This window comes from Falco biarmicus, chromosome 1, assembly GCF_023638135.1.
Source record: "Falco biarmicus isolate bFalBia1 chromosome 1, bFalBia1.pri, whole genome shotgun sequence".
Classification (NCBI taxonomy): Eukaryota; Metazoa; Chordata; class Aves; order Falconiformes; family Falconidae; genus Falco; species Falco biarmicus.
The window spans coordinates 71,743,111-71,815,199 of NC_079288.1; the positions used below are offsets into that span (position 1 = coordinate 71,743,111).

At 39.1% G+C, this 72,089-nt stretch overlaps 1 protein-coding gene across 1 annotated transcript; it reads right to left on the reverse strand.

Moving 5' to 3' along the window:
• Positions 1-10,828: 10,828 nt before the first annotated feature.
• GRXCR1 (glutaredoxin and cysteine rich domain containing 1) lies at positions 10,829-52,075 on the reverse strand. The gene is made up of 4 exons (XM_056361251.1): positions 51,541-52,075; positions 21,520-21,759; positions 13,304-13,369; positions 10,829-11,087 (listed from the first exon to the last, which is right to left on the reverse strand). Exons 1-4 carry the CDS (start codon positions 51,985-51,987, stop codon positions 10,908-10,910), a joined length of 933 nt encoding a protein of 310 aa, XP_056217226.1. The 5' UTR covers positions 51,988-52,075; the 3' UTR covers positions 10,829-10,907.
• Positions 52,076-72,089: the final 20,014 nt, after the last annotated feature.

Consider the following 72,089-nt stretch of genomic DNA (forward strand, 5'->3'; position numbering starts at 1 on the left):
TGTCACACTTTCAGACCACTGTCAGGACAGAGCTTGCGTCTGATGTTGAGGGCAGCTTTGAAGAGATCCCCAAAAGTCAGGCTGGACATGCTCGTTATGTTCTGCCATGTGCATCTTTGCTGAGTGTGAGTGACAAGGCACTCAAAATCTTTCAGTAAGTTCATCAGTCAATCAAAATCATCAGTCCTTGAGCAGCTCTTAGGATAGGAGAACAAAATAATAAGAAAATCTGAGTTTTATCTAGCTGGTCTACTGGGGTCTGGGGTCTGAAGTATAGGAATTTTCCCAGAAGCAAAAGGAGTTTTCAAATTCAGGTGTTATTTCTTGGTTATGGTATCTAAAATTGGTGAAACAGGGGTCAGAAAAGAACATAACTGTTATTTGAATAAAATTAAAGACATACACCACACATACCCCTCTACAGAGGTACGAATACTAGATTACATTCTATACTATATGACCTAAGTTAACAGTGTTAATTTATCTGCACTCGCTACACTATTGATTGTTTATGTGTTTAGAATATCTTAAACAAGTTCACCTTAGCTTTTTTTATTTTATGCTGAACTGCACTGACAGAGTACTTGTCTCTCCAGTATATAACGTCATTACATTATACATACATAAATACAAACTGCTACTAATTTAAATTTTTATTTTGTATAGACAGCAATGTTCTTCTGCACAGTTTCTTTCAAGTTGTTACTGTGAAAATGTAACTGAAGTCATCCAGTCTCTCATTCTAGACAGAATGCTTAATATAGCTTTTAAATTTCCCTTGTATCTTTAGGTGTGAGCAGAAATGTTTGTATCTTATTTGAAACACTTTGTATTAGCTTTAGGTCTATACACACTTACCAGTAGGAATTTCTAAGCTTAAAACAGATCATATAAAGTAAAACACTAAAAGAAGAAGTTACTTCAAAACTCAACAAAAAACCATTGTAATCATGTTTGGATTGAGTAACATGACAGGTAGTTAAGCTTATTTTGTGAAACACTGAAGTGTCACATAAGATCTGATGTGTTTTCCTGGCTGTGGTACAGATTTTGGCTGATTCATGGAGGTACATTAGGAGGAGTATCAACAGGTGCTACAGCATCCAAGACATTGTGTCATCCCACAAGTAGGCTGGAGAAGGCATGGTTGTACATGGGGCATAACACAAAGTCCAAAACCTCTGCTGCAGTCTTTTACCATGTCTCATGCAGGACAGAAAGTGCTAATAAAGAATGTCAACTGGTCTGGTCTGGTAAAGTTTAGAGCAAGTCTTAAGTATTGTGTCAGGAAAGGGCTCTTCCAAACACAGGCCCTCGTCTGAGAATTTTGCAATAAAAATAAGGATGTCACATGGCACCGTGAGACTAGCAAAGCAAATTAGTGAGAACAATGGGACAAGGGTTTGTATTATTTTCTTCAGGAACAAAAGAAGGAAAACGGGGCTTTATTATTCTATGTTATCGTTTTAGCTATGTGGGGTTTTAGCCAATAACTGATGCCAGTTGTGGTTAAAAACACTTCTGTTTTTTTATAATCTCCCTTCAAATGAAAGAAAGCATTCTGAACAGATTGCACGCATATCAAGCTCTAGAGCAAAAGTGCATGAGAATAGGAAGGCAAAATGTAGTTGGTTAATAATCTTAATTTGCTTTATTTCATTTAATAGAAAAACACAAACGATTTCATCTATGAGGGGTGGTTGCTATTTTTCCTTCAATTAGATAAAGCATCCAGTTAATGCATGTGTCATCATTAAGATCTTTCTCTTCCAATTAAGGTAATAGTGGTCCTTCATGGATAAGACATTTTCCAGTATTTGGTCAATAGACACAGCACTTAAAAACTTTTATATCTCTGTGTGAAATGACAAAATGTTTGCAGCCATTTTCAATCGCAGTTTACAGGAGAAAAAGTATCATTAAGCACAAATGCTCAGAACGGAAAAACTTTTCAAAAATCTTGTGAATGCTTCTTTTCATATGAAACATAAATCTTTGCTTCTGCAGAAACAATATGATCCTTTTGAGCAATCATATACAAAACACTCAGAATGTAATGACTGATGAAAATATTAATAGTATTTTAATGTCAGAGAATCAAATACTGATGAAGATGAAAAAACGTTACCAAAACTGCTACCAGTATGTCACTATTGGCATCATTCAGTAATGAACAATGACATGGTGAATCTACTGCTCAGTGTTAGGTAGCAACAGAAAGTACAACAGAAAGCTCAATTTTTTTTATTTACTATACAACAGATTTGATTTTTATACACAATCAGATTTTCAAAGTTAAAACTGACATGTTATAACTATCTTTAACAATTTAATTATTTCTAGGTATCTAATTATATCATCTGAGGAAGGAAAGAAGGAAAGTCAGGAATTCCTAGTTTTTCAGATATAATGCTATTGGAGAAACTTTTTTGCTTAAAAAAAGGGGGGAATACTTCAAACAATTTTTTTTTAGGGAGAGAAAAATTAGTGCATTTCAGTATCTGCTTGGTAACATCTACATGAATCTGGGCACCAGATTGGTTTTGTCTGGAGGTTCAAATTAATTTTCTCTCCCTCAGTGCCTCTGAGGCAAGCGGGGATGTTAAAACAGGGATGCTAAATCTAACTTACCATTCCAAATTGCTGTGTTGATCTTCACTGTTTATGAAATACTTTCAGATTCACAGCCAAGAAGTCCTTTATCAGTTTGCAATTATTACTGTTATTATCAATATGAAATGCCATGTTGGAAAAATAGTGCTTTGGGGAATTAGTAAAACTCATGAAAATAAAGCTTACTATAAAGTTAAGCCACCAAAACAAAGAAACAAACAAAAAATTACTACTTTGGCTTTATGCTGTTTCTCTGCAGATGTACATCGGATGAAGACAGTTGGTTACAGGAGGTTAATAGCCCCACTCAAGGTGGCTGTCAGGAAGACTGGAGGACAGAGGCTGACATCAGTTGAGGATTTAGGAGAGCAGAGTGGAATAAACTACCTGTATTAAGCAGGGCAGATAAACTCTTTGAGGGAAAGAAGATGAAATGAGTGAATCTGGGATCAAATTCTAAAACCAAGCTATGGTATGGCAAGGTATTCTGGACCATAAGTTATAGTACAGCAAAGACAGATGGTAGGAAATCTCCTAGACAGGACAATAGAATTTGTGGCTAGGCCCTGAAGCTATAAATCCTACAATAAGTAGATATACCAAGTTGGCTGAAGGTAAGCGTAAAGTGCAGCATGACATATTTGGCATTATTGAGCTTTAGATGCTCTGCAAGAAGAATAGGCTGCAATAGGAAAGACTTATTGCCATCATAGACCTGATAAAGGAGTGGAGAATAAATGTGGAAAAATACTATACGGTTTTTCAAACCATATTGCTCATGAAGTATGTTCTGGAAGATCAGATATGGTGGCTATAAAAAGAGAGGATTTTATTGTTAGCTTTTCTGTGATACAGGACATGAACATTTGGTTGAGAATGTGAGAAAAGACAAACAAATTTAGGATCATAATGTCCCAAACTGGTAAAAGAATGCGGGACATGGAAAAAGGCAGAGCAGCACCAGTCGTCTCAGTGCGCTGAACTGAGAACTGAAGAAGACAACATCAAATAGCAAGGACCCCTGTTGTGAAACTCTGCATCCCACAGAAAGCACATTAATGGGTCTCTCTAAAACACTGAGGAAGAGGATTACAGGCTAAACTCTCTGATAGGTTTGTCTGTTAATCTTGCTTTGGTTATTCTTGCTTCTCCTGGGATCCTAACTGATGGAGGGGAATAATTATGATAATAATATTCTAATTATGTTTAAAAGTAAAGCTCTGTTGTTTGATAGTATTCTAATAAATTTTGCTCCATGATTATGATGAAAAGGAGAACTTCTCAGCACCAGCTATTACCATCAAGCTGTAATGAGAGGCAGCATGATTCTCCTATAATACTAAAAGCAATGATTACAATATCTCAAATCTATGAGTAATGACGATGACTGGTTTGTTGGAGTTTTTTGGTGTTTGTATCTAACAAAAAAAAGACAAGTTTTTACTGAGTCCTTTAATTCTGCATGCTGAGGTATTGATCTTATGTCTTGTCTGTCTGATGAGATCCCTGAGGCAATATAAAGCACTCATTGCCAGTGCAGCTCTGTTGATGCATAGGTTTAACATAAATTGATAACCCCAAGGTTTGGAGCTTTTTAGCTGGAGTACAACACCTCTATCTTATTGTGTGCTATTCCCACATGTCATATGATGGGGAAAGGTAATGTGCCAATGAACTTTGGGTGTAAGACAGAGTCTAGATGTTCTTCAAAGTCTCAGATATTGGCTCAAATCAGGATCAGAGACCCAAACAGAAATAGTATTAAAGTTGGTACTGGAGGTTAGCTCAGAGGTTACTCAGATTTAGGTATGCTTCATAGATACATCATCCTCACTTATTTATAAATTACATGACTTGAGATCAGAGAGGAATTTCTTCTATATCTGACAGACAAGAATGCATCCACCAGATTTAATACTTATAAAGTAAAATAGCCACTTTCAAGTGGTAATTTGGTGAGCATTCATGTTTAAATTATGACATTTGATGGTTTTCTATTGATCACTATTTGCCTGTTTTGAACAGGTCATGATCAATAATAAAAATAACAACCTGTAGTCAACTCTTCTGACTGGTAATATAACCCTTGCTTGTTCTGTGTAGTCACAACAGGGTTTTTACTCCAGATCAAGATATAACTCTCTGTCAGCTACCAGACGGCACTATGCTGCAGCATGTATCTTACATACTTTCAAATTTCAGGTCACTAAAGGATAAACATTTTGTTGAACTTGATACCTGGTTGTTGGGGGTGGGAGTCTTTTAAATAATTCTTTGTTTTCAATCAGATGATCTTTACATCAGTGGGAAAAATATGAGGCCTCAAAGAGAGACAGGCAGTATATGTCTTATCACAGCGTGGCTTTTCTTGGGTGGAAAACTTACTGGATTTCACAAATCTTTTAACTCATTTGAAATCAATTTTTCAAAGTAGAGCTGATGAGCTAGAAGAAGCTTAAACTGCAAGTTTTTTACACATCCATTTCCTTCTAATGCAGTTATTTCCTGATTCATCACCCCTAAGCAAATTAATGCAAGAAAGAAAAATAGGATTAAACATAAAGATCTATTTCTAATAATTTTTACTTTTCAAGTTATTGTTGGATTACAATGTCCTTTACTATCATCTCTGAATTATTTAAAGTGAGCTCAGCAATCTAAATTCCTCTACTTACTAAATTATTTAGGGCATAAATGTTTCCTATTGAATGCTTTTGTGGTCAAATAATGTATCTCAGGCTAAATTAATAAAATTAATTTTAATGCAATAATATGAAGGCAGTAGCTAGGAAAAGTACCTGAAGTATCTTCCATTATGTAATTACTCATGAAAGCTTTGAAACTCAGCTCAGGAAAATTAATTTCTCACTTTCATTAATAAAACTCCAAAACTTTAGACTTTTTTGTTACTTTTTCACATGATACTGAGGTCAGAAGTGTAAGTTTTCTTCCAATACATGTTTACTTACAGCAGAATTAACTTGTCTTGCAAGACCTGTTATGAGTACCTAGGTGTGGCAAATTAACTCACAGAGTGGACATCTTGGGGGCTTCAAGACACACCACATTCTTATTTTAAAAGAGGTATTTGTACTAAACACTATATAGCGTTAAGTATGTAACTTTATTCCACAGTGTTTCACTTGTAAAGGGAAGATACTTTAGCCCAAATCAACAAAGATCTTAAAACACTGGAATGGTTGTAATTGTTTTGAGAGGACTGTGTTTGAGATCAGCAAAATTTAGAATTGGGTATGGAGGTCAGTAAGCTCCATGTCTGATATAGTTTTTAGATATGAATTAAAAGGCCAAGCTTGTTTATGCAACATTTTCTACAGAAACTCTCACCATTACAAATTAATATAAAATATTTTATTACAGTAGGATGCTGACAGGTAAGACAATCTATCTGTTTTATGTATGTTTAGAAATAGTACCCAAGGAAACAATCAGAGAGTGAATAGAAATCAGCTCCCAGGTGCACTATTTCTTATTGGAAAGGCTGGAAATCCAGAAAATGGCTGGATTTTTCCCACAGCAAATAAATTCCCATTGGAGTGTTAAAAAGAGTAAGCGACTCTCTAACATAGCAAAGCCAAAAATTTTCATTAAGTAGTGTAATATTAAATAAAAATCATAACCCCTAGGCTCTTAAACAGTACAAGTGAGAAATGCGTTACTCTGAAATACCCCAGTGTTATTAAAAAGAAAATAAAGGAGGGTGAACACACTGCTTAAAGTGGTCCTCCCTATTTAGAGTAACAGATTTGCTGACACTGTGCTCTTATGAATGGTAAAAACCTCTATAGAGTAGGTGACAAGTCACATGCTCAGATGCCAACCTAAGACTACATAAAATGACAGTACAGGTAGGTTTGTTAACATGTGATCAGCTGTAGAAATTTAATAGATTGGTTTCGTCAGCATTACATGGTTTTTTACTTGGAAAGAAATGTCAAATGCATTAAGGACATTCATCCCTTTCTCAAAATTCATCAAAACAATATTAATAACAGGAAGAGGAGAAGAAGAAGGTTATAGGTCTTTCAGAGGAAAACCTGCTATTTCAGCCTTTAAGCCAAACTCCAGGCAAGTAGGCAGAAAAGAAATCTCAAAAGAAGCTCCTAATCACCATCTGGTCACTGAAAATTCACATACAAAATTTCTCAGAGTATTTGCTCATCTCAGATGAGTCCGAACTCATGTAAAGTGGATGTGTGTAGATGCTGAATGGGCATCTGACTTCTGCAGAGATCTCAAGCCAGGTGTGAATTTGGTTGCTAGTCCAACCACATAGGCATTTGATTTTGTTTTAGAAAGTACTCAGATACATCTTCCTCTGCCTCACAACAGGCAGTTGTTCCTTTTCCAAAAATTAACCAGAAAAAGATATACAGTCTAGTATTTTCTGTCTTCTTCTGCTCCATTTCCCCCTCTGTCCTAAACACTCTTTTTATTTAAGTTTCTTTAGTTAGACAAAGTGAGTTAAAAAGTTTTGTCCTTTCAAAGCTGTTATGAAGTCACCAAAGCATGTGTATTCTGCAAGTCATTATATACTGCAACATTGTATTTGTCTATCTGGTTAGTTAGAGCAAGAGCAATAGTCGCAGAGTCTTTTCTGCTTACACCTGACACGATTCCTGTATTTTTCAGTCAGTAGGAGCTTTTTCCATGGGAAGGCCTGCATTTATCCATGAAGTTTCAAGTATACAAGACCTCACATGGCCCTTATGTGGAAGCCAGTTCCCTGCCACATTTCAGTTTCTATTTTCCAGGTTTTTTTCATGACAGTAAACAGTAGATATAGCCCATAAAGAAAAGGAAATTTAATATTAAATTTATAGAAAAATCAGAGAATGAGTTGCACTATGTCATGTTCTAGGACATGAATCCTGGTAAAGCTAAGGCACCTGATGGCTGTAGCAGATCAGTACTGGGAATAATGTAGCCCACTGGAAAGCGAGCTGCAAGCTAGGAACTCCAAACCATTCTCTTTCTCAGGATCAAAACGATTCTTTTGAAAAGCAGACAGCCTAAGGATTACTTTACTCTCTGATACTTACTCTCATATATATTTATATGCTGAGCTGTCAGTCAGAGAACATCTACTTGGATCCTTACTTTGGTATAACAATGAGGGACAGAAACAAGAAGAGCAAAGCTTGATGTGTTTAGAAATAGAAAATTTCCTACACAAAAATGCAGCTGAATGAGTCTTATTTGTCATCTCAGAGGAGATCACTGCTAACTGCTTGAAAGTAGAGATTCAGTACTGGTGTAAATTGGAACAAAGCTGCGTTCCTTATCTGCTCTCAGGTGGACTTAAAAGTTGGCTTGGCAGCTGCCTGACATCTCTCATACCAAAAAGTGTCATACCCCTGAACTAACTCCTGGGTCTGCCTTAGTAATGTTTTCATTTTGTTACCTTCAGTGCTTCCAGGATGGTTGGAGTGAGCTGAGAAGCCAGACCCAAAACCCTAGCAAAGGTGGTACAACATGCGGTAAAAACGTCTTCTTGTAAAAAAAAAATGGGGTTGTATTTGTTTTTCATGCAGGCTCTTACAAGGAAAATATAGCTGAGGAGAAAAAGTTTGTAATTCAGTTGATAACAGAGGAGACAAGAACTTTTCTAGTACTGGAAATTTGTCATAGGTTTCTTGAAAAATACATAGTGCCTGAAGAATGCTGTATTTGTGAGGATTACATGTCCTGTGTTTTATTATATTGTCTTCTAGTCTCCCACAAAAACCCTCTAAATAAATAGTCTACAAAACATGACTTCTTGCTTTCATTTCTCCTTCTAAAAAGAAAAATAATGAGGTTTTGCCTCATCTTAGCTTGTAGGAGTTAAATGCCTCTCTTAGAAGGGTAGTGCCTTGGCTACGATAGTCTCTCTCTAGGTTTCTTGCATGGCTCCTGGACATAAATCAGGAAAGAAACTGGATTTAGTGTATTTGTCTCACTGTGAAGAAAAGTAATTTTCTGATTGCCTGAGAGGTAGGAAAACCAGCTTCAAACCTTTATTCCAGGTCAAGGAAAAACTTGAAAATAAGATAAGAAAATATGATAAGAAAATACTTTGACAAGTTATAGTAATTAGTGCTTCAGTGGAAGAATGTGATATGAACTATCTCACCAAGAAACATGTCTTTTTGAGAGTGAAGACTGTGGAATGACTATCACAAATACACTAGTATTTTCTTCAATAGCAACTTCCCTCAAGGACAAATTTGCTTTTGCTATCTTCAGCGCAGTATTCACTACTGTGAATGTGCTCACTTCCTAGATCCATACCATGTTAACAACTAAAAAAAGTAATTTTTCATTCACCAGAAATGATGACATTCTAAGAATCAGTATTCTGCTTTATGCTACATTTCATTCCCTATCATACCAGCCTGCGATATTAGCCAGAAATGAAGGTTACATGACAGTATTAAATAAAAGAAGGGAACTCTGTTTTCTTTCTTTTCTTCTTACCTGTGCAGTAATAAGTTAAGCACATCTGCAATTCAGAGTTTTATAGCTGGGGTGACGCTAAGCATTGTGGATGGCCTCTGTAGAAAATTTAATATCTCTGATGTTCAGAAGATCCAGGTGCTCCCTCTGAGCCTCACTGTAGAAGCTGTAAGAGCAGTAGGATCTTACGAGCACATTCAAGACTGCACATTCAACATCTCATACAATATGTGTAAATCCCTCAGATTCAGATATTCAAAAAGATAAGTTAGCCCAACCAATTTGTCCAACTCTTCAGCACCAGCTACCACCTCTAAACATAGCAAGTGGAATGGAGGTGGAGGAAAGGTTGTCTGCTGATTCAGGTGAGGGAAATAAGACATCATGAAACACAAATGTTATCAGAAAGGGCTTTTTTGCAAGCCACGCTTCATGCAGCTGTAGTCATTCTGCTTTATACCATTCCATTAAAAGGAAAGCTGAGTTTCCCATCACAGACAAATTAAGGAAGGTTGTATGGGGAAGAGGGAAGGGAAATGGGCCCCCTCACCACAGTAAGCAGCATCTAGTAAAGCAAACTGCACTTACCTAAACCCCAATCAGCACAGCGTTACAAAGAATGAAGCAAAGAACAAAAAAATGTCATGGCTTAACATTTCCTGAAGCGGTTTGGGCAGGATGAAATGCCTGCCATGGAAGCCTTTTCTACCCAAGACCAATTTCAACAAGCTACTAAACCTCTGTATTGCTTGTGCCAGTAGAGACTGACAGCAGGAACGGAAGAAGTGCAATGTCAATGTAGGCCCACTCAAGTACACTGTTAAAAAGTACTCTGTGGAACTGCATAAATGCTAATGCACTTCCAAACTGGAATATATTCAGTGTGAAGAGCCCACTAGTCGCTGACGAATTATCTTGTGCTTGTGCTGGGGAAACCCACCAAAAACGACAAAGGTATATACAGTGCTGGAGTTGCCTGAGCATAGACTGCTGGCCCTCCTGGAGAGACCAGAAGCCATAAAACAGTCGTGCCAGGCTAGCCATCAAACCACAACAGTTACTAAGCTGAAAAAGCAGAAATCTCATCCTCAGTTGCTTTGCATGCAATTTATAAAGCTATCTGGTTTTCTTACATGATCTCTATAAGATCTACTGTGATATGTAGGATCATAAAGCTCTGAGTACAACGATGTTGTACAACAGTACAACAATGTTATCAATATCTACTGTTAAATGTTTATGTAACTTTGTCTAACAATATTAATTTAATACCAAACTTAAAGTAGTACTAAGAGAGAAAGCTGATTCATGGGACTTTTAAGAAATGTTTCTGTTCTTCTGTTGCCACTTAGAATTCAGGCCAGAATTCAGCCATAGTGACTTTTCAGGTAAGTACTAAGTGGAATGGTCTTGGGCTAGTCCACATCACAAAACCTTTATTCTCACTGATCTTAAAAGCAGCAGCTACTCAATAATCAGAAGGTTAAGTTTCATTTTGCTGTACCCTTGACAGCATAACTCAGAAACACATCTGTTGCTGATGATCCCCCTATAGAAAAAGGGAAGACTTCACATGTAAAGGGCTGATAACACATATAATAAGTTTTTCAGACTACAAATCTCTCTATAAAGAAAGTTGAAAAACATATTTCAGAGTTCATTATATGGTCAGCCGCTTAGGTTTAAACAGCTCAAAATGATCAAACCAGCAGAAGTATACTACAAATGGATTTTTATTGACTGAACTGGATAAACAGATTAATTTAAAAAAAAAAAACATATTACAAACTGGTGCAGTACCATAAAATTAGTTTTTACATGTGGAGATGCCATTCTCAGCCTGCACAGCTCCTGCAGCGCTGTAGCCCATTCTCATTGCAAGCAGTGCACTTGAGGGCTTTGAATGAGTCTGTAAAGCAGTTCCGAAACACAGACATCTTGCTCCCATGGCACGCTGAGCACGGCAGGAAACCAAAGCCACCACAAGAGCGGCACTCCTGAGGATGCTGGACTCTCTGCTCAAAGAAGAATGTGAGAAAGACAAAAGCATTACCTCATCAGCGAGCACAACCTCTAGGAAAACAAGTGCTCCAGGACAGCTGAGAATACACATTCTGATTCCCATCTTGAGCCATACCCACCACCCCATCCCAAGGTATATCACCATGGAAGACCAGTACATCTGCCTTTTCCTTTGGTCAGATCCACACGTAATGGTCAGAGGCTCACTGCAGGCTCACATTATACCTTAGTAGCCTGTGTTTATACTTGCCAAAATAGATCGCTGAAGGATAGCCTGCATATGTTCCTCTGATGTAGTTTAGGTCTAGATCAATTTTAGGAGATATTGCAACTGATTGAATCTAAACTCAAGGCAGTTTATGTTGACATTATGTTTTCTATGCTGTATGTTAAGATACTATGACTTTTAGCATTTGCATGCTCAAGCTGAACATATTGTTCCTATTACAGTTAGAGCTGATCATATCAAAAAGCAATTCATAGCTTCTGACAAGTAGTGCTTGAGGAAATAAGTGGTGTATTCAAATTTATGGGTGTAGAATGCTGAGGCTCTAAGTGTAAAGAAGAAAGATCATCAATATTCAGCAGTTATACCTGGAGAAAACTGCTGCAAGCAGGGCTTGGGCTCCTTCAATTGTCCTAATTCCTGAGTAAAACAATAATTTTACTCTGTTTTGTATTGGATTAAAGACAATGGAGAACACAAGAAGAGATTTCAAAGACATTTTTAGGTTTCAACTGCTAAAAATGTTGCTAGTTTGTTTAATGCTTGCCTTAAAGTTTTATATCAGAGAAGGGCAAGGTACACCATGTTGGGTACTTACCACTGCAGATACGTGGCTTTAACATTGCGCTGTTGAGTGAAGACTTTACCAAATTATTTACAAAGGAAGAACAAAAATCCATACAATTTGTGCTAGTTTTAGCCTGAGGAATTATGTAGCACTAAAAAATTAGTCACAAGTTATTACCAAAGCATACTAAAATATGAACAGATAACGTAGTCCTTCTTGTAGCTTCATCGAGAAAACCATTAACAATAGCATTCATCTATTGACAGCTCAGATGAACATGGAAAAAAGACACTTTTTGTTCTGTAGCTCATAAACTTGCCGTTCTTCTTCACTGGGCAAACAACTCTTACCACTATTAACTTCTCCAGGAACAATGTTTGGAAGTATATAACGTAACATTAGCATTCTTTTTATCTCAGGAGTGCCCACAACTTTCACAATTTATGGTGGTGGTTTACTTTATTGGAAGTTATTTCAAATAATCTCAAAATTGTAAGAAAATAATATTTTTAATCTTTACATTCATTATTGCTTGTTAGGCTTGTAATTAACTACCTTTCCATGTAGTTAAGAGAACTAACCGAAAAAAAAAAAAAAGAGCAAAACTGCTTTAGCTCAGTCCCTTGAACAATGGCCATTTCCTTCTTGAACAGATCACAGTTTGTGTAATCACTTTCTGCATCTTCAGCAATGAAAGACCTGACTTCCCCTTGCACTTGTAGCAAATACATTTTTGTGGAAAAACAAAACCAAAAGGCAGTGAAGCAGTGATTGCATTCAGTATGCAGTTATCAGTCTGCTGTAGTCTGGAATTATTTTTCATAGATGTACCTTCTATCCCACGATTAGGACACACGTTAGGCTAGGTAGTAACAATATAGGACCCCTCAAAACAGGATTTGGGGACAAGGAAAACTAAGAGCTGGAAAAAGGCATGATAACCTATAATTTCAAATTTGTGCAAATTGGTGTAATTAGAAACTTCCAGCATTTGCCCAGATTTTTTAGATGGCCAGTTTTAAGTCCAGCCAGACTGCAGATGTGCAGGTCCCCATGCATTCACTGCAGTGCACAGTGAAGTGGTGGAGCATCCACGAAAGAGGCCTGACTCCCCCATGGCATGGTTTAAATACCAAAGATGATGTTCAAAAGTAATGGGAAAGGGAAAATGGCGCTGTGGCAAAATCTAGAGAAAAGAGAGATGGACATTTTGGGCTGATGTTATTGCTATTCATGTTTTCTCAAACTTAATGGGCTGTGCTACTATGATATCATTCATTCAGAGAGAAAAACAAAAAAAGCATTTGGGATCATCAGTTTATAACAGAAGAAAAGGAACTGGTAAAAAAATAAAATTACTCAATTACAAATATTCAATGTATGTTCCTTATATCTATTTGCAGAAATACAATTACCTCAATTTTGGTTAAGAGATCCTGCAGTTCCCCAGATTCATTCATTAGTAAAATTTTTTCAGCACCCTATTAGTAAGAAGAAGAAAAAGGTCAGACATTTAGCAAGAAAAAACAGAGACGATTAGAAGATTTGGTCTTGAAAATTTTAACAGGCTGAGGACAAATTTGACTCACATTAAGTATTTTGTAAATAGGTCCACCTTAGGAAAGCTAGAATGAGAGGAGAATCTATTCAGAGTTCTGATAGTAGTGCCTGAAGTTCATTACCAGATGTTGTATCACACTGCCTTTTTGTAAAAGGTGATACAGCTTGGAAATTCTGATTGTGTTCCCTTTATTTCACAGGGTATGTTTCCTGACAGAATGAAAAATATGTCTAGTTACCATGTCAAAAATTACAATTATATAAATATATTACATATCAGAGAATGCAGAAAAATGAGCGGAGGAAATTGTACTTCAAATATTCTGGCAGTTGAGCATTGAATTAAGACATAATATGCCTAATATATAACACAAGGAGAAAAAGGGTAATGAAAATACTGTAACAACATTAAAGTCAGACACAACAATGAATAATAATAATTTAGTCTGACTACATTAGGCCTCGGAGGGGTTCTGTGATCTGAACCAAAGCAGTACTGAAGTGTTTTTTTCTTTTTTCCTCCTGAAAGTAAATGCTAAGAGATTATTGCAGGCAAAATTAAAGTGTCAAAGATGATCTAACACTTTTTTTCCCCTTTTCTTCTAATTAGAGGGCTGATTTGAATGCTTATACTTCACTTATGTAACCAAACTCACTGAATACTAAATATTACCAAACACTTACAGACACTTTTAATCAGCAGATTGCTAGAAACCAACAAAAGGTGAGAACAGTGAGACACAGGGAGCTGCACAGCCCTTACCTGCTGCTAAGGGTGATAGGCCACATCTAGCCTGGATGCTAGGTTCATACCATCATGCTGCCCCGATTTGCTAGTGTCTGCATGCCCAGACTGTTAAAGTGCAACTTTGGGTTTGCTTCCAGCATGTGTTGGGAGGTGAACTGGGATGCTGGCATAGGGCTGAAGAGCAGTGGGGTGATGGCACACAGCTGAAGAGCAATGGGGTGATGGCACACAGCTGAGGAGCAGTGGGATGCTGACACACAACTGAGGAGCAGTGGGGTGATGGCACACAGCTGAGGAGCAGTGGGATGCTGACACACAGCTGAGGAGCAGTGGGATGCTGACACACAGCTGAGGAGCAGTGGGGTGATGGCACACAGCTGAGGAGCAGTGGGATGCTGACACACAACTGAGGAGCAGTTGGGTGATGGCATACAGCTTGGATGTACCATCACTTTGAGCTGTCCACAGCCAGCTGAAGGGGCTCTTAGCCCCAGCTCCCCACCAGCCCTGCTCACCCTGTTACTGGGAGGTACAGGAAAGGCTGCTGGGGAGCACAGGAAACGTGTATAGGTCAACTAATATACGTGTTGGTGTCCAACGATTCACAGTGCCTTGCTGGGGAGTAAAGAGGCTAAAGCCAACTAAGGGCCACCAAAACATTGCAAAGGATTTTGTATGACACCCTACTTAAGGTTAGTTTCCCTCTAGTAAGTCTTTTTGCTCTGGCTTTGTACAAAACAAGAAGCACTTTTGACTCTGTTTGATGATTTTTGTTTCAGTTAAAAAGCATAGTATTAATATTTTAGTGAATGTGAGTGCCACTTTTTCAGTGAACGTTACTCTTACAAGTGCTACACTTCCAAAGAGATTTTTATTAAAAAAGAATTATCTACAAGGTGATTAGTTGTGGTTAATTAGTCACAAAAGACGACAGGGAACTCAGATCAGCTAGCTTTACTTGTGCTGACTCTTCTGCTGAAATCTGCTATAGATCACAGGCACACAGTGCACCAGTTTTGACATATGCATTAGGCTCTCTGTGTCCCCAGCAGAGCAGCTTTCAGCCGTCTGTTAGCCCCTTTCGTGCTTCCCCTCTAATCTTTCTCTGCTTTCACACAGAACAGGCAATAGGAGTGACTGGCACAACAAGGAGAGGGTTTGCCAAGGTGGCCCACAGAGCATTAGCTCTGGGCCTGAATGCACCACAGCGGCTTCAGACAAAGCTTGCGCTGCCCATCTGATGCAGAGACGTTAAGCTGCAGCTTTATTGATGTAATTGCGGCACTGCGAATTCCCTAAGCTAGGCAAGCCCTGATTTGTCTCCCATTAAGAAAAAGGATCTTTTCTCTGTGGCAACAGTTGGCAAAAGTATCCCTGTGACTTCTGCTTCATGTTACAGTGATGCTGTATGATAACACTGACTGGCTTTTGTGATAGTATAATTAAAAGTCCAACAGGTTTCCCATTATAGATTCATATTTTGAAGGATTTATATTTTGGATGACATTTAGTCAGCCAGCTGTGTTTCTTTCAAAGTGGAAAGCCTCATTACTATGATTCTAAAATTAAAAACTAAACATCCAAATGGCTATCAACATTTTAAAGTGCTTCAGCACGTCTTTTCTCATTAACAGCTGCCTCGGGTGAAATTTGAATAAAAGATACTTTGCAGAGGTTAACCTTCCCCTTGAATCTGTGAACCTTAACACACAGAGTCTATAATTAATAGAGTAATTAAAGCAGCTGTTAATAAGTCAAATAGCTGCTTTCCAACCAGAAAGTTATGTCTCTTTTCTTCCTAGGTCGTGCTCAGTCCACAATTACCCACAAAGGGATGCAAAACTTTAAAGATTCTGCCCCTCTAAGACTCACACAAGGAACATGATTGACAGTGCCCACAACATTTAGAGAAGCAGTGGGGAGAAGTAAGTTTTCAGTTTTGTTAACCAGTTACATTTCAAAGCACTAGCCTGTGAATCCTTTATCTACTAACTTCAGTAGCTCTTTACCATGGTGAAGGAACCCAGGGACTGCAGTCAGGTCTTTGCCCTTCTTTCAGCAAGGAAATGCCATGGACTTTGCTAAATCACTCAGTGTTGTAGTCTGAGTCCAACTTGGTTAGCCTCACACAAGGCACCAATTGTTGCAGCAAAAACAAACTAGTAGACTGCAACAAAACTTTTACCATCAGCCAGATTCTACTGTCCATGCTGTTTCCCCTTCCTCCAGAGCTCAGACCACACTACTCCTCCTCCACCCAACCACCTCTCCCCCCCATCCTCAGGGCTATTTAACCCCTTAGCAGGAACGAGCTACACCTGCACATCATCCATGTCAATCAACCCACTGCCTTTGCGGCAAGGCCACAGCTGCATGTTATCAGTGCTAATCAGCCCACTGCCTTCATTCCTCTACAGACAAGTTTCCTAGATAATTTTTATTCCTCAACATAATTTCCCAATTTTCTCTTGAGAATGTCCAGAAATTAACATTGTATTTGAGGTATTGTTCCACTGATTGCAGAACTAGGACAAATCCAAGGTCCACTAAGTTTCTACTGCCCCGGGTGCCTGGTCACTAAACCCATCTGTTGCTCACCTGTCTTGGATGTAACCCATTACCATTTTCACCATTCACCATGGCATGTAACCCATTTCACCGTTTCACCATTTTCACCTTCATCGAGAAACGCACACAGATATTGCTTTGCACCCAGCTGTACTCGAATACCTGCTAATTTTGGGAAGCAGCTTCTCTTCCACATCCCTCCTTACAGAGAGAGTAAAACCACCACGGCACTGCAACGTCTCTCTTGCGGACATGCTTGCTGTGCAGATAAATTACATCCCTTATTTCCTTAAAAACAAGCTTTTGCTAAGTATACAGATGAGACCTCCTGCTAAGGCAGCAGAATGCGATCACATGCCTTGCCATTCCAGGACCTGCCATGCTTTTTCACTGTGCCTTACCAAAGAGAGGGGCTGTATATACCCCTGTCTTTGCCCAAAGCTCACATGCTTTTCAGCCTACAACACTACACCTCTCACAAGGAGGTGCCCCTTAGCAGAAGACACGCACGGGGTACATTAAATGCCTGGAAATCTGCCCATAAACAGAAAAGTGACACTGCGGTATAGCAGCAGCACCAGAAGTGTTGCTTTTGATATGCAAAGAACTGAAAGATTGATGTGTAAAAAGCTATCATATTAATTGAACCCTGCTCTTCCTGAAATGTTAAACTGCAAAATGGAGGAAACAGGTGGGAAAATGCTAGGTGACTTGATGCAATAATTACATCATAGTTTTACTGCTACAGAGCCATTCATATCCACTCCATCAAGTGAATGCCAGGAGAGTGTGTTCAACAAAACACGGAGGCAATTGAGAGCTACTAATCATAGATGGCCACTGGGAAGCAGCAAAAAGGAAACCATTAATTCTTGTGTAACAACAAATATGTTAAGCTGTTTTCTAAACGTGTTACAGAAATATCCTCATCATTCTTGGCAAATAATCATAGCCAATGAGTAAAATAAAATAATTTTACTGTAACCCTCATGCTGTTGAGAATTCATTACAGCTGGGAAAACTAAATAGAAAACAGTTTCTTCAGGAAAAAAATATTAAATTCACATTTTTGAAAAAGATTCAAGTAGGTTTGTATGGCAAGTGAACACTGGAATGAAATCACATATTTAAAGTGAAAAATAAAATAAAGCTATTTTAAAACTATTATGCAGTGAGCTAACTTGTTTACTAAGGTTGACTGTATTTGCCTTTTTTTATGTGTATCCCTTTTCCAGCAAAGTAGGTCTTTACATTAACATTAACATAAACCTCTAACAATCCTGAGTGCCTTTGTAAAAAAGTAAAAGAATGCTCCAGGTTTTTTTTTCTGTGTGGCTTTCTGGTTTTTGGAAGTCATTTTTTATCCTGCTTTGGTGTCCCAGCAGATGGCATAATTCCATTTCAGATGGAGACAGCCTCAGGTGAAGAGGAGGGATTATATCAGCTGGTAAAGAGCGTGCTGCAGAAAGAACCTGCAATTTCCTGACAGACTGATATTTAGACAGTGTGTGTCAAGAAATGAAATGATTCAATCCTGAAAAAATGAGAAGATTAAAAAACCTGCTGTAGTGCAGCACACAGGACTTTGCTTGACAGGGGCTAAATATGATTTTTCTATTGCTTCTGCCCAAGTCGCGGATTTGTTTCATTCCTCCTGTGCAGGCAATGATAAATTCTGCAGCGCTGTGAAGATTTATCCATACAGCCTGCAGTGCTCTAACAACCTTGTCCATGCTTCTGAATGGCTTGGATACCATATACTCTACCAGAAGCACATATGCTGTGTTCTGCTGGCTTTGTTACATTTATCTCATGAAAAATAATCTTTTCCCCTTTCAAAACTGTGCATATTTTAATTAGGGGCTGTTGATGTTTCCTCCTTATGACTCATGGAAAGGTGCATGGCTCAATATAGATTCTCCTTTGTATTGCTACATGCAATCTCCTTCAGGGAGGGATTTGTCAGGAAATAAATATTTATTTTTTTTTAAAGAGAGACAGGAAAAGAGAGAGAAAAAAATATTGCATGATTAATTTACTGACACACCAGGCTTCTGGATTTCTGTGTTGCATTTGCATATCAGAAGATAATTATCATAAAAGGCATTATAGAAATGTTCAGTTACCAACGAGACCAAAATCTGTAATTAGTTCTCAATTGCATTTTAATGAAACAGAAGCCCAGCACAGGTTCCAGCCAACTTACTGTCTGGAGTCACCGATGCATTGTCTTCTTAAGGTGCCACATCCACCAGGCAATAACATAGCTAGGGGGTGAATACTTCATCGCCAGACCTTCTCAATATGCGAAGTGCCCCCCTCCTTATTTCTGTTGTTAAATGAATGAATGCCAACCTCTCTTGTGAAGCCATATTAAGATAGAGAAATAAAAACTGCCATAAAAATGAGGGGGTTTGCCACATTTACCAAACAGAGTGTGTGGACAGAGGTCCCCTGCCACTCTGAGTGACAGGTCCACCCTGGGGCTCTGCTCTCCCATCACTCGGTGCTCCCGCTGGCAGAGTTAGCTCTGCTCACACTGAACTTGGTTTTCCCACCCTGGTCCATCTCAACTAAAGCACATTAGAGAGCGACGCTGCGGCAAGCAGAGTGCTACCCACTATGACGATAATTAGTGGAGAGCAGCGGAGGACAGAAACCCCACCTGTGAGCAAAGGTGAGGGGCACCCACACGGGGAGAGCAAAGGGCTCCCTCCACTCTGGCTGGCCATGATGCTCCCTGCAAGCAGAGTAGGCATCTCCGGGACTGCTCCCTGCCTGAAAAGCAGATTCTCCACAAATAATATCGCTCTTACGTGTAATAACTTTAATCCTCTCCTGAAGCTAAAGTCTGTTCCATTTAACCACAGTGTGCTTTATCAGTTTAATCAAAAAATAGAAAAAGAAGAAAGAAAACACCTCCCAAGTCTGAATTTTTCTGATTTTTAGTAGATTAATATTTTTTGCTTTCTTGTGTTAAACAATGTGAATGCAGTTACCATGCTGTAATAAATGTCTGTAGACCAGAACACCAAATTCTTTACCTACAGAGGAAGTAAAATCTGCTGACTACTTGCCAGCAGCTAGCTAGACAGCTTGATTTGTCTCTCCCACAGACAGCTAGACCCCTAATTGACTTGCTTTCTTTTCTATACCTCTCCAAAGTATCTCATACAATACTTAAATAATTTTAATGAGATCATATTGCTTGTTACACTGTTGCTTCGCTGTCAAAAGACAAGCTTCCCATGATCTTCTAAAAAAAAAAAAAAAAGCAAAAAAAAAAGCCTCAGTGAATTAATGGGCCGTCCATCATACCAAAATGACTGTAACCAGGCTTCACCTACAGCTGAGCAAATAATTTATTCAATCCATTTCAGTATTTTAACTGAATTCTTTTTGACAAATTGATCACACATGAACTGAGACTTTATTGGGGTCTGTCATAACTCACTACTTTTATTTTTAACATGATCATTAGGTGAGCAAATCTCAGTCTGAATCCTGTTGAATTTTAAGCTGCTTTGGACAAAGTACTTCTGCTCCTGGCTGGCTGGAGAACTCACCAACTCAGGTTTTTGATAAAAGCATCCTCTACTATGAAGTAAAAATCAGTATCTGCACACAGGCGACTTTGCAGTGGCTGTAGTGGTCTGGCGAGCCCTGCGCCAGCAAATGCCTTTGTTATAGTGCTCAGGGAAACCTGTCTCATGCAGAGCGCGCAGAGAGCTAGGAGGAGGATGGGGAGAAGGGGAAGAAAGGGAATTTGAGTGTTTATACAGGCCCAATATCAATTATGTCTGACTGTTGATTACATTTCATTTCATTACTTAAATCTTTCATGAAAATGAAAGTGATAAGCTACACAAACACAATAACCCCACTGTGTTTAAATATAGTTTGCCTTCACAAATCACAGTCTCGCTGTTGGTGCTAATTGCTAGTTCTTTACCACTCCAGACAAATAACTTCTCTGAGCATTCAAGCTGTTTTCTGTGTGCCACTTTCCAGAATCTTTTTTCTTTTAAACTCTGATCTTTTCAATTTCTGGAAAATATCTTTTGAAAGTACAGGCTGGGCTTAATGAAAAGGTGATTTTAAGTACCAGAAGGCTTTTAGACCCTGAGTACCAATTTGGATTATAGTTTTCCATTTGGAGTTTATGTCTTGCAACAGGGCAGAGTTGGGCTGTTTTTCTCTCTTTTTTACTGGTAGACTTTTCTAAAAGTAAATATTAACCAATTCTCTACCTAAAAAAATGTTCAGTGGATTACAGATCCTGATACAGACTACATTATATAAAATTCAATGCATGTTTAAGGCCTGACACCCCAAGCTGTTAGTGTCATATTCAAAACAGATATTACTAAATGACAGGTTTATGCTATGTGTGTTCATCTTCCTGGGTCAGTCATACATACAAGTTCCCATGAGGAAAAAAATCCATTTCTTTAGATTTTCATGGTTTCAGCTGCAAAGATAAGGTATTTCTTAAGAAACACTGGATAGCTTAGATTGTATTACTGCATATTATTCCCCTCCTGATAGCCTCTCCCTGGTTACCTTTTGCATCTTCAGATTAAATCTATCAGTGTGGATCTGTGCAGTACATACCACAAAGGGATCTCTGTCTTTGATTATTCCCATCGTTCCAGCACTACAAGCAATTTCCTAAAAACCCTACTTCTCATTCATCAAGGTTTTCATCTGTTCTTCCAGATTGCAGCGTAAAACATAGGCTTGTGCTTTACTTACCCCAAGGTAATGGCCATCGATAAACACAACAGGGAGTGAGGGAACTTCACAGACCCTCCTGCATCTTTCATCTAGTTCTTTTCCATAATCACTGTTCAGAGCAATGTTTTTTTCTTCAAATTTAACTCTGTGATTTTGAAAAATCTTTCTAACCAGTTCGCATCTTTCAAAAGTGGTTCTCACCACGCGAAGGCTGGTAGTATAAATTACTATGCGGCCAAACTCTGGCACTGTTGATACCTGGAAAGAAAAAATAGTTCCCATTACATTACGTAAGGTGTTAATAGTTCTCAAGTATTGAGTAATTTCATTAAAAATATTATTTAAGCAAAAAAAATGCATCTTGAAAACACAATCCGTCATCCTACTTTTTCCAAGACGGGAGCCTAAGCTAAGCTTCATCACATCCATGAGTCAACATTAACTTAGAACACTAGGTCTCTCCACACTGAACTAGATTACGACTGCAGAGTAGACAGCTATATCTCTAATTTTTAGTGTGGATCCACATCAAACCATTCTAATATCCAACCAACAATAAAAAAGTATGTTTTGCGAGTATTCAGTGTTAAATTCAAGGCTCGCTGCAGGTAGGAGAGGCAGTTCCCTTGGCTGTAAAAACTTTCATACCACAATTGAGATTTGACTTTTTACCCTACTTCTTCATATGTAAAATTTTGTGCCACGTCTTTCCTTTCTGGGATGAAAACAATTGGGGAGTGTAAATACTACAGCGATTTGTTTTCCCAGGAAGGAATGGAACATTTTTTAAAAGCCTGAAAATTATTGCTTTAAACAAAGATAGTATGTTCAGATAAATAGCTAAAATCCTAGCTTTTTTAAAAGATGGTAAGACATTTCCAAGCTCTTCAAATTATCCATTATATTCAGCAAATTATATTTAATGATTCCAGAATTATCCCAGGAGTAAAAAGGCAAGTTGGAAAATAAAAAGGAAGGATACCTGTAATGCACTGTAGCAATCTATGGAAAAATAACCTTGATGTATGAATAGGTAATTTTTGAACTATGTCATGCGATAACTGTAAAGACACAGTTGTAAAATTGGGCAGATGTCACCGCAGATCTTGCCACATAACAAAGTGATATTTGTCTTACTATGTAAATGCAAACAAAACAAAAATTCATTGCAAAAAGCATATTCTGCTTAGGTGTTTACAAGGTTCAACATACAGTGAAGAGTCCTCAGAAAAACCACTTCATTTCACATATCACTTCTAGATCGCTTTAAGTGTAATTGCAAACATATGTAATGTAATGGATTTACATATCCCATTGTAGGAAGGAAGCACGTTGTAGTAGGTCAGTACTTATTTCTCTTTGAATGGATGTCAGAAATACAATTTTAGGAACAAATGCTATAAAAAGTGATCTACTTTTCTCCAGCCTGTTTTCTAGTTTGGAAATCTGATATACTGCTACTGCAGCATTGACTTTTCTCCAGCATATTGTTCACACATTCCAAGTGAGAGGATTAGCTCGTCCTCTACTTAAAAGACAAGTACATACTTTACATAAACACTGCCAAATATTTTAGTAACCACACATGGGTTGCTGGAAGGAAGAGGAGTTCATCCTTTTCGGAAGTAACCAAAAGGAGTTCTTAAAATATTCCTTAAAAAGATCATTTCCCATACTCGCTTTTTCCTCCTCTTTCGAGTGAAAATACATTTTGAAGTGCAAAACTATTCAATAGGATGGAAATTCTTGTTCCCTCACAGTTCTGATCTCTAATGCTGCTTGTTCCCAGACACCAGAGGCTGGCAGCATAGATACCAACAGTCATTATCTAGTGAAGCATCAGGACTGTGGTGTCCCTACAGCATACAAATAAGCAGCTGAAGAGACGGAAAAATGGAAAGTTGTAAAGTGATCTGGAAAGATATCAAGTGGAAAGTGTGCATGCAGAGTCACTTTTATGTTTATTCCTTTATTTTTTCCTAATGTGGCAGTGAAGAAATACCCTTGTTTGCCCTGCAAATAAGTATCAAGGGCATTGACTAAATAATTATTTAGGGAAATTTTAGTAAACACCTTGTTTTCCATGCTACAAACACAGAATTTGTCCTTGGCAGGACTTTATCATACCAGAAAAATCCCTCCTGTCACCTGCCTGGAACCACACTGGTGGTTAAAAATAGGAGTCAAGACAGTTAGAGAGATTTACAGGGTTTTCCTTAATGAGAATCTATGCTAATTCTTATTTTGCTACCTAATTCAATGGCTACAACCTGCAATATTTAGTTACTAGTATATGCTTTTTAAGTAAATCAACAGAATAATGTTTGAATATTGTGTTTTTCCTTCCTAGGTTGGAATTGTGGCAAAAAAAGTAGTAAATGACAAGCAATGTAAACAAATTAATAGAAAGATATTTAAAAAAATAAGCTTTTACAATTTTGTGTAACAAACTTCAAATTAGAATCATCTTGTATAACTCAGAAAAGCACATAAAATTTTGTCTGAAGTTAAACAGAAGGTAATTCTCTGTTTAATAGGCGTGACAGAACTTTACTCGGGCTGTGGAAGTAGGACAGATGAACAAACCAAAAGATTTGGAGCAACTTACATTGATCACTTTCTTGCACTTTCTGTAAGTGGGATTCTCATGGAAACCTGAAGCTTATGGATATCATTTGGCTTGAGGTGGCAACTTTTGCATCAGATTCAGAAAAACCCATGCACCTATGGGCCAAGAGCGTGCTTCAGAGAAAGTGTCCACGTAGAAAAACTGCCAAGGAAGGGATTTAAGGTTTCAGAGGGAAATAAAGTTACTTAAGTAACAATCCTTTACATCATTTACAGCTCTTCGTTTAACAGCACAGTGCCACCATCTCTCCAAAGGTCCAAAGACAGTATCTGTTTTACTGCATCAACCTGAAGAACTTGCATTGTTCTTGGAAGCGTCAGGTAGGCAGCAACAGTAGTAGCATTACCTGCGTCTCCTCATGGCACAGATGCCACTCCCAGTGACTCAGGAACAGCTGCCCTTTTTTTTTTTTTTTTTTGTCTAAAGTGAAAAAGTAATTGTTGCACCACTTCAGTTCTGTCCAGGGCTGAACATAAGAAAACCAACAGCCCTTTCTTGTTTTGCACCTGACTCATTCTTTTCCCAGACTTCTTTAACAGGTGGATTAGGGCTTTTGCAAACGAGGAGTCAGCTACACTTTAGTGTACAACTGGGGGAATCCTATCCTTCTGCCATCCCACTGGCATCCACCTGACGTGGTTGCAACTAAATGTAATCATTAACTGAGCAAGTCTTGCAAACTCAGCAAGTCTCTAAACTGCAGAGACATGGATTTGATGGACGGACCACACAGTGGATAAACAATTGGCTGGATGGTTGCACTCAGAGTTGTAGTCAACAGCTCAATGCCCAAGTGGAGAATAGTAACAAATGGCATTGCTCAGGGGTCAGTACTGGGACAGGCGCTCTCCAACATCTTTGTTGGTGACATGGACAGAGGGATTGGGTGCACCCTCAGGAAATTTGCTGACAACACTGAGCTGAGTGGTGCCGTCAACACACTGGAGGGAAGGGGTGACATCTGGAGGGACCTTGACAGGCTTGAGAGGTGGGCCCATGTGAACCTAACAAAGTTCGACAAGACCAAGTGCAAGGTCCTGCACATGGGTCAGGGCAACCTACAGTATCAATACAAGAGACCTGAAAAGGGACTTTTTACAAGGGCATGTAGTGATACAACGAGTAATGGCTTTAAGCTGAAAGAGGGTAGATTTTTATTAGGCATTAGGAAGAAATTCCTCACTCTAAGGGTGGCAAGACACTGGAACAGGTTGCCCAGAGCAGCTGTGGATGCCCCATCCCTGGCAGTGTTCAAGGCCAGGCTCGATGGGACTTTGAGCAACCTGGTCTAGTGGAAGGTGTCCCTGCCCATGGCAGGGGTGTTGGGGCCAGATGATCTTTAAGACCCCTTCCGACTCAAACCATTCTATGATTCTAAGAAGTCTTCTGCAAACAGCATGAGAAATGTCATCCCATAAGGCTTAAATACTTGAGTTTAGCATCAAGAGTGACCACAGAACAGAGAAAGAAATTGCTGATGAAAAAGAGAAAGCCTAATAGAGCAAGCAGATGAACAGCAATCTGGAGGGGTGCAGGGGACTGAAAAAGTTCTGAAAAGACAGAAACAACCAAAAATAGGTAATAAACAAAAAAAAATCCAACCAAAATATCAGGATACTGATAAAGGAAAAGCAGCAGAAACTAAATGCAGGAATAAAAATATTAAAAATATGACAAAAAAATAGAGAGACACTGAAACAAACCAAATTAAATAATAAAACAGAGAGGTCACTGAAATATGACATCCTAAATCTTTTTTTAAAGAAATCCTGGTAGTCAGTGTAAGCGCATAACAACAAATATATTGCAGAGTATGTGACTCTCCAAGTTGTTTCAATATTTTGGAGTATCTTTTTAAAAAAAACTGTGTATTACTGGAGCTGCAGAAATATGAAATATTTGGGAATTGTACTCCTAAAATATGTGTTTGGGAATATACCTTCTCTGTATAACAACAGTCTTCTCAGTAGCTCTGAAAATGTAGTATAACAGGTGTTTCCATGGTGCTTCTGAAAGCCAGTTAAATATGTACACCATAAAACTCCCATGAGCATCTCTGGGTTTGGACCTTCACCACTGTATCTTATCCCTGGCTTCTGGATCCAGCTGCAACTGAAGTAGCAGCAAGAAGAGTCCATGCTTCTTTACTGGCCCCATAGCTACCCTGGCCCTGGCCAGGCCCCCGAGTCTGAGCATATATCACTCACACTCCTATTTGTGAGGGGAATTTATAAAATGAATTACTGAAAAATAATACGAGATTATTTCCTCAGTGTATTTGTCATGAATTGTTTTCCCCAGGCTATAGATTTTCTTTAACATCTTTTATGACATTTTGATGTCTGCCTTGCTGACTTTGAGTGGCTTTTTGTCTTTGGACCAAAACTTGTAACATGGATAATTTCGCAGCACAGCTAAGAGCTGGCCAAATTCAGAGCAGAGGAAGCGGTCCAAGACAATCTTTTCTACTTGTGGTGCAAGGACCACTGCTGGATCTTAGGGCATAAAGTGATTGATTGCAAAACAGTGGTAATATTTACTTTTTGAAAACTTTTGTATATGACTAAGTCTGCAAGCAAGTAGATAGGCAAGTACAGCAGCAAGAGGAATACTCAGGACATTAACCTCATTTTTATTTGGTTGCAAAAGAAAACTACCACAGCAACACTATAAAAGCAATCATGAATATTTTTTTTAATGCTATCTGTGAATTTATTTTTACCTCATTGGTGTGAAAAGAATAGCTATTTACCTTCATATCCATATACAATTTATTTCAATGGTGGCATCACTCACGAATTTAGACTTGGTTCTTTTAAAGTACAAAGTTACAACTGCAACCCCACCACCACCAAGCCCAGTCTATACTTCGCATTATATGCTTTATATGAGCAACTGTATTCTCACAAAAGCAGAATATTTTTCCGCCAAGATTAATGGGCTGGTATCACACTTTGGCAAAAGCTGAAATGTTAATGCCAACCTTTATCGCATATGAGATTTTTAAAGGTTTTTACTGTGTTCGGATATAACATTTGCCTAATGTTATTCGTGTGATAGTGAATTGCTTCTGTGACCTAAATCAATGGCTGATATGCCCTTCTCTGTCTCAGAATATCATCTTTCAACATCTCAGAGTGTTCTGCTGAAATATGCACCCCTTGGCTCTGTAATTAGATACTATCAGACTGGCAGAAGTATCTGCTATCCACTAAGTAGGCTGAGGTAGGACTCGAGAGCACATTATGAACCTTGTGCCAGAGACGCTTCAGTGAGTAAATGCAGCATTCATGATCTAAAGCAAATGATGCACAAGAGAAAATTAGTATATATATGTATGTATGTATGCATATATGTCCATACACATGTATTTTTATGTAAGCTTGCATATCTAGAGCTTCGAATTAAGCTGCTCACTTCATAATTGGTATTGCACAGTTAATAGCTTGAATCAGTATCAAAAACTGAGTGGCAAGAAAAAATATGGTCTAACACTAATTTTCTGACCACAATGTGATTTGGACTTTTTGGTGTTATTTTCCACTCAGAAACGGAAGGGAAGAAAACAGCTACAACTTTCCTGTTGAAGTTCTGCAGAAAAAATAAATCAATTTAAACTTTTCATTTCTGCTAGATTGAAAAGCTTTTACTAGCTTTTGAGTTTTAAGAGGCTTTCAAAATGTATACTAAATGTAATTAATACTTTCTGAAAGATTTATTTTAAAGTAAAAAGCTATCACCAAAATGTTGCGATATTTTTCTACATGACACTTCATCAGAACATATATGTTTTTCAAAATGCATAGCATTTCATGAAAAGCACACTTTTCATCATGCACTTGAATGCGATGGCTGGAGATTGAAGGTCTATGTGCTAGTGAAGATGACAATATTTGCCAACACAAGAACGCAGCACAATGCTGATGGAGTCGTGAACCAGCCCCTTCTGCCAGTCACTGTTGGTTGCCTGGCTCAAAATAAAGGTTTAATGGCATTTTTCAGGAAGAATTGATTCACTGGCCAGAAGACCTCTTTCAACAAACAGCCTTCATCAACCAAAGTGAAATAGTTTTCTTTGGCAAGTTCTATTTATGCGTACAAGAGGAATTGCAAATAGTCCCCAGTCATGGTGTTCACTCTTGGTATGAAATCACATTCCCTTCCACTTCACTGTTTGCAGTTCCAACCCTCCATGGGCTCTCACACAGCAAAGCACAGTGCACACTTACATTTAAATGTAAGCACTCTCTTAACTGCTTTATTACGTTAAAGCTGTAGTCCTGTTTGCATTGTCTTCAAGGAGCTGGCACTATATCAATATTCTGGAAAATTCATCATTTGAACTGTATTTAATTCAGAATACTATACATTTTAGTAAAGCTCAGTAGAATAAAGACTAATTTCTGCAACAGGGCATGTCATATACTCACATCAAAGCATGTACCAACCTTCTTTTAAACACATCACCTCAAAAGCACCACATTTTTTCTTATCCAGTTTTGGTAATTACAGGGAGTATAACTGTAGGACATGGAGTCTGTGACCCCCTGGGACAGTGGAACAATATCACCAGTTATCCTCATAACCATCAGCAAGCAGTTATCATCCTCATAACCATCAGCAAGCTGGTAAGGTCTATCCATACCAATTTACAAGTGAGGGCATCAAGAGCTGCACTCCTAAAGAAGGTAGCCAGAGCACCTGGGACACTCTCAAATACAGATGCTGGTTTTGCTCTGTCTGCCTGTGTTCTGGCTCTCACCTACTCCATGAACAGCAGCCCTAGGAATATATGCATTTCCAAAAACTATATAGGAGTGCAGTGTCCTCTGCCTGGTTGAGTGTCCTGACACAGTGCATGAAACATCTCATTTTTTCCTGTTGCAGTTTGATAGAGCTAAATAACTCTGAGGAGACGGTCACAATTATAGAGAAGTGCTGTGATCCAGCAAGAACCTGAATTCTTTGATCTCCTAACTCCTGGGCAAATGTTGTCTTTCTTGTCTACACACCCACCACATTCTGATGATTGTAAAATAGCACAGTTTTACCTCTTTAAGGCTGGCATCCTCAAAATTGTTCATCAGCTCCAGCATAAAATAGATATAGAGTGTCATCATACCTAAGACATTGGTATAGTATATTTATATATGCCTGTAATTTATTTGTACTTTTCAGGCAGTATATCAGTTTTGGGATATCAGATGAAAATAACAAAAGTAATAATAATACTGTATGTAATATTTATACTGTTCCTTTCATCCTAAAATTACTTGACTGGATACTAAAAAAAACCCAAAAACAAAAGGAGAGCTTTCCACCCTCTGACACCATGGATATGTGTGTTGTTACCCTTCCTGTTCCTCATATAATGCAATATAACATCCATACCTTCTTTTTGCCACTGTAGGCTTTCCCACACATCTTCTGGCACAGACTGCTATTCAAGGAATGTCAAAGTGTTTTCATTTCAAAGTAGAAAAAATGCTCACAATACCACAGCAAGGGAGTACAGAGTATGACCCTGCCTCTCCCTGCTCTCTGTAAAGCTTCAGCTACCAGCAGGTTCAGCAGGTACAAAGCCTACAAGTGAGCTCACGTCCCCGCGTCCTCATTGCCACTCACCCAGCACACAGCCACGCAGCCAGGCTGCAGCCTGCTCTCAGGTGACCCGCGCTCAGGTAAGAGAACAGGCTATCTCCCAAGGGTTCACAGTCTCTGCAAGACCCTGATGCCTCTGCTCGTGTAGCAGTCAAACTGCCTGCTGCAGGTGTGGCACTGACTCTGGGGAATAAAGCAGCTCCTGTCCAACCAGATGCAGCAATGCTGTGGAAGTCAGCCGGGGCAAAATTTATTACAGTGTTCGAATTAGTCAAAAAAAATCCATAACTGTCCATGGCTAATTGGATTTTATTTATCAGGTGTTGGAAGGTCTATCAGTATATTGTTATCAGTTTATTTATGCCATTCTGCAGATGATTGGAATACATGAAACCTTTGAAAATCAGAAGCAAAAGATAATCCTGTGAGTAATTCTAACCTAGTCTGCAGCTCTCCCAGGAAGAAAACACTGTCATATAATGCTTGTTTCTCTCTTTTGCTTGCTTGCTCCTTATTTCTCTCTTTCCCTATCTACCAATTTGATGTCTCCAACACATTCTTCCCAGAGAACAGAGAGAGTCTTTGTTTACAGAGGTTTGTAAGAAAGAAGAAGCATTTCTTTGTTGTGCAAGGACACCGTCCATAAAGACTGGAGGCGAAGAAGCAAGAGCTACTGAAAATAGTTTTGCCCTCAGCAGTTTACATGAGGCACTAGAAGCGCTTTGAAAAAAGGAGTGTCCAACAACCTTCCCTCACATCATGCAGTTCTGTGAACTATCCCTGTATCCAGCAGAAGAGGCCCAATGCCAGACGATGTACCTTGACTGTCCTGTAACATTGATGAAGCTCCTCCCGGTAGTCTGGCATGTGGGGGCATAGCTTTAAAATAGGTAAAAGCTGAGCTGTTTACACAGGTTGAGTGTTTCTGTCTTCTATACCTGACAGTCCTCGTCAGATTTGTAGATCTCATCTTTCTTTTTTTTCCAAAGGAAATACAGTGACTTAAATGGTCGGGTAGTTTTGATCCATGAAATATCTTATGCTGCATAGTCAGCACAGTAATGTATTTTATAGCTGATAAAATGTAAGCATTTAGAGGATCAAACCACATCTCAGCCAAGTATTATCCCTCATATCCCTTATCTTGGAGCAGCCAATTGCATCTACTAATGGAGAATAATAGGAGACGTTATTACAGCAAGGAATAATAATGGCCAAAATGCTGTCCTGGAAACAACAGATATTGCAAAATTGCCAAAATGTGCTTTCCCTTTTTCAATTTCCATGCAAAGCCCTCAAACATAATCCTGGTGTGTTGTGAAAAAAACTTCAAATGATACACTCTTCATCAAACACTGTTTATGTATCTTTTAACCTAACTGTCTAAAATGTTGCTTATAAATGAAAATAATTACAGTGTTAATTGACAAAACTGTTACGCTGTCCTTAAAATGTAATTGAAAAATCTTTCTCAGATAAACCAGTGACGGTGGTAAGAAACAAATCAAAAGTATTTCTTATTTAATTGACTTCATTTAATTTTTTTTCATTATTTAAAGCCCTTCATTGTTGCAGAGATCTCTGTGATTCCATTTGCTAGCATCCTCCTCCCCTCTCATGAGCCTTATAAAGACACCGAGAAAAACACAGTGTTAGGAAGCATGAAGCAAATAGCAATAAAATATTAGAGGCAGACAAATGGCTCCACAGGTAATCTTTTTATAGTTGGCCTGTATAGACTTTGGACTGCCAATAACTTTGAAAATTCCACTATCAGTACAAAGAAAATCTTTATGACTGCATCCATACCAGGAAAATCTGACTCATAATTCAGGACAGTGCAATTTTTAACAGCACTAGCCAGAGAACCTGATTTCAGAAAATTTTCACCAACCAGTGCAATCACCGTGCAAAACTAATATGCAATTATTTTTTAGGACAGACAGATGCAGTTCTCTGCCATTTACAGCAGGAATCTTCCATTGCAATCTTAATGCAGCAATCAGGAAATATCTAAACCAAGTTTCAGCAAGGCATGTGATATTCCCCCTCATTTGCAAAATGTACTGCGGTATCTTACACCAAAATAGACAGCTGGAACCTGATATATATATATTTTTCAGCCTTATTATGATCTCACCTACAAAAGACAACTGTGGAGCCAAATATTTCCTGGATTAAGTAGCGCTTAAAATCAGGTTGCTAAATTTTGCTCCTCTGGGTATAAAACATGGTGTGTTGTCCCATTGATTTAGTTTCTTTGACCATATCAATCATTGTCAGCCATGGAAAGCATTACTCTAGAATGATGATTTTATATCAATTTTATATTTATAGTTGATATTTTATATCAATTATTTTGACTAATGATACAGATACATTTGGAGGTTTTTAGCCACTTCAAATTGATAACCAAGATTCAGCCCTGTAAAAGTAACTGTAATGGAGGGAATGCTCTGCCATCCACAAGGCATTCCCTGTACAAAGTGAATGAAATCGCAGTATTTCCTAGAATACGCTATGCAAAGGGAAAATATTTGTCATTAAGAGGGTTGACTGCAAGTAAATTTCACAGAGTGATTTTTTAGCTCTTGGACCCGAATTCCAGGAGCAGACATCCATGACAATTCACCAGGATAAAGCTCCATGGGAGTTTCTCAGCATGTGCATTTTACCAAATACAGTATTTGCTTGTCGGGTGAGAAAAGTGGCCTCAAACCACATGGGGAGTGCACTTGCTTTCTCTGATATTGATCTTCATCTTCACTGAGAGCTTGATTGCTTCTCAGCCTTCAGTGGCAGGGCCATGGCACAATCCACTCTTGTTCTTTCATCTTAGTTTGACAACTGTAATGTCAGCTCTGAAACGAACTGATTGGGAAAGGGGAGAGTAAAGGAAGTTAAAAAATGCTCTGGTGCTGTTCATCAAACAGCCTGTTCACCTATTACCCTCCTCTTCCCCCCATCAATTCATTTCAGAGTAGCAAGACTTCCTATACAAGAGGACAGATGCTTGGATTACTTTACTTAGAGATGCAGTATTTGCAAAATGGCTCTTTTGAGGCAATGAACAACACTAACCTATAAGACTTTTTCTTTCCAGAAACTCAGTTTTTCAGTGGGGAAATGCTGCTGTTTCTGGTAAGTCGTTTTCACTTTTCATAACTGTTTTACAGTATATTAGTATATTTAATGTGAACACACTTAATACCCACCTTAATCTATACAGAACACATCATGCAAACTTCAGCCAGACCCATCCCCCGTCCCAACAATGAATTTTCTTCGGCAATGGGTTATTTCATATATCCCTTCTGTGCCTACTGTGTGTTGAAAGACTGATTGTAGTGTGCTGTAACCTGGCATCCATCCAGGGAAACAATTGTTTTCTACAGGTGCAGTGTTAGTAGGAGAGTTATAAGCTAGTTTTACTGATGTTTGATTATCTGCTATGTTTGATAAATGGCTTCCAGCTGAATAATCTGAGTGGCAATATAAACAGTTTCTCTTTGTTTGATGTAATCGTTGGATCAGGAAACTGAAACTATGCTTCTACAAAATTGTGTTGCAGGAGATACAAGCTCTCTGATTTGCTTCTTGGGTCTTTGCGTAAAACAAATACTACTTAGAAATGCGTATTAAATTTTAACACTACTTCTTAAGAAGTAGGCTATGCCAGTCAGAGAGATGAGCAGTTAATTTCGGGAAAATTAAATGGTAAAAACTACAAAAAAATTGCAAAACTTCAAATTGCCTTGTGGTCAGGACTGAAGTTCTGGTGGAAAATTATGCTAAATTTTGCTCCTCTGGGTATAAAACATTTAGCAAGAAAATTCTTCATAGATGCGGTTAAAATAAAGGTACTTTTAAGTTTGAATCAAAAGAATGAATGTAAAACCTCTGTCTTCCCATTCATCTGTCTTTGCCAAACCTCCTGAATTCAAGCTGTAATTGAAAAATCTTGTTTCCCTAGTCCTTTTTTCTTTCTCTTTACTTCAAAGAACTGATCAGATTGCAGACTACACTTCCTTTCCCCTCCACCAAGTCTGATTGCTCTTCAGCTCTCTTCCAGGTCACAGTCATCTCTCAGGACCTGAACCCCCAGGCCTCCAGGAGAGATTTGTGCTTCCTGCAACACTGCCAGCATGCAGATGACTTTCATCTCCTGCCTCTCGCTTTCCACTATATTCTCTCAAGACCGACTTGACATTTCTGGCAGCTATTGAGGGATTGATTTAAACTCAGCCCTTATCTTTTCATAAGATTTACGTAAGGTCAAAATTGTAAGCCTGTGCTGCAGGCAGGCTGCAAGAATGGCTGGGAGATGGAGATCTCCATGATGCCAGCTCAGATGTAGCTGGTGCCTCCTTATTGTGTTTCAGTAGAGGTGAGCATATAGTGAATCAGCTAAAATGGCAGAGGCTCACCAGAGGCCTCACACCCCTAGCAGGCAGGCACTCCCAAATCAAACCTAGGAGCACTGCGGTTAACACAGATCCCAGTTTTCTGGACATGTCTTACTTACTGAAAGTGTCACAGATAACTCACCCTTTCATATGAAGATCACCACTATGCATTGCCATGGAACACATATAATGCCACCATTTCTGATAAACTCTGATGTTCTGGTGCAAGCTAGTGCCACAAGCTAAGCCAGGAAGAGACTGAGCCAAAACCTTCAAAGTTTTGTATTGATTGAAGTTGATCCCTGGAAATGTGCTGAATTCAAAGCATCATTTCCCTCTCTGGTAGGTTTGTTGAGGAATTCCAGTGAACACATTTACCTAATCATCTTAAACTGAAAATACAGGCTACTTAAAACCACTGGTGGAGCACGTCCGCAACCATTACACCAGCTTTTCAGGCTCCCAAATAACATTCCAAACACTGACAATCACAGCCCTTCCATTTTTCTCCAAGATGTCTCTGTGAATCCAGATAGCAGGGAGCTTTCTCCAGTATCACATAGATAAACTCAGTTTTTCTCCACAAGTATCTATCTCCTGAGTTCCCTCAACAATATAAGTGTTCCTATTTTATTCCTCTCCATCCTATCCCATATATTCACAGTCACAGACTTTGCATAACTACCACCTGAAATTTTCTGCAAATTACTTTATCTCAGTATCTACAGTTTGGCCAGTCTCATTTGTCATGATCTTGGTTTCCACTAGTTCTTCTGGCTCTTAGTTAGTTTCACCTTTCCAAATACCTCTACAGAATTACTTGACAAGGATGCTACATAATTTCATCCTGTGAATTTTACCTAGAGAGGTTTCTCCAAAGATATTTCAGTTATCTTTATCATCTTGGAGAAGAGAAGGACCTTTGCTTCACCTACCAATAGCCTCTTCTGTTTTACCCATTTACTCCCAGTATCCACTCATTTTCTGTCTCACCTCCTACACTGCTTGATGTAAGCTGAATTCCTTTAAAAATCATCAGATACAATTTACCAAAGCACTAAAATTCACACACAGTCCACAGAAAATATGGTAGCTATGAAACATGGTAGCATATCAGTGGTCAAACTGAAACTTCCCACTTCTGCAAGGAGAATATTATTTCTGGCAGATATTGCTTGTGTTGTGACAGGCCTGAATATGGTTGTGATGTCTACAAACACATACAATATTATGTCATTGCATTAATTGTGTGACCATTTGGAAGTCTTTTAATTTAGGTCTAGATTTTGGCTTGAACTTTCATTGCATATTAGACTCATTTTGGCTCCAGTAGCACGTCTGATTTATGCAAAAGTAAAGGGACATAGTTTTTAAATTATCCCAGTGATATTAAATTAGACCAGTGAGAGTTTGTGGTTGTGTTACATAAACAAGAAAGGAGAGGGAAAAGGCTGAATTTCTACTTCAGCTGTTTGCAGCTGTTTACCTGGAGAGAGTTTTCTGAAGACTGCTCACAAAACAGCAGCATAACGGTTTATGCAATGTGCCTTTGACATGAGAAAGATACAGGCATTTTTAAATGTCTGGAAAATCAGGAAGTCAAACAAAATGTGAAAATGAAAATGATAGATTCGCATTTTATCATTCGTGCCCATTTTCTGTGTCTTCTAATGGACAACATGAAGTTAGAGAACAGGCAGATTGTAGGGTCACTATTACTTCTTCAATGTACCTTGAAAACAGAAACTAATTAATGTAAAAGGAAAAAAAAAAAAAAGTCTACTACATGTCACCTAAAGAAATGCTGCTATCAGTAAATTAAAAATGTATGGCTTGAGCTGCATAGCATCTGCCTGCCTAAAGCTATGCCTGTAAATAGTGTGGAAGACCAGAGAACTGAAACAATGGATCACAGATGGGTTACGAAAATACTGATAGTATTAATTATACAATTCTAAAGAATGTGCAAGCCCTGGATACCAGAGAAGAAGTCTCTATCCTTAGAAGAAGATCTGTCCTAGATTAGACCATTTAATTTCCTATTGCTTAATAGTTATGTTGCTACTTGGTGATATCAGTTATATGTATGAGTATGAAAAATAATTATTATTCAACATTTGATCAGTGTTTATTTCAATTCTATCTCTTTATCTCTAGCAACAGGGAGTAGCAGACTGAGTAAAATGAGAATCAAACTTCAATAAAATGGAATATTTTCTGAATTTTAAATAATGTTGGTCAATTTTTACATCCATTTTTTCTGGGCCTTTCTGTTTTCTGGTTCTACTCCAAACAAAAAGGGCTGGAAATAGAGAGCACGTAGGTCAACTTGAAAGAGTTCTGACTAGCACTTAGTGTTTGGTCACTTGCCAAAAAAGAATTTTTAAACATGTCTAGACTTGCCTATATTTGCTTGTAGATAAGAAATACTTGAATAAATGACTAGTTATTTTTCTTGTATAGTTGCTTTTCTGTTTGATCATTTTAACTAACATTTTAAGCTACTTTGGGGCTTGCTTTTTAATAATATGAGTAGGATTTTTCAAATATGTTTAGTTGTCTTGAGAGGGAATGTTTGTCCTATTACTTACTCCAACTTTGGTGGTAATTCTCCTATTTACTTATGTACCATTTCCCATGATGTCATCCTGAATTATAAAAAAAAAACCACAATACATCTCTCTTAAACAGAACCCTTAGTTGTGTGGCCCAAATCCCATTTTCTCTTGTCATAAGCAACTTTTTCTTTTGCTTGTTATTCATCAGGCTATTCAAGATATTTGACTCTTTATTTGCCTGTCTGAGGAGGATCTTGGGGCAGGTTATGTCCTCTTTGAGAATATTCTGTAAGTAATGATGGACTAGGCAGGACTAACTGAGGGTGGGCAAATGAAGAGGAAGGTGTTTGATAGATCATGTGGAGAAGTTAGCAAACAGCGTGGCTCCAAGTGAGCCTTGGTTTAAGCATGTTGGCCCCATCTGTAATCACTGTTCCTTCACTCAATGGAACATTTCATACTGCAGAGAAGCAGAACCATGCTGATCAGTAGCAAATGGCTTACATGGAAATTACTGTCTACTCTGTCCCATTTCTTTTTTAACATGGCAGTAGCTTTGGAAAACCCTGTATACTGGTCTCTGGCAGGTAAATGAAGCTTAAAAAAAAAAGAAATGAGGTTGCTAACCATTCCCTCTTTCTCTTTTCTCCTCTCTTTCACCAGTCTCTTACTCATCTTTTCTAAAATAGTTGTATCCTTAGGCTGCTGGAGAGACTGAATGGTGTTAATAATAATGTAACAATAATACATATATACATATGCACATGGATCTCCAATTAAGCCATTTTATATTTAAACATAGCCAGGTGCAGTTTACTCATGCAGTGATCCCCTTTATAGGTCCCAAATGTCAATTACAGTTTGGTTAATTAAAATGTGATTAATCATAATTCTGACTGAAGAATAAAACAGTTAGCTGGGGAGATCCCGCTTGTGATATTATATGGCTCTTCCTTCTTTGCCAGGTTATGCTTTGTGTAGTGAATGGATCTGTTTTCCTAAGATTTACTTTCAATATACCAGAATACCATAGGAAACAGCACAATAGTCCATGACTTCTTTCTTATTTGCACCAATGATGCAACTGGTGATTTTCCCAGTGTTAAAGACAATCGGCAAGTTAAAACCAGTATTCAGGAAAGCTCTTATCATTTGGACTTAGCTCAGCTGATAATTTACTACATTTTCATTGGCAGATGGTTCAGCCTTCCATCGTGGATTAATTACACCCTAGAGTCAGTCTTGTACAACAGAACTACTTCTCCTCACTCAGAAAACAACTAAAGAAGGTAATAGCATAAATGAAATAAGGTGCCATTTTCAACTGCAATCAGCAGCAGAGAAATTTCAAAATTACAATCCATTCTTCACGATTTACCTTCCTAACCGATAAAATCCAAGGAAAGAGTTAAATAAAGTCTGATTTTGATTTGGGATACACCCTGGGATTTTCGTGTTTGGCAGATAACAATCTTTCTGTCAAAAGTTATTTTTTCTTTTACTGTGTTCCTGTGAATGGAAGCTGGAATGAGATGCACTGAGATCCTGAAACTCCCAAGGAGTGTTGAACAAAACTGGGAAACCATCACCCTCCCAGTATGCTTAGTTTTCATTTCCAAACATTTACCAAATTATGTACTTTTTCTTTCCTGGCACTTTATACAATTTAAATTCTACTTGAAAATGTTACTCATCTGAGCTGAAATAAAAACAGGCTATTATGTACAAAGTTGAAGTTGTCATTTGTACTGCACATTAAGGAAAATGCCAACTTTTTTACAGGTGGACACAGATCATTGCCTCACACAGGGTGACAAAGCACTCTGCAAATGGTAATGAATTTTGTCCGGGTCTTTCAATGAGACTAAGAGCAAAGTTAAGCTATGCTTAGTGCAATAAAGTGACGGTGAAGTGCTGATTCAGTCCTTACTCCTCAATGAGAGCCAGCCTTATCACTCAGTATACGAAGTGATGAAAAGGGATCTCTTGTAGTTGTAGCACTGCTTTGTTCTGTGTCAGCACTGAGTGATGAAGGACCTTGTTTCCCTGCTATATTACTTAATCTAATTGGAACTACACTCTCAGCTGCTTAATTACTTGAAAATACCTAGAACTTTGGTACCTTCATCTTCAAACGCTGAGTAGTTAATTACTAGTTATATACTCAATCTCCATTTCTTTAAAGATGCATTGCACTGCACACATACAGGGCTTAATTCCTTTCCTTATGCAACAGATTCCAAAACCAAAGGCAGAGAGCTTGAGATTTTTACACAGACCTAGAGGATGCAACTCCTAGACAGCGTACATAAACCAGCTCTGTCCTAGAATAGCCTGCACTGTGGCTACTAGCCTTGATGTACAAAACGGGACAGGTGACTCATCCACCATTTCTGTGTGAGCAAAATAGAACACATCTCCACGAAGCACTTACAGATTTTGTTGCTGAAAAAAATCTAAGGTATAAGCTTCTTTTTTTGGTTTTGGTTTGGTTTGGGTTTTTTTAACCGAATAGGCAAAATGTCTGAAAATCAGAATGTAGCAAGTTGTATGCCAGCTTTATGCCAGCTCCTGAATCTCTTAGTCAAAATAATTGCCAAATTAGTTATTCTGTGCATATCACATCTGCAGTTGGAGTAATTTTTTAGCAAGACCAGTGTGAGCATCTTTATGCACTAATCTGATTTAGGATTCGGCCTAGAGATAAGTAATTTTTAAATAGAACAGAAATTGTTATTCTTATAATCCTACTTTTTGTATAATAATATTCTTATAATGGGGCTAGAATCTCTATCATGTCATAGGGTTAAATGTGTTTTGGTCAAGGAATATGACTACAAGCAGATGCTGAGGTGATTAAATTGGCGATCTGCTTTTCTTTTGGATCAAAATTTCAGTGGTTCCTTTGCATTGATATCATTTAATCCCCTGCAGCAAGAAAAATCAATAACAACATTTAGTCTAACATCATATCATGTCAACAAGCAATGCTGAAACTCCGTACTGATTACATTTCTGCCAGTCGCATAACCTCCTACCAAAAAGAGAATTGAGACAGCATGAAAGACAGGTCAGAAAATTCACTAGACATCTCTTCTTTTTTGACGACTTTTGCCCTTATCTGTAGTGACTTCAAAAGAAAACTGCTGGAGCAAATGAGGATAAAGCTACCTGGTTGAAGGAACTACATGGTGCAAGGCTGCTCCCAGTCAGTGGCAGCAGAAAAAAAGATATTAGTCACCTGAATTCAGCTGCAAATACTGCCCTGTACAAGTGCCCTTCCACCCCACAGTCTCTTACATGAGGATCCATGGGAATGTCATGCACCAAGCAGATAGGCTTGCAAAAGCCTGACCACCCAGAAGATACGAAACCAGGAGCTGCCATAGCAAAACTTTGCAGAAAAATTTAAATTAACAGACTCTATTTCCTGAAAAAATCATTTAGAAACTTCTATTTTAAATGATTGTTTTTAATTAATCTTCAGAAATTCCTCTTTTAAATCTTCATGACAGCTTAAGTTTCGACTTGGAGGGACTGAGTAGGTGGTTATGTTTTTGGATCATGGTGGGATTTGGAAGAATGACTGGACTTAACCACTGCATGTTTGGAAATCTGATTGAAAGCATCAGCCAACACCTGGAAAGGGAAGTTCTCAAGATTCTGATTAAGACCTGCAATAAATGGAAGGAACTCCAGCAATAATGCTTAAAATTCTCATTTTTCACTGTGTCTATCAGTCTGTCTCTTATGACATTCTCCACTCAAACAGCAATGGAATGCTTCACAGCTGCCTGTGGGGCTAGGATGGAGAGTCCTTTGCATTTACATGTAGTAAACCAAGAGCAGGACATGAGCAGCTGGGCAGGAAAAGATCATTTTTTCTTTAAAAATCTGGAACTTCCATTGCAGGTTTAGAAACTGGGTGCTTTATGTCTTACAGAAGTTGCATGGGAAAATAGATTTTTCTTAAATAATACTGTGTGACAGCTGTCAATTCTTAATATCTTGAAAGGCTGTTAGGTAATTAGCAATCAGAAGTATTCCAAACAAGGCTACCAGGAGCCAATCCCAAAGAAAAATGTCTTTGCCTTTACACCAGCATTGACTGATTTGTCAGTGCAGAACACAACAACACATGTTGTTATAACTATGTGCAAATATTGGCCAGTAAGGTTTTCTGTATTTCTTTGTGAGAAGTGGAGAAAGAACAAGCCTGCGTGTGTTGTTTCTGCAGTATGAGAGACATGCTCCTCTGACATTATTGATGGATGGTGTCTCTATATATAGTTCCAAAGCAAAATTGTACTAAGGTTGTTAAAATGTTTTCCAGAATTCATTCTAGCAATGAATGATGGGGTTTCTGTCTTCTTTCTTGTCATGTGTGAAATAAGCCTCTACCTCACTGACTCTGGCTGCTCATCTGTGACCATTTCTGTTGCTTTATGTGATGGAGGCTGTAGAAGGCTGTGCTGTGGCAGCCCCTCCAAAACATAACTACAGCGTCAAGCAAAACCAGAAGATTGCCTGCTTGGATGGGGAGCTGTGGTTTTTCCAGCTCCTTTTCAAAATCAACAGACTGGGGATGCTGTCCTTATTACTATTTTTCTTACAAATTTTTGAAAAATTCAGTGAGATTTCAGTTTCATGCTAGTACTGGATGCTGCAGTAAAGAGGAAGGTTTTCATGGATGCAAGTCCTACCCTTTTCTCTCTGGTTGCAAATGCCATTCTGAAGCATGTTTTATTGCACCGAAGCAACAAACTTAGGATGCTGCCAAACTTTGCAGTCACAGGTTAAAACTCCAGCCAAAAAAAAGCAGTATCTCTTTGACTATTTCTTTCTTTCAAGCTGTTAATCACATACCATGTGTTGGTGTAATGTGTAATAAACTGCCAACACTAGTAGACAAATGTCAAAGCAGGCTGCTGACAGACGAGAGCAGTCCAGCAAGCATTATCTGCAAATAAAGCATGACTTCATTTCTTCTTTCTTAGGCAATGAAATAGTCCTCAGTGACATCTACATGCCAATTAAATTAACAGTGGGTGGCTCCTGAAATGTGTTTTTGGTCAACTGCTAAAATACAGTTTTCCTGGTTAATTGTAACACAACACCTGTGTGGCATGTGTACATTTGTATTTGTCTAGCATGTGTAAGCTTACTCGTGTAAGTATTTGCAAATCCTAGTTCAGAACTGAAACACTTCTGAGATCTGTAAACTAAATGGAATTGTAATGTTATTAGCTTGTTAGAAAGTATTTTTGCTAATGCCTTCTATGGCATGAGATCAAAAACATTATTACATGCCTGGAGAATCATACCACCAAGGTAAAGGTAATTCCTCACTCTTCTGAACTGGGTTTTTTTGTTTGTTTACAAAGGAGCTGTGTTTCATCCTCATTATTACCATGTTTTTGCAATTGCAATGCACAGCTGTGCAATCTGGTGACAAATTGGCCCAGTGTAGCCAAATACTTGCATCCCTGTTTGTAAATTGAACTAAAACATACCTCATCCAGGACAATCAGGTGCAATGAGGACCCTTAAATATTCGATTGCAGAGTAATTTATTTATACACAGAATTAGAGGTCAATGACCAAGAAGGATGGTAGTAATTAAGCATACAGGTTTGTTCATATTTGTAGGCAATGAATTTCAGCTTTATGTGTTCCATAAAACCTGTGTTTGCTGTGTCAAAGGCATGCAGATACTCAGGGGCGAGAGGACACAACAAATGTGCTAGCAGGCAGCCTGTTGCACCATGTCAAAGAAAAGGGAATAGACCCCAATTTTCTTGATAGTTCTAGTTTTAAGAGTACTTTGAAAGATATTTTCTACTAATTGTCCTGCTGGGTTACCAAGCTGAGCTCCGCAACCAGAAAAAAATGAAGAGTTATTGCTACTAATTAATGATTAAGACTAATCAGTTCATCTTTTCATCTCTGTTGTAGGCCAATTCAGAAAAATACTTTTAAAAAGTATTTCCTACTGTTAGAATAAGTAGAAAATATTTCTGCACTCTAGCATCCTATGATTTTTTTGATAGGCTGTTTATGTAACATCACTCTTTTTCAAGTCAGTTTGAAGTAAGATGAAGCATTTTCCATGTTAATTCAAAGGCTGAGCACCTTACTGAGCAGTTCCACAAAGGGACATTACATAAGAGTCCCAGAGCAGTACACAGGCTTGGACCCAGCATTCATCTAGTATTTTAGGTCATCTACCAGACAGATAATTAAAAGTAAGAGGATGGCAAGCATATATGGTATTTCCTTCTAATACTTTCTCATTTTATGACTATTTTCAGCTCAGAGAATTTCCTGAGGCCAATATGATTTCGGAATTCAACTTAGTAAAACCAAGGGGCATCTATTTCCATTTGGCATTCACATTTATTGCCTGAGAACAAGCACACTGGTTTTTTCTTTCAAAAGGAAAGCAAATGTATTTTTAGATTTAAAGAGAGAGGATGAAACAAGGTGGTAGAATATGGTTATTTGCAATCTCTCGTGTCTTGGCTACCTCTGTTCAGTCTCGTCTTTATCTCTTGTCCCCAATAAGCAAGTCACAGGCTACAAGCTTTTCTAGGATACCTCCATGCTGAAGCAACACCATCACTATAATGCTTCAGAGTGAGAAAGAAAGTCAAGCATGATGCTGAAGGATAGTAGTATTTGGTATGGCAAGCTGAAAATCAGCAAGCGTGTGTTCCACTCCTGCTCCAGCAATTTATTCATGCTGTCTTGTGACTGTGTAATTCAAAGTACAACTCCCACCACTGCCTCCTGCAGACATGATTTGTAACAAAGCAGCATCTGCTTATGTAGTTTGTGTAGGATCTGATCCACTAGGCGTGCTGAGAGTACACCTACTACATCAAGCCCCGCAGGTGAGACAGGCAAAGGAACGCCTATTTTGTGGTTCCCATTGGACATGAGTAGGAGGTAACTGTCATGCCCTGTCAAATATGTTTTGAATTATTTGTATTTTTTGTAAATATATGTAAAGCATTATTTTTAGTATTATTGCTATGTATTTGGAAGCAATATAAAAACATCACATTTCCTTTGTGTTCTCTAGCTGATCGTACATTTGATTCATTTCTCAGGGGAGATGATATCACTCTCTACATCTACCTGAAATGAGGTTGTAGCAAGGTGGGTGTCGGTCTCTTCTCTCAAGTAACAAGAGATAGGACAAGAGGAAACTGGCCTCAAGTTGTACCGGGGGAGGTTAGATTGTATATTTGCAAAAACTTCTTCAGCAAAAGGGTTGCCAAGCATTGGCACAGGCTGCCCAGGGAGGTGGTTGAATCACCATCCCTGGAGGTACTTAAAAGATCTGTAGATGTGGTGCTTAGGGAAGTGGTTTAGTGGTGGACTTGGCAGTGCTAGTTTAATGGTTGGACTTGATGACCTTTAAGGTCTTTTCCAACCTAAATGATTCTATGATTCTACTGAGATGCTGAGGCACATGGCCAAAGAAAACCACTAGTCAAACTTTCATTAACAAAAGGCTTTTGCTGGCTTTGAGACAAGATGGCACCAAAGGGAGGTTTGGAGGATGACAGTTTTGGAGCATGATGTCCAAGTCCTTCTTCAGAAGCCTATGGGTATTTTGAATCTATACCTGAAGTCTTGGTTCACTCTAGCACTACATAATCATACATATTCACTGCAGTATTACCACAGCTTCTTTACTATGCCCTTGTTCATGCAAAGGAAAAGCCAGAGGCTGAGGCTTATTAATAAATAATTCTGTTTGGGAAAGTAGCCACATGGCATAGACTTCACAGAGGGAACAATTTAATTCTGCTCTCCCTCACACCCCAGGGCAGCAGCTCCGCTTTTTCCTACAGAGTCCACAACCTGCTTGGACCACAGGCACTTAGGCCCTAGCTGGGGTAAGACAGAGACAACTCTATTCAGTACCAGTCGGTTGTTAGGATTTGTTTTCTACCAACGGAAGAGCGAAGATGCTAATGAAGTGCAAAATTATCTTTTCCTCACTGCTGCTTCCATCCTGCATCTACCAGAGTTTGATTATACTTGAGACTCCAGCATGTTTCACACACCCTTGCTGGGAAGTGTGTCAGTTCAGTCTCTGTCTCAGGAAAGGCTGCTGTGCACAGATTCAAAACCATACCACTCATGCCACTAATGCCTGACCTCTACTGCAAAATGCATAAAGGTTAGTTCTCAGCTGTCTTGCATTTTATGTGGTCATTACCTATGCTAAACAGACAAAAATACTGCACTCAGTGGGGAAAAATTAATTCAGTGTCATAAAAATTTTCACTCACCTGCAGATGTAGGTGTGATTCAGGAAGCAGTCAAAGTACTGCTTATCCTCTGAAACAGAAACATACGTAAACACAGAACAGAAATGTTTATTGTCCCAGGGCTTGCCTCTGATCAGCCCCATACAGTGCACCTGAGGGTCTCAAGAACAGTGTCTTCATCTTCATTTATGCATCCTTTACAAGGATTTTGAGGCCATGCAGTGCTCTGGAAGGTAAGACACATGTCCAGTGCATACTGGTCAGACTACCAGCATAAAAGTTCAACTTTTCTTCTTCAGTTATTGATTCAGTCTTGAAGAAGTGATAAATTTAACCATGGTTTTGTTGCTAAGCTTCCCAATGATGAGTGAATTGAAAAGTCAAGACAGCCCTTACCCACATTTTAAAAAAATGAGACAGCAAAGTCTTTTTTACCTCAAAGCTTGTATATCACTTTAAGAGGATTAGATAGTTTAAGGTCTATTTACTGATCATTTCAAGTCTGTACCAAATATGAATTTCAAATCCAATAGCAGCAGACCCTAAAATATCATGAACGGTCTAATAATAGACTCGTCTGAACTCAGTGCTTTGCAGCTGATTTATAAGAGAACATGAGAATAATAAAGAACCATTAACCAAAGTACTGACCAACCCCAGGCTCCAGTTAAAAGCTCACAGACCTGAACATCTCCCTTTTTAAATCACTGTGGCTATTCAGCCACCAGCCCTGGAAACTACCTGTTTTACTCATGACCACTGTGGTCACAGATCAAAGAACTTAGGAAGGTACAAAGGAAGTGGTGAAGGGACACTGCCCATTTCAGTGGTGATCCAGTTGTCCTCATAACATTAAGTTTTCTGTAAGAAACAGAAACCTGCTTCTCATAATTACTTGATCCTCTGTGTCACTACAATTTTTCCTATTCTTCCATAGATTTCAATGCAAAAAATTGTTCAATAATTAGTTTTCCAGACTTGCTGAAACTAGGAACATACATTGGAACTTTATACCTCAGAGGAGGTACCTACAGCTCACTGGGATTTATCTCCATCCCTATAAATGGCATTACTACAGCAAATGCTATGGCTTTAGGTTATCAACAGGTTTCCCTAACATTGCTACTAGTAGGTACAAGCAATCCAGCACGTTTTTTGCTCTTGCAAGCTATGCCCATTTAGGAGTCATGGGGCAGTGTGTATGGATGAGAATATGAAGGGGAAGTTCAGGAGACCTTTTACAGTCTTAGTGGAGTCCTAGCAGAGGTCTTTGAGTTCAAAGAGTCCAATGATGCTGGAGTGTCAGCACTGATCATCTGCCAAAGAAGTGAGGAAAACATCATGGCCTCTCCAGTGAAAGTGTGGACCTCTCTCTTCTCCCCAGAGTTTTGGGGATTGTAGTGATACATGGTCCAGGGGCTGGGGTGGTTGTATATCACCCACCCTAACACCTTTGCTTGTACTGTTGCACCAGAAACTTTCCTTAGCAGCACTATGCAACATCTGCCTTCTTTAGAAGATGGCTGGTTTTGCTCCTGTCTTTCTTTTTATTTTCTCTGTGATATTAGCTAGCCCTGCTGGTTTGTAAGCTCTGCATGTGCTGCTGTGTATTCACTTTTCCAGGTCACTTGCAAGTAAAGAAAGACGAAAATTAACTTAGCCACCTGAGAAGCTCTCCTTAACGAACTTCCACCTGATTCTTAACTCTTTCCCACCTCTCTCTAAACATTAATAAGCTAGTTCTTTATCAGGCTGAATACTGACTTGCACTTTGCAACCTTAAATGTTAGCTCTACCCGAGATGCTGTGCTGGAAAACATTGTAAAGACCAAGTACATTATGTGTGACTCTTCACCCATATCCCCTCTGATGCAATGCTCACAAAAGGCATTAATCAGGTTTGTTAACCAGGCCTGCCATTTCATAAGAGACGTCAGCAGAGCCTGCCTGAGAATGAGATCTGCAGCTAATTTAGCAGAAGGTGACCTTTCAGAGGAGGCTGGAAGTCCAGTGGAGTGTGCAAGTACGGAAATGGAGGAAAGGATCCATGCTGAAACAGTGGAAATGAGGGGACACCTGTGTGAAACCTTTCGTTGAGCTCCATTACATTGCATGTTGGAATGGAAACCCAGTCTGACATAAGATGATCATTGTACTACTCAGTAACATACCAGACAATCCAAGGATTATTGCTCTGTGTCACCTGGAAGCCATCATAGGGGTGGTCTAGTCATAAACATTGGTCATGAGGAAAATTATATTTATTTCAAGGAAGCAAGAACTACGTGCACACACAGAGAGACTGGGAGCTCCAGATCCTTTCTGTTATTCAGGCTTTTCAGTAGCGCATATTTCTCATGAATAAATTGTTCCCGACCACTGTATTGCCAGCTCTGTTGGAGGCCACCCCTCCAGTGCCAGGTCAGGCACATGTGGAGGGCCGGTGGGCATGTGTGACCATCCCTGGCCTCCACCCATGACCACCAACTGGCCTCCCACCTTCCCTGCCTAGCAGGGGCTGAGGAGGTGTTGCCACAGCAACGCCCTCCCCATGCGGTTGCTATGTCAACGCTCTCCTTGTGGCATCCACCTCTGGGAGGGAAAGGCTGGAAGGGTTGCCATGGAAACCATGCTCCCCTGAAGCACCAGTAACTTTGGTCTCTTCCCCACCTTTCTGTCCCAAAAATGTCCTGCCATGAAGCTGAGCTACCCCCTGGACATGTCCTGCTCGGTCCCACCCCATCCCCACAGCCGTGCCAGCCCCAGCTGCACACGGCGGCTCCCACGGGGCTCACAGCAGCTTCTCCAGCCATGCAGGGCCGATCTGATGGGAGACCTTTTACTGTCACAGTGCTGGAGCAGCTCACATCTGAGGACAGAGACAGCCATCAGGACAATGCAAGGAGCTTAGCTTGTCTTCTCAAGGGACAGTGGAAATGGGAAGGCATTGGTTGTGCTGGTGATGGAAGTGCTTGGTGGATGTGGGAAGGTGCAGCAGGGGATGCAAGTCTAGTTGGCAGTAGCTATACATTCTCAGGCCAGGCCTGTATCACATAACAACAACAAAAACTACGAAAACCACCTTTTCATCTAGAAATATTTCCTCTGTTACATCTCTTTTGAAATTCCCCAGAACTCCAGAAGGTGTGATTTTTTTTTCAGATGAGTCTTTTGTGGGAGAGGACTTTCTGAACCAAATCTGTAGAAAGGCTGTAGTTAGAAAATGTGGAAAAAATACTCAAAAAGGTATTTGAACAGAAAACATCAGAAGTCTTGGCTGCATGACTTAATACAGCCCAGTTAACGAACCCCTGCTTATCCCTAGAATATCCAAGCAAATACATTTGTTTTAAAGGATCTCTCCTCTACGGCAGGGAGCAGCTGGGGATTTGGGGTAATAACATAGTAAAGGAATTTGCAGATATAGTCTGAAGTATCAGAATGCTGACGCTGCAGAAAATCTCAAAAAAAACCCTAGTTTCAGGGTCACAGGACAATCACATGTACTCAGTATTTGGCTTGTTGCATACACATTTTAGTCAATAAGTGATACATTAAATACTACATAAGAAGTCTTTGCATTCAAGAATTCATCAATGCACAGGATTTAGGACTGTCAAGAGTTCATGTGCATACTCTGAGATTACAAATACCTGCTTTGACACTGAATCTGAGAAATGTATAACAAGGTCATCCACTGATGAATTATCCAAGGGGCAGAGATGGGCTCTTCTCAGGGATAAGGAGCTTCATACACATCTTAACTTGTTATACATCTGCTGTTGCTTATCTACAAAGAAGTGAAACATGTAACTGCGGATAACCTCAGATAATCAAGGGGGAAACTTAGAAAAATGCCCAGATCAAGAGATATTGAGTTATCACAGAATCACAGAATGGTCAGGGTTGGAAGGCACCTCTGGAAATCATCTAGTCCAAACCCCTGCTAAAGCAGGTTCTCCTAGAGCAGGTTGCACAGAATCACGTCCAGGTGGGTTTTGAATATCTTCAGGGAAGCAGACTCCACACACTCCCTGGGCAGCTTGTCCCAGTGCTCTGCCACCCGCAAAGTAAAGAAGTTCCTCATATTCAGATGAAACTACCTGGACTGCAGTTTGCACCCACTGCCCCTTGTCCTGTCTCTTATTATATCTTCTAATAAAGACACACTTCTACCTTATCATACCTTTGAATGAAGAACTCTTGTTGTTCTCTAAGTGGTATTACCGTGCAATTAATTGTCTGGAGCGGATTTACAGAAAACTAGAAATCATCCTTTAATCTCATCCTAAAGGTCACTACTTCATTTGTAATTGGAAGAATTTTAATCATATTTCACATTAGGATCAAGCAGTTCCGAATCAGTCTCAAAGTCAACTTTGTACTTTGCTGTCTTCTGTGTTCACCATGTGGCATAGAAAACTGGCTTACAGTATGACATGAAAGATATGCAAACGATCATTCCTCTTCACTAGACGTCAAACCTTATCTCTGGGGAAACAAGAACTTGTTTGTGTAGAAACCTCAAATCATGATGTTCTGTATATTATTGAATATATGTCTTTGATCCACTAGATTCTTAAGCTAAGAATATACAGTTATTTCTGGTTATCAGTCATCTAGACCTGCCTAAGCAGAAGCTGCTTAGTTCCCCATCTGTTTTCCTCATCTGCTTTCAAAACCTGCCTATACTTTTGGTCTTTACAATGCCGGTAGCTGAGAGTTCTTAAATTTAATTACGTGCTGTACAAAAACCTGTTTGTTTTCACCTGGTAATTTAATTTTTCCACTTTCTTCAGCTGTAAAATATTGACAGTACAAAATCCTTACCACCTTTTAAACCATTCATTATTTTATAGGCTTTAACTATAGACCTCTGGTGATAAACTTGGCTACGTATCATTTTTCAAAGTTATCAGATGGATACATCTCCTCTCAAGTATTACTTTCTTCCAGCAAAACACCTGATGGAAGTAGTGCTGGTCCTAGCTGTAACTCTACTAAAAGAAACTTCGTTGCAAAGAACATTGATTTCAGTCCATGAACCTTTCCCAAAGAACTTCCAAACTAAAACTGGATATAGAAACAGGAAGACAGGGAGGCTAATTAAGGTATATACGTCTTCAAATGGGTCTATTTATCTAGCTTATTCACATTTCTTAGCTTGATGTTAATGATGAAGTGGAAAAAAGCCTTTAGGAGGGAATGAGGTTAGCGAGGTGAAATGGTGTACTGCATGTAGCAAAACAACATGGAACAGTATTGAGAATCCAAGTCGGAGAAGAACCCAGACATGAACCAGTTAATACTTCCTAATTCATATCTACTTAGAAAATATGACTTTCTTACAAATTTTATCAGACTAGGGAACTCAAGGACAAACTCATCAGTGAGTGGCTTGAAAGAAAGCAAGCTACTTGAGTGTTATGTGATGTCAAAACAAAAAAGGAACAGCTAATTCATCTTTGAAACATCCAACTTCCACAGGAACATCAGTATTGACAAAAAGACTGTTGTAATTTAGGTACAACATAGAGGATAAATTAATATTCAGAAGCAAGAGAATGTTAATCCATAGCCATTTCTAAGCATATTATGAAATGACTTAGTTTCAAAGTAAGAAAGAACTTCAGAAGATTTCACTTCCATACACAGCAGTTGTTACTGATATCAAATTCCCAATGCTTTAAAATTGCATAAACACTTTTGAAATGATACCCTGAAGCCAATTGTAGATGAATTTAAGTGACCATCATAATATAACAACCTTTAGAAAGAGTTTGGTTCCATACTTGTTGCTCTTTTTTTCAATAGTAATGATTTAAAGGCTTGAATAGCCTATATAGATAAAACATATACATGAGCTAATTGTTTTAGAACTCTTATCTCGATTTTTCTGAGGCCTGTGTTTCTCTGCCTAAGGCATCAGTGTGGCATATACTGTTTCAAATACAGATATTCTGCTCCTTCTACAAAATAAATGGAAAACACATGTTAATAAAAGAGACGTCCGACTAAGATTTCATTCCTCTGAAATTTTAATGTGGGAAAACCGTCAATGCTGCCATCCTGCACCAAATTTGATCTACTTTGCACATTAAACACAATGGGATTTGCAAGTATACTTATTTACATGTAGGGGACAGTGGATAACATCATAAACTCATTAGAACTAATATAATAGGAGTAGAAACATGACACATCCCTGTACGGTGGGTCTGTACAAACCTCCAATAAAGTGCCAGCTAATTCCTCTGTTAACGTTTCTTTCCTGGTCCATACGTGGGAAGCACAACATACACATCTCTACTCAGCAAACTTCAGGCCAATTTTGGAAGAAAAAGTTCACAGTCAATTTGGAGTGTGGAAATGGGGAGGTGTTATACAGCAGAAAGAACAATGAGCCCCTCCTGGGCAACAACAGCAAGTGGATGGCAATGGAAATGAGGCAGAACATTGAGAAATCATAAATGAGAGAGGTTTGGACAAAGGGAAGAATAACATGAGGAGTTAAAAGGAACAGACACAGGGCTTACAGCCAGCAGAACCACATCACCTACCTGAAATACTTTTGCCAAATTGTCGAAGAGGGCTTGACCAGCGCTCACTTTATGCTTGACTCCCCTGACTGTGCCATTTTTGCTGAGGATGTTGACTCGCTTTGTACCAAACCTCCTCTCTTTAGTGGCTCTGACTAAAATGAGCAAGTCATCCTGCTCGTTCTCATTTTCGTCGCACTCGGACCCTACGTGTCCATTCTGCTGCCCATCCACTTCGCTCAGCCGGCTGGTTTGGTCAGTCTCTGAGCTACTGGCATACTCGGAGTCCAGAGAGTCGGCAGCCTCCCCGTCAGCGTACACCTCCTTCAGCACCCTCCCGCTGTGCGAGGACGCAACGCGGAATCGAACCTTCCTTGACAGCCTCTCGCTGTCCGCCTTTATCTCACTTTTAAACATCGCCTCTTCCATTGATATAAGCAGTTTGCATTGTTCCAGCGTGGTGCCCATTGCATTTGCCAGTTTGTCACACTTAACAACAATATCAGCGCTGTTTTCTGTTGACAGGGGTTCTCATATTAAACTAAAGAGGGTTCCCAAGAAGCTACACTGCCGTTCTGCAGTTAATAATGGATGCATTTGTGCTATGGTTACCTTTAAACTAAAACCTGTAAAATGATCTAATCAATTAAATATTAAAAAGCCATTGTGTATTTTTTAGCACTAAGGAAGAAGCAAGAAAGGGAGAAATTATATTCATTGAATAAAATAAAAATTCAAATCCACAGACGATAAACCCAGAACAGAAATTACATGAGTTTATATGAATGCAGTTTTTGTTTGCCAGGAACGAAAAAGAGGAAGACCTTTTCACAAGGTCTGCAGAGTCAAAACTGTTGATGTACATTACATCTAAGGGGAAAATCACAAACTTCAGCACTGAAGAGGAGTCAATGATGGGCACGTTTCTTTCATCAAAACAATTCCCCTACCAGTCAGACCTCATTCACCAAAGTTTGCTTTTTATATAAACTTCCAGACATTCAGCAAGGAGCTCTGACTTGGTGTTTTGTGATGCTGGCCTTTTCACAGACTGGCAGGGCAATGGGGAAGTGATTAGTCACAATGTGCTGCACAGAGTTATGCAGTGTTATTAAATAAAACTGAGCCACAGGTAGTACCACACAGCCTCTGTTCTGCTTTGCCAATTATTCAAGGGACTGGGCCAAGGGAATCTGAACAGGGAATAGGAGGAAGCTAATTAACTGGAGAAACAAGGATCAACCAAAAGTAGGTGGATTCAACCACAGTGGAAGCCAATTCCCCTATCCCAGCAAATCACAAGTAGAGGTTAGCTCAGCATGAGGTACCTGGCTCTAGATGTAAAAATAACAAACCCAAACTTGAGGTTTCTGGCTAGGTCTACTAAATATCATGTAGCAGCACCTTAGACCCCCAAGGTGGTTGGTTCTGAGTTTGCATGATGGTCTCTACTTCCAGTGCTATTTCTGCATTTTCATCATCTAAAGTAAAATGCAAAGTATTCCTTAAAACAGCACCAAGAACTCTTCTCATTTTCCTAGCAAACATTCCCTACACACTCTACAGCTCCATTCGCTCTCTAGACTCATGAATACTGAATTGCTTCCTGAAGCCTGTGACCCCCCCGACAGTTGTAGGCATGAAATGTGTCCCCAGACTCTCAGCCAACCCAGAATGGTAATGCCTATGGTCACAAGCAGCTGCAGAGCTTGAAGCATCTGAGGAGGCTTTCTGGCCAAGATTTTGGAAATGCAGGCTCAGATCTTTCAGCAGTTAGGTGGGGGTTATTGCAACTTTCTTTTGAACAAGAGGCATGAAAATACTGCTTTTCAGCCCAAGTAAAATCATCAGCCTTCTGACTAAAATTGCTTATTTTCCATCTACAAAATGAAAACAGAAATTATTAGTGGTATTTCCTAATGCTAGTGGTTGCCATGCTTCTTTCTAAAATGAGATGATTCACTGTATTATCAACTACTATTATTCACACAGAAAAAAATAGGTAAAAATAATAAGTTACAAGACTTAAAATGCATTGCTAGTCATCTTTCAGAGAAGAAAAACAGCTTCTATCAGTCTGTATTAATATTGAATACAGTTACAAGACACCTTGTGAAAACCGTTTCGGGGTGGGAGGTTGAATCACACTGATTGTGATATAGCCGCTTTAGCAGGAGCTTTGACAACAAATACTGTTCATCATTACTAAAAACCGGCTTTAGAACTAAGAACATTCTGTAGCAGAATTGATATTTCAAAATGTCTTTCATTGAATTATCCAAACAGGGCTGCAAGATACCTGGAGAAATCACTCAGCCTGTTACCTACCCCAAAGTTAACTATCATCATGTTTCCATGATTATCTGAGTGATCTCCTGTTGGAAACCTGCAGTAATTAACTGTTCATATTAAATTTTAATTAAATAATAAAACCCAAGTGCTTTGCAAAGAATTGCCACAGATTAAAAAATCTGAGCTTCTATACCAGAAATATTTTCCACAACACTTTTATAACATTTTTGTCTCCTCCAATTGATGCTGTATATTCTTTAATACAGAAACAATTTTACTCCTATTGCAGGCAACGGAAAAGCTGGTATTGTCTGTAGTGCAAAGGATTTGAAGCTACCTGAATGATTTAAAAAGTTAATGTAGCATTGAATAAATGCAGAATTAATCAGTACCGCATTTTAAAAACACTCCAAATACTGTTAGCATCTTGTTCTCTGTTAGTAGGAAATTAGCTCATCGTTTAGTTTCATGGCAATTCCATTCTTCACTGAGAAATATTTTTATGCCTGGTTATGAGAAGCCATATGCACAGCTTTCTCTGCAGAAAAATAGTTAAGCACAGTGGAGCATGTCCCTTGACAGAGTCATTTACACACATAATTCATCTTGATGTTCCAGCTGTGGACCTTCTCTGAGCAAACATGTGACTTTAAGGGTAAGTGCACATAACCAGCAGGAAACAGATTACAGACTTTAAACTGGTTGTCTTCATGACAGAAGACATTTGAGAGTTCAGAGACCTGAAATGCACATATTTGTACCATCTGCTGGGTGCGTGTTCTCAACAAAGGCAAAGAGGATGAAACTTGACTAAGCATCTCTGTCCCTCTGATAGAATAAAATTTATAGTAAATGCTGACACTAACTCACCCAGTTTGATGCTGCACCTTGCCAGTTGTCATATTTGTGTTTATCATTTTCTAGCTTCTCTAGACAAACTTCTTTTCTTTCAAAGGTTTATTTCATTTAATGAGCAATATCCATTAAAAACCAATGTGGTGAGTTTTTTTGATGCATGTGATATTTCTTACCCATAATTATGACTCTTCCTGAGTCATTTGGCTATTGTTAGGTTTTGGGTTTGCTTAGTTTTGTTCCAAAGTTCTGCTATTGATTAACTTGAAGTCAGGGGGTCTGGTAAGCATAAAGTTGAAGCACACAGATTAAAAAAAAGTCACTACAGAGAGAGAAACTTTCTGTAAAAGAACTACCTGGAAAGGAGGTATTACATCCATTGACTCTTCTCTGACCTTGTCTCATCTCACAAGGAACTGGACCAACCCATTACCTTGATGTTGTGCTAAATAATACGGTTTCCAGCAAAATCCTCACATTTTATCATGTTCAAATTTATCCCTAAGTTGAAAGGAACAAAGAAAATTATGCTTCTGTTAGTTGTTGACTTCTGAGGCTTCTTTTTGGCAAAGAGTGAAGATAACAAAACTGGATGAAGCCCAGGGGACAGATGCTGTACAGTGCAGCCTGAAAGACAAACATCTGCTCTGAGACACCTGAGAACCTTCCACGCTCCATGCAAGAATGTGCCTGAAGAGGGCAATTCATCACATCTTTCTTCCATGACAGAGAAGCAAAAGTCTAACTAATAAGCTTAGTCTGAATATTTACCTTTTAAATGACTGGAATTAGGTCAGGTGAGCAAAACTCTTTAATACTTTTAGGATGAAAGGTTTGAACTAAGCTAAAGTAGCAACCACATTATGCCAAGTGAGACCTTTATAGCTGTATCAGGAAGGGGAAAAAAAAAAAAAAAAAAAAAAAAAAAGGAGCAGAAGGTAATAGAAGGAAACTAGTCTCATTTATAACCCTGACACAATTTCTTTAATATGTAGGTGAGATCTAGCTCTCAGAGTTCATCATATGTAAACATATATATATTTCAATTTCAGCAGCTTATACAAGTAGAGATTCTGTCCTAGGCACTCCATTTCTGTAAGTTTGCAGCACTACCAGCTTCACCTTGGGAAAGGACCGCTGATCAACAACATTAAACTGTAGCAAAACACTTGGAAGAGTACCTAGTCACCTGTATTAAGCAGCAAAGATTGCTGGCATTTTGCTGAAGAAACATAGCATGTACTATTAGAAACTACCATAAAAACGGACCTTGTGACATTCCCATTGATTGGAGAATAAAAGGTATAAGGCCCTGTTAGAGCTGGTAGTATTTAAATAGCAGCTAAATGAAAGCTGAATCATGGAAATGAGACTTCTGGAAGAAAACCTGTGTCCAAAAAAAAAACTAGCTTGAAATCAACAAGTGCCACATTCATTTCTGAACATGTGATAATGTTAATATAGCAGTTTACCCCATGACAAAGCATTATACTCTCTGTTTTGATGCACAGTGTCAGTGGGGCCATTTTGCTTTATGTATTTGCAGGTCATTAAGTATATATAGCAAATCTGTAGGCTGACTTTGATACCATTCACACAGGTGTCATTCATCATTGGACAGCTGGCATGAATTGACAGTGAGATGTCTTGTGATACTAATTTTTCTTCACTCTACAAAGTCTGTTTGCAACCACCTCTGACTTTATTACACTGGTAGTAATCAGAAGCATATTCTCTAATCTCTAATTGTTAATGCACAATTAGCAGAGCAATCGACAGGACCAGAAATTCAAGAGCTCTAGATTTCCCATCTGTTGTTGGGAAGCAGGTATTCTGGTGTGTAAAAGCACATGTGGGAAGCTGAGTTTGTTCATTGTTACAAGTCAAGTTTGTGAACAACATGCTCTATGCTTTACAGATTACAAAAGCAGATGATTTGAACAGTGAATGCTAAAATGGTTTTTAGCTGAGACATATTTTGTGCACTTCCCACTTGCTCAGAGAAAGAAAATTCCCTTTTGCTAAGCTGGAAAAACTTCAGTCTACTTTTCTGCGGGTCCAGAATAACATTTAAACCGTAGTAAAGTTCAGGAGGACACACAGAGCATGTTCAGGTATCCATCAAACAACTCTTGCATCTAGCAGCTGTTTGTCAGGCATAGCAGCTGCTAAACAGAAACACTACAGATGAGAGCGGACGGAGCATACTGTTGCTATTATGTCTAATTATTCATATGACAAGTGCTTTCCGCTGCCATTTCATTTTATTTGTAGATATCATTTAACTTCTGTTAAACAATTGTTAGACAGAATGGCAGGGTTTCTGTGTCTATGTTTCTGTTTACGTTAGTGAGTTGGGTGTGTTGTTTCTTCAATTTATATAACCAAGGAGTTGAACGAGGAATTCAACCCATGTATCTAGGCCTTTTTGCCAGGGGTAGCAGAAAGCCTCCATTTCCAAACTCTTTAGGGAGAAATGTTCTACATTTTATCTGGAAAGGTAGTCAACAACTATCTTTAACTTAAAATTCACAGCCATTTCAGCATAGTTTGTTCACTTCCACTTTTTCCTTGGTAGCTTTCCATAGAAGCCAAGCTGCTGAGCTAAATGCAGCAGCAGTGGTTCATGAAGAGCTTCTTTCTTTATCCGGTAGTTCTGCTTCTGCTGAAAACTTATTTTATTTACTGTGAACAAAGTAAAAGGTCATCTCTTAAATATGTTAAATAACTCAGTTACATGAGGCACAGACCAGTGCCTTCAGGAGAGCCTGGCAAATACTTCTAGCCTAATGACTACTGTAGTAAGAATAGTGACTGGAAACTTTTATCTATGTCAGACAGCTGATAATAGGCGTTTATTTCTTCTCTTACACAGACGGTCTCAAAATTCATTGTTTGTAGACCTATTTTTTCATCTGTTATCGTCATAGGATGTGTGTAAGTGCTAGCTGTCTCCAGAAGCTTTAGCCGGTAGTTGGCCATCAAAATTTCTGGTGGCCACCAATTTTAGAGTCTAGAATAAGACTGAATTTATATGCTGATCTCCGTTAAGATGTTTGGTATATTTTCTCTTGTGTTCTAGTTGAACAGGTAAAAATAGCGAGAGAAAAAAATTTCCAGTATAGCAGCAATTTATAGAGGAAAGAAAACTGTGTTACGAAAAGCAATGTTTTATAGATACAATGCATGAGAAAAAAAAAAAAATCAGCAGAGAACAAAAAATTACATCATAAGAGATGATTGCTTAGCCAGACTTTTCCCTTGTGGAATGTACTGGCTAGATATTAAACCAGATATTAAGTTCTCTCTACCCAAGTAACACCACAGTGAATTGTGAACCTACCAGTTTGTGAGGCCACATATGCAGTCCAGGCAGTCCTACTCAGTGTAGGATTAAGAAGAGTGTGCACCTCTCCACTCAGCCACTTCTCAGCTGAGCACAACAAGCAAGTCCCAAGGAAGGAGGTCTGGATGCCAGAATCCAGCATAAAACACATCTGATAATCACCGTCAACTATGGAGCAACCATTAAAGAAGAATGACAAAAATGTTGCTTTCTGTCTCCTGGTTCCACAGTGGCTCTGTTTGAGCCCATCCCAGATTGAGTTTACTATCGTTAATACTGGACACTATAGTTGAGACTATGTTGCAAAAAAAAACAAAACTGGAGATTAGAAGACATTAGTGGTAGAGCAAAATATTTGTACACATTTCTTGCAAGTTCTGCTTAAACCTCCTCAATGTGGAAATGTGCTCATGTCTTATTTGGTGTTTATAACACCTTTTCTTGAAATCTGACCTAGTATCTAATAGTTATTCTCCATCAAATGTCACAATTCAAATACCACCAAAAATCTGGAAGAACCTGCTACAGGAAGCCCTGATTCTCTAGGAAGAACATCTTCTCCTGTACCCATACTGCATTTATCGTTGTTTCAAGTGACAAAGGAACAATGAGGAACTTTAGAAAGAGATTTACTCTTTGCTTGGAAAGCAAAATGATGCTCAGACTCATGGTAGTTTTCCAGGCTAATTTTCAAGGATTGCAAACTTGTTGTGAGCAAAGATTAAAAACTCAACATGAAAGCTTCAGAGAATCATTTCCATTCTCAGACCTCCACATGAAACAGCCTCAGCAGCAGCAGGGATACCTGAACACTGTCCTGAGATTCCTCATACATCTATTTCTCTTAGCTCCCACTAGAGACACAGGCCATCTCTCTGTGTTGGGCCTGGTTTTGAAAAATGAAAATATTACAGGTATAGGGATTAAAAGGATCTGGCATTCAGTTACACTGGAATAAAATGGGGAGAAAGAACTAACATTCCACTGAAATTCAATCTATTACTACTCTTCCTCATGTGATTCATTACCATTTGTTAAGTACTCCAAGTACGCTTTCCAGGATACCCATGTTCATGGATAACATCTCAGGATAATATCAGCTAAATAAAATTTAAAATAAATTATATCAAACTTCTGTCACCTTTTAACTCATAAATATATATATTCATATCTATACAAGACAGAAAATCCTTATAGCCCTTTCTATAAGGTAGGTATGTTAGGTCTATATGTTGCTTTCAATATTTTGGACAAATTCCAACCAGATCATTGGTGGCTGCATTGTTAAATTTTGGATGTGGTGGTCTCCCCCTTGCATTGCTATGTTCTGTAGAACGGCTGTTGAGTCCTGCTGCTGAGCTGTCAACACTTCTTCAGTGAGTGACCTTATTTAAACACATCTCTTAAATGTTCCTTGGAGACAAGAAAGATTTAATTATATAGTTTTACTGGAATTGCTCTGAGACTTTTATAAAGAAACAAAAAAGAGTTATAAGTACTGTGAGTGGGCTTATGTTTTTTAAATTTTATTCTTAGATTATGAACATGTTTTTCAGGTCGATTTATATCCAGCCTGGGTTTTTGGATGGGTAATACTTATTTTGGGACTTTAACTCTGTAGGAATCAATGCTAACAACATGTAAGTAGCCCTTTTTTGGTCAGATTTATTCTTCTGTGGGAGTACGTACAAGTTACTGCTTGCAGACTGTATGGAAATTCTGCTTTTGATCATGCAAATCTCTACCAAAACCCTATATCTGAATTGAAACACAGATCTTGCATGCCTCTCAAGCTTTCCACAATGTAGTATTTTTGACATATACTTTTGAGCCAAAAATATGACTACTAGCTATTTAGTATAATTTTTTTAAAAAATCCCTGGCTTTCACAGGAGAAAAATCATATTCAGTGTTTTCTTCCTATCATTTTTTTTCTCCTTAGAATATGACATCATTATAGTGATTGTAGACAGTAGATCCTCTAGAGATAAAAACAAATAATAAGGCAGCTTAGCTCTCATTTCACACATGAGAATAAGAGTGATGAAAATAAGATAAAGGCCTTTCATTTAGTTCCATTGTTACTAGCTAACGATACTTCTAGTATTCTTTCTGTGGGTTCCTTTTATTCAAAGCTTGATAAATCCTTATATGTTTATCCTCCATTTCTTCAGATCATAGCTGAGAAAAGAAAGACTCCAAAATCTTGTGAAGTTTGGTTCTTTCCAACTGCTGTTCATGCACGTTACAGCAGACCGACTTCTGTGTAAGGAAGGTGGTCTGTATACACTGTGACTTCCCATACGACCACTAGCCGATAAGAAAAGTCATCCAATCCCTGGATTGTTTTGCTATTTTTAACTTAAGGTAGGGTGGAAATCAGTTTTGGTGAAGGAAATATTTGTGTATATACAAATGTATTAAATCCTGGATGGAAACAATAGCATTTCATCCAGCCCTCAAGATAACAGAAACACATCAGCTTTGTCTTGTGTGCCCTGGAGAAAGTTTAATAGCTGTGACTTCCCAAAGGTTAGTCGCTGAGACCTGGAGGCAGAAGAGCCATCCATGGACACAAGCAGAGATGAAACTGGTTTGACTTTTCCGCATGGCAGTAACCTGTAACCAAGTCTAGAGGTGAACAGAAGCGCAGGCAGAGGGCAGGGGAATAGGGCATTGGTCTGTTTAATGGCTGAGCTAATTGCAAGAGGAATGAATCATTAAGTCATTTAGGCTCCATGAATCCCAGTCACCGAACTGGGAATCACCTCACTGTTTTATTCAGACAAACCCTTACTATGAGCAGGGAAACAACATCAGCAGATGTTTGCCTGGACTGACTGATGAAACAGTGCTGACCCTGGATGAACTCACTGGCCTGTACCAAGAGAAATTCAGAGCTTCGTCAGTACACATGGAGGAGCCTGGACTGGTGATTCACCCAGTGGCACAGGGATGTCAGGTACCATCACAGCCGGTCTCTGGGCATGGCTGGCACACAGCAGCCGCAGGCAGGGGCAGAGAGGCCCCACCAGCGGAGGAGAGAGGCCTTCCTTTTCTGTTTGCTAACAGGAAAACAGGTACGCTTTTATCTATAGAGGAAGGGAAAGCTTGGGAGGACAGATGATGCTTTCTCCTTTTAGCAATGATTGCTTCAAAATCATTGGGAACAAATGATGCAGAGCTGTCCAGCTTTTCCCCCACATTTCAATGCAATGTTGCTATCATAAATCCCGTTAATCATTACTCGGATTTGCAGTCACTCCCCTGGGCCACTTCTGTGCTATTTAAAAAAAAAATGATGCCAAACATTGTCCAAAAGGATATGCACATACCATAGCACTGGGGAAAAATGTAAAAATACAATGCCTTCTCCTTTAGTTACCCTTTATCTCTTTAGAACCAGGAAACACTAACTCACCAGCAGAATACCCACCACTCTGATATTTGAACACTGTTTAACGGGTTGGTTTGTACAATATGATGAATCATATATCTTCAGTCACATATTTTGTTGTTATTATTTCAGCCTTACTGTATTTCTCAGGAAACCAAAGGCACCCAAACAAGTATAGCCTCCATATACTATTCCAATCTTGTTTTCATTTCAGCTTCATTCTGAGCACTTAGACTGAGCTAATTCAATTTACAGGCTCATTAACCAGACTGCAAATGAAAGGGAAAGACAGTGTGTCTCCGCAGGAATCCGCAATGTCAGAAAAGGCCCTAGGTTTTAAAACCTCAGGAGCTCTTGATGCAGCATCAGTCCGCTCCCTCATACTTGCAACCCAAAATAGCATCCAACAGGTAAAGAAAGTGGCAAAGAAGCCAAAAGGAAAACTGTAATGTTCCTTTGTTCCAGTAAATATTAAATTGCATGTGAATTTCTCTATAGGCTTCCTGGTCAAATCTTCACAAATAACAACGGACTTGCCAACAGGCTTTTACGCTAAATCTTTTTCCTTTTTTTTTTTTCTGATTCAGGCATGTCCAAGATCTGTGCCCTGAGCCTTCCTGCCAGAGCTTTTCAGCACACCCAGCCCCACAACGTTATTACTGACCACGTGCTAGTTCCACCTTTTAGTTACAAGATTCTACCCATGAATGTGAGATTCCTTAATTTATAAAATGGTTTTCCAGTCAGAATACCTTTTGGAGAGGCTTTTTGGTTTGTATTTGTTTGGTTTGATTAGTTTTACTGTAGCTGTTCACTTACTATTTCTTATTGCTTTGCTCCCTAGAGCTATGAAAGTACCAAATTACATCAGTTCCCAAAGGCTGCAGCCTTCAGCTGAACACTCATATATAAATGACTGTTTCCTTTATGGTGTGTATTCATCAGAGGCAAATTCAAATGCACACTCTTATTTTATTAGACTCTTACATATGAAATACATATTTACAAAGGCAAGGTTTCAACCCAAATCTTTGGTGAGGTTCAGCGGCAGTCCTAAATTTAAGTGAGCTCAGCAGGAGCTCAGAACTTCCCATTACCCCCATCAATGATGCTGAGCCCAAGATACTGACTAAGCTGCAGCATATTTCATTTAAAAGTTTACTCTTAGTCTCAAGTTAATAACACACACACGCACTCTCTTCTTTCAAACAAAACCCTTTCACAAGCAGTGGCCTCTATGCCCAGCAGCTAAATGCCTGGTGACTAAATGTCACCTCTTTGAATGCAAAAGCTATTTCACTGTCCAGAACTGTTCCTGGAACACTGAGCAGCATAATGATTCCTGATAAAATAGGCACCTGGGATGTCTGATACTGCAGTGAATTTTCATAGACATGCACTGTCACTAGAATCCCATTTTCCTGTGGTCTCCAAAGACTTGTATTTATTGGACTCAAAATCTCCCTTCTGCCAGCACTTTGGTTCCAGGCCAAGTAATTTGTGAGGTTTCCCTCTTTTTGTGGGGAAGATTTTCATTTTTCTGCAGCAGACTTCATTTATTTCCAGCAACAAAAACCCAGATGAAAGGTAAATCAGCTGGGCAGGTGAAGTTCCTTTTAAATAAGTGAAGCATTTTAATGGTTTAGCTCTAGCACAGATATCAGATTATTTAAGGATGCCATAGGAACTGACTCAAATGAATCTTAGTCACCAATGGTATTTCCTAAATGTTCAAAAATCATGAGTCAGGTCCCCTAAAATTTTTGGATTGGGTAAATATTGTACAATTTTAAAATGAGCACATATCTTTTCTCTTTGATCTTGATCCTGTTACTTCACTCCTTTGATATTTTCAAACCTTCCCCTACAACAACATAAAGAGCAATCACATTTTTCATGGAAAATGAGATCTTCATGCAATCCTTTTACATCAATAGTTATGGATTTTCCCAGGACCATGTCTAGTCCGGTTCTGAGTATCTCCACATTTTTCACTCTTTTGCTGAAGATAACCAGTTATTGTGATGCTGACAGCAAAACTGTAAGGATTATCAAATCTAGTCTCATAGGATGAGGTGCAACAGGGTGCATACAGCACCTTGCATCTCTCTTGAACATCCTCAGCACAGTCTATTTTATATGGTAAAGGTTAGTAAAAGATTTAGTCACTAACTCATGCATCAGAAGTTACTCTCTTCAGTGAGAAGAGACCTCAAAACTTGGCATCTGCTAATCCATCAGCCATCTGCTTACATAAATTTCTACTGGTAGTTCTTACAGGGCTGTTACCACAGTGTGTAAATGCCTAATCTTTTTGCAGAGTATGTTCACAATGAGGTGCAAAAGCATTCACTGGTCGTTCCCATTGCTTAACCTGGGAACAAGTCATCACCTCTTACTGTGCGAGGACTTTTGATTTGGAATGACCCCAGGGTTGAACTTCTTTACAGATTCTGGATACAGCACCATCTGTAGCTCAGAGGGTCTTTATTGTCCTACCTGGTATTTAAATGATTGCATTTTGATATTTCACTACAGACCAGATCAATACAGACCTTTCTCAGAGAGATGCCAGTGTTGTCTCCTACAAGGGCAGATGAGACTTGCAAAGGCTGGCATAAACACAATATGAATGCCAGCAGCTAATGGCAGAAGCACCCTGATCTCTCAAGTAACCATATATGCTATGCCATTACCCAGACCCTCAATAATATTTAGGCATTTCACTGCTACTGGACAGAGCTAAGTCTTATAACAGGAACTGGAGCTTCTGAGCAGCTCAAAGACAGACTGCACAGCCAGTGTGGTAACGTATGGCATCAACCTGAACTGGCCCACTGTTAGTACTCAGATGTCTGTCCCAGTCTTTCTTGATGAAAAAAGTCATACCCTAGACCACCTGACAAATTTTATCTTTGTTTCAGTCCTTCTTTGTTTTAAAAATATCAGAAGCACACAGTAAGCCACAAGGTTAAAGCCATGCTGAAACGAGAGAGGGTCAAGTGGTGAAGCGGAGGCTTTTTCTGTTTGCTGCCTCAGGCAGCTTGACAGCGGAGGGCAGAGAGCAGCAAGGAACAGAGTTATCCCTCACGTGAGTAGATATGATAAAATTTATGTCAGAAACACCAAGGGCAGGGGGGGGTTGGCTTTGGAAACTCAGTTACAGCTTTAACACTGTTTGCTTAAAGATAACATTAAAATATTGCTTTTTTAAAAAAAAGCCAGATTTGGAGCAAAAATTACCAAATTCTCACAAAATGCCTTTCCATGTGTTTTTATATGAGCTCTGTATTACCATTATTTGTCCATGTAATACAGATTGATTATGTTTCTGAGATCCAAGGTTGTCAATTCTCAGGTAAATGATGCCCACAATTATACAGAGAATACTTTAAGCAAACACTGCAGCTGAAAAAAATGAGAAAATTGTACACCTTTGATTACACATATTTCTGTTACTTAGGACATTACTTACCATGCAATAGGGTTCATAGATCTGAAAAAAATGTTCATTGTGGTATAAAAGTAGGCATACAGTGTGATGATATAGTTTACAATAATTCCGTATTACTGAAAATATATGTGTTGCAAAATTACTGCTTCATACTGATAAATACTTGATTGGAAAAAAACATGAAGCTTAAGTTCAAGTTTTGGTTGTCTGCAGCTACAGCTAGAGTAGGTGTACACACATGCACAGTCACTGGAATGAAATGCCCAATCGCGTCTTGTTTTTTTCCTTTTCTTCGAAAAAGGAAAATTGTTTCCTCCTTGGTTGTACATAGTTGTAGCCCTGATTTCATAAGGCTGTACTACCAGTCATATGTGAAATGACTGATTTCAAGAGCTGGCAGGTTTCTTTGGTGCACAGTAACTGAATTTGTTATCATCAGCTGGAGTCATAAGAGTCTTACCTTACCTCAGGAGTAAATTAAAAATGCTGCTGATATTTCTTTTTTAAATAACTTATATTGGTGTATTTCATGAGTATCACAACTTCTTCAGCATACATTGTTCAGTTTGAAAAACTATCTGTATATGTGTTAGGAGTTCTGTTTCAGTGTTATATTTGTTGCCCTTGCACCTCTCTTTCTGTCCAAACTTCTCCCAGCTTAAAACATTTTCCTCTAAACTTCAGGCACTGTTAACTAGAAACTAAACCAGAGTGAGAAATATTAATTTGCACAATTGAGGAAGATAATTTGTGTAATAATTACCTTTAGTTTCATATGTAATGATTTCATTAGAAGCAAACGTTTATCTATGACCAATTTTCTGAAAGCCTTTAAATTGTATTCAGAATTCATGGCAAAGTACTCAGAACAGAAACCTCTGCATATTGAGCAAAGCTCATGCCATCCCGGTTTTGATTTTCTCCATTGCTCTGATCCCCTGCTCAGTCTGCTTCCCCCCACCCCTCAGCCTTGCTGCTTTGCCTGCCTTTTATATCTGACCTCCTTCATGGATCCTTCCTTGAAGGAGTTTAATCTCTATGCTACTTGTCACAGTAAAATAAAATCAGTATTTGGAGTGTCTAGCTTGTAAACTTTCAGCAGTGTAAGTATTTGCATTCAGTAAAGTTGTGGTTTCTAAGCTATATACAAGAAATACACAGTTCGTCTGACTGCAGCAAGATAGATTACAGCCAAGTCATTTCCCAACAAATTATCTAACTATGTAATCTGCTGTTTCATGATCAATAGGTGATGTAATGCAAGAAGTGATTTAATATCTTTTTGGCTCCTGTAATGAAATAAATTTATTATACCAGAATTATATGTATTATCCTCAGACTAACTGTACAGCTGAATGTGTTCTTGGGAAACAGATATTCCTACAGTGAACTGGCTGATGCTTTAACAATGCCTTCTCTCTTCCGACTTCTTGACAGAAAGCAATCTGTCTTCAGTGTTTCTAAGGAGCTAGCATTTTCAGGGAAGAAGTGTGGTATTTCATTTGATCTGGGCATTTAAATTATTATTTCCTTTCCTAGAATCAAGAAGGGACCAACATTTATGCAAGAATAAGAAATTAAAAGCTCTTTTCAAATAGAGCTTGAACTGAACCAATGACTGCAATTCCCATTGATTAAACCAATTTCTTCTTTAACTGTTCAGACAATCTGACAAGGCAGGCAGCCATTTTAGTACCTAATGTCCAGCTCTGCAAAATAAGAGTTGACATTTACATCTTTGCTGGTTTAAGCACATTGTCCTTTGGACATTGTTGCTTCATGGGTCTGACTCACACCCTCTAACCTCTGGCCTTGAAATATTACTGATGTAAGAGGCTACAATGATTAAGCAATACACTACTAAGAAAGTAATTGTCTAATTAATTCAATAATAAGCATATCACTGCTACTGATTTAGTTGTATCATTTTGCATAACTATTGCCTACAAAGCTATTCGTACTCAGATATTGTGAGACACACACAACTACTATTGAATTACAGCTCTATCACCCTTTCCTCCCCTCGCTACTTAACACTTGGCTGCAAGTCCATCTGTCTTTACCATACTCCACACCCAGCCTTTCAGACATAGACCTGATGGAATGTTCGGTGGTTGTCTAAGACAGCTCCTTCCAGCACCCCAGAAGATGGGCCAGCATCCCAGTCCACAGTCAGCTTCATTAGTGTTTCTAGACTTCTGTGCTCCTAGCATCAGAAGATTCACCCTTTCCTGTGTTCCTTACCTGATTTTATACCTTATTCCAAATTTGCTCCATTTCCAGAGCCACCTTTTTGCCGTTCTTGCACCTCCTTCCATCTGACCAAACTCTTCCTTATGGGCCAGATCCTTTGCTTGAAGGCACATCTGGTTTCTCTTTACCTTTGAGTGTAGCGGACCTATTTTGTACTTGTAAGCCCTTAGATGGGGCAGGATCCTTCCTCTTGGTGCTAGAAGTCACCAGCTTCCATCCTTCCCCTTCTCCAGAGGCTGCACTTTAAGACTAGGTGTGAACACTGCCTGCTTCTTTACCACAGTTCAGGTCCAGAGCAAATAGAAACTGCCACCCAGAGAAGATCCTACATTCTCAGTGCTGCACAGCCTGCTCACTTCTTCTGCAACTCTTTCACTTGGGAGCACAGCTCCTGCAGGACAGGAGGCCTTCCCTCCTGGCACCAGAGGGGCCCCGGGCACTCCTGCAGCCTGGGAGGTGTGGCACTGCCCCTGAAGCTCAGTCTGTGCTAAAGCCTCTGCCCTAGCAGGGACAGCTGCCCAAACACCTCCTGGAGAAACTGCTCCATCATGTGTCACCACAACCAAGCACCTCGCTCTTATATAGGCCTTGGCCCAAGCACCAGCTGTAAGGGTGCCTGCTCCTCCCTAACTAGGGGAAGCTGCAACAAAGGCTTCAATTGCTCTGGGTCAAGGATGGTTGATCATACTTGTTGGAAGCTTCTAGAGCTTCCTTTGGAGACACAAGCACCCTTGTATCTCCCCTTACCTCATCCTTACCTGGCAGTAGAAGGCACCGTTAAGTTTCCCTGTGGTTTCCCAGTCATTCACCAGTGATCCTGGACCTTGTCCCCAGAAGATCCAGAGGCTGCTAAAGCAGAGCCCAAAGACTGACACACAAACTGCTGTATCTGTGGCCACCTCTGACAGCTGTGCTTGTGAAAGTCCCCAAAACAGGAATTATTGAAACCCCACAGAGAAGATAAAAAACCTGGCACCCTGCCAGCTTGGACCAGCTCAGAGACAAGCAAGCCCTGTGAAGTTCTGCAGAACTGAGGTATTGATTAGATAACCCCCAATTCCTGGAAAAGCCTAGGAAATCTTTGTATAGGTGAGCTCTGAATTTGGAAGAGAAACATTTGCTGTTATGGATTTTCATGGGTGTTTTCCTAGACCAACCACACTGCAAATCTGAAGTTAAACTCTGAATGGAGAATATTCTAAATCAAAAGGCTGTTTCTCAGGGCAGCGTGTTGGCAATCCTATGATACTGGTAGCAGAAGTAGGGCACAAACGCCCTTGCCCAAAGCCTGACCTAGTCGTCATATTGCCTTGATGCTGCAGGTTATCTGGCTACGGACTGACACTCAGGACAGCCAGAATTTTTGGACTACAGCATATATCTCTGTGACACACTATCCCAAAGACTTTCCTTTGTGGCTTCATATTTTGTTGTATCCCCTGACAGTAAAGTTATAGTTTTGTACTTACTACATGTGCAGACCTGGAGTTCATCTATTTACATCTCGGGCTGTATAATGGAAGATTTTTGCAGACACTCAACTAACCTATTGACCACTGAAAGAGAAGAAAGGGAAAGCAGCCATGAGATCAAGCACAGATCTACAAGAAAGCTTTGTCTCTAAGACTGAGTGGCCTCAAACTTCACTGTCTTTAAGCTTTGCAGTTCTTTTAAATCCCAATAACTGCATGTACACTGCTATGTGGAGCATCCTATAGGTCAAGTCTAAAATCCAAATAGATGTTCATCTACACTGCTGCACTGTAGGATGTCCCCAGGATCTGCAAAGTGGTGAATTTTGAGGCTAAAGGGAAATTTTGGATGTAGACAGTGCTCAAAGTGTCTCTTATAAATTACTTTGCCCTGTAAACAAGATCAGGCATCTTTCTATCCAACATGTCCTGGGGGTAGCTATGACAGGCAATACAAAAATTGCTGGTATACTGTAGATCAAGCATTTGTGCTTTAGGATGTCCAGCAGCACAGTTTTCTTACATGTTTGTTTGCAGTTCATTCATTAGGATTTTTGCACAGATGGGAGAAAAATAAACAATAAAGTCTGAAGAATGTAAATATGCTTAGGGCAAACAAAAAACTGTGGAGATCTATAAAGGGAAATCACTGTATCCTCAGCCTCCATTTTATCAACGTTTTGTTTACTATACAAATGTAGGAGAGGCAGAGGTGATGGGGCATTTGCTCAGGAATTATTCAGCACCATCTGGCACCTTGAGGTAATTAGTTTGCACTGTACCTCCTTTGGAAACCATAGCAACTCTACAATAACTTAATTGTGTTCTCTGGTGATGGCATAATAAATAATAAGTGCCACTGCTGTAGTATTCTAATTAATGCATTCTCAACTGCCCAGCTGCTGTACACAAATGCACTGTCTATTATGAGGTTCTTGGTAAGAAGTGTTTGTAAAACAGACAAAGAAAAGGATTCAAGAAGAGTGTAATTTTGCTTGACATTAGTCCTCGATAAAATCAGGGAAAAGCTAGTACATGATTTAATTGATTAAGAATTGCAGGAATCTAATTAATGTCAGTCAACACGGCTTTATGTGAAATAGATCAGTTTTGTCAAACAATCTAATTGCATTCTTTAAGAGCATAAGTTTTGTTGATTTAAAATAACTAAGCAGATGTAAAGCACACAGCTGTAAGGTTTTTCATGTGCTGCAACATGGCAAAATATGACTACAAATCAGTATTACACTGTTTCAATAAAGCACATTTTCAAAAGATTAAGAAACGGCTAACAAACGGGAGGGAAGAAGTGAAGCCAAAACTCAAAATCTAGTCAACTCACCAAAATGTAGCTTTTTACATCTAGAAACAATTAGTATGAACTATACAGCCAAAACAAATGAATCAGAAAAGAATTGAATCTGAATATCTCTGAGTAATACTAGATTCAGAAATTCATCTACATTGTTGGAAAAAGAACACAAGCTAACGGATAGTTGATAAGCCCAGTGTTAGAGTATGGTAACAAGGTTCAGGTGCATGCTTGCATGCCCTGCAGGCAAGAGTGAAAGAAATTATCCAAGATTGGAAAAAATACGTTAGAGCAGAAAAACGTGGACACGGGGCAGCACTGGCCAAGATACTAGCTAGTGTTTGTCAAGCTAATGGTGGAAAGTTGTACAGCCACAGCAGCACAGTGCAAACCACCCAGCTGAGAAGCAAGGGTTGTTTTCCCCCTGTGTCATCACCTCCTTGATTGCTGCCAGAATTTGTGCTAGTACTTCAGCATAAGGCTGCCCTACACCATGAACACCTGCCACCTTGCTCAGAACTAGCCCAGGGATCTCTAACCAGGCACAGCATCACATTGTTTAGACATGACAAAACTCTGCTGAGTTTGTGTCCAACACCATTCAGATACCATGGAACATGAGAAACTGAAGCCAAATGCAATTAATGTCCTAAAATCAAGTCGGATACCTTTCAGGAACACCCAAGGGACTGGACTCCAGTTCAGGAGCAGACAGAAGAAATATAATGGCCTGTGATACATAGAGGATGTTAAAACAAATGATGACATGGCCCCAGTCAGTGAAGATGGACCTATGATTTCATAAAAATATACAGTCACCACATTCCCAGTCTGTGATTAACGCCGTTACATTGTCACACTGTGGAAAAGCAGCAGTGTGATCATCCAGTCCCGGAACTGTACAAAAGTTGTAAATTTGTAAAAAAAAATTGTGTTTTCATTGAGCCTGAACTTAATTAGCCAGACATATTTTAAAATCAGATATTTGCCAGCAAAATAGTTCCACCAAAACCCAGATTCTTTAATAATGGCAAACCAAATTCTGAAATTTGTATGCAAAGAGGTGAAATTTACCCAACAGAACATTATTTAGTGAGAGTTAAAGAAGAGTGCCATTGTCATGCATTAAGAATGTCAAGACAATTCTCTTGTTTATCAACAACCATATTCATTTTGTAAAACATGGGCACAAAACGTCGCGTTTATACTTCTCTTATCCTCCCCTCAGGCCGTGTTAGTTTTGACCCACCTCTTTTTCCTAACGCAGATATGGCTGCATTGTTTCCCCAGCTCCCTTAGAAGGAATGCACATTATGAAATGCAATGCGAGTAAATACACTTGTATTCAAAGTAGTGACTGAAATATTCTATAACCTTATTATTACTCTGCCCAGTCCCATGCCAGCTCAGGCTTAAACTGCACCTTGATCCCTCACAACAGACTTAGCATGCTTTTATGGCAGTACAGATAGTGAGTTATGAACAGCTGTAGAATAAAGATATTGAAGATACTATCATATAGAGTAAAGAAAAATATTTGTGGTTCAAAACTGTCATGACAGCTAAAAATGTACTGATATATACCACAAAAAAAAAAAAAAATAGCCAAACTTACAGGGCTTTAAAAACAAATAAACCAAACAAACAGGGCTTTCAGAAAAAGCAAATAATCACAAGACAATCAGGAATTATGCTTTTATCCATCATGATTCATATTTGACTCATATGGTAAGTGAAATTAATTTGAGTCACAGGCATAAGTGTGAACACTTTTTCCTGTAGGAAGCCAAGAGCTGTTTTGGCTCAGTATTTATTTGTGCTGTCCCAGATGACCATTCCCAAATACCTGGGGAAAAACAAAAACCCACGAGGCCTAATTCTGCTAAACTCATCCCCGTTAGAACTCATGGAAAGAAACAGGAAGGCGACGGAGCAGTTTCTTCCCTCCTCTGGCAGCCGACCGTTCCTTTAGATATACGTGGTGACATCCACCTATGTTGAATTTTGCCACAGCAGTGACAAAGGTCTTTTGAACAAACTTTCCAAGCCTCTCCTTCTCCGTGCCGATGCAATACTTGCAGCCTGCCACACGAGGGAAAGCATCCCAGCAAACAATAACACCGAAGTGGCTGCACTATCACTTACACCTGCCCCGACCAGAACGAACTGGGGTATTTTCCGAGGGCAGC

What these genes read in the sequence shown, in the direction of transcription:
- GRXCR1 (XM_056361251.1), bottom strand. Translation starts at nt 51,987, where the DNA reads ATGGGCACCACGCTGGAACAATGCAAACTGCTTATATCAATGGAAGAG. An exon ending in ATTTGGCAAAAGTATTTCAG is followed by an intron (nt 21,760 to 51,540) that starts GTAGGTGATGTG and finishes TTTTCTTTCCAG; the next exon opens with GTATCAACAGTGCCAGAGTT. An exon ending in TCGATGGCCATTACCTTGGG is followed by an intron (nt 13,370 to 21,519) that starts GTAAGTAAAGCA and finishes TCTTACTAATAG; the next exon opens with GGTGCTGAAAAAATTTTACT.